Consider the following 72,089-nt stretch of genomic DNA (forward strand, 5'->3'; position numbering starts at 1 on the left):
CAATGTCCCGTTTTGAGTCAAACAATAAATGGTCACGTTAGGTAGGACCAATAAAATGGCTCGGAACGACTCGTGTACTACTCCCAAGTTCTTATTACATTGAACATAAAAGTGAAAATTTAATGAACTACAGTGCGTGGAACAATTCACGTATAAATTTGCAGATACGTATTTCGTACCAAAGTAAATAGATGTGTGCTAACATGTTTTCATTGTAGGTAGTCCTTCCTTCCTGTAACAGATAGAAATTATAATAATTATGTGTACAGACATGAGTATTTACTCAATAATAATAATAATAATAATAATAATAATAAATAATAATAAAGCCTTTATGAAGAAGTACAAGATAAGGTAAAAGAAATAAGGCATATATTGAATACAATAGAAAATAAAGCAGGAAAATTGTTAGAACACTTGATACGGCAAGACGAATTTATGTAAATTATTATTGAGGGAAAATAGAAAGAAAGATGGAGAAGGGAAGATCAAAACATAGCTACATCAAGCAAATTAAAGACAAAATTGAAGTCGTGTAGTACATTTAAAGAGCACGATGGAAGATCGTGGAAAGTGGCAAGAGCACCATCGACAAGAGCGTGGCTTTTAAATTATAGATGAATGCAATGGCCTTTTTTCAAACATTAGTTATTTCTTTTTAATTTACGTTTTAAATATGACAGCACGTCGAAATTTACATTGTGCTTCATAGCTTTTTGGAGTAATACACAGTAAAAAGCCCTCATATCTGTATGATAAATTAAATTTTTCAAAATAAATTCTCTTTTACTTTGTCCATGATACAGAACATGCTTTTTTATTCTATTTTGTTATTTCTAGTACATGTAATTGGTTTGTATTTATTAATAATAATTATCATTAATATAAGTGCCCTCTCTCTCCCCCTTTTTATATAATAATAATAATAATAATCTTTAATCAAAGGAAACTTACAATATTGACAAAGTAACAAAAGTATGTATTTAAACTTACAAGCTATTCCTTGTGAAGTCTGGAGTCTGAACTAAGTCGAAACCTGTACTACAGATCTATCTCCGAGGACTTACTGGTATTTACTAAATCTAATAAATGTTTTTGTGAGGTAAAGTTGTATAAGCTAGGTATAAATATAGTTAATGATATGTGTGTATGTGTGTGTGTGTGTGTGTGTGTGTGTGTGTGTGTGTGTGTGTGTGTGTGTGTGTGAAATGACTGTGAGTGTGTGTAAGGAATTTAGATACTACCGAAAATCAAGACAAAGTAACAAATCAAACAAATATATGAAAATCTATCACCCCATAACAGACAACAAACCTTGAGGGTAAATAGTTAATAACCACTTTAATAACAATTTTTGCATTTTATTTTGTTTTTAGGATATATATGAAGCTTCTTGTTAATATTGTTGTACAAATATGGTCCCAAAAAGGGAAAAATCTCTGAGCAAAACTAAATTTATTTACTTGTTTACATACATTATACATTTTCGTTTTGTCAAGCAATTTAAGAGAACAAAATTGTATATAAATGACGAATTGTAGAACCTCACAGGACTGATATAGTTGCCTTGTAGGATATAATTTAGAAAAAGAGCCACTTCTAACACGAACCACCCCATATGAGAAGAGTACATAAAGATTGACACAGTGCTAAGTAAGTACTTTTCATTAATTTTGAATCAACAGCATTTCGAAGTTTTTTAAAAACAGATATTAATTTACGTATTCGTGAGGGATGCAATATGTGTTTTAAATTCAATTAGATCCCAAATATTTCAATGTGGTCTTTTCTTTTTTCAAAAAATCTACACTGTGCAGTTATATTCATGTATCTTTAATTTATACTTATTTAACAATGCGAATAGAGAACAAATATATTTGGTTTTATTAATATTCACAGATAGTAAATTATTTGACATATATGTTGTTACTACTTTTAGCTTTTTGTGCAATATCATAGACACATCTCCTGTGTAAATAAGTGCAGTATCATCAGCATAAGATATTACTTTACCCTGTATTAGTGGATGAACAGAGGTCGTTAATATTAAATTTTTCAGAAAGATCAGTACTGCTATACGTACCCACATTAACACTTTGAGTTCTTTCAGATAGATAGCTTTCGAATAATTGTAATTGTTTATCTCTTATATTTCAAGTTTATTAATTAATTGAGATTTTGTCCTAAGTCTAGAAAGATTACAAACATTTTTTACCTTCGTCTATGTTATTTGTTATAAAATCTGTTGGTATGAAGGGCATCTGATGTTGATTTACCGCGTCGAAAGCCAAATTGATTTTCGGATAATATATGATTTTTTTCAAGATAATTAATTAATCGAACATTTATAAGCTTTTCGAGAATTTTCGAGATTGCAGGAAGTAAAGATATTGGCCTATAGTTACCAATGTGTTCCCTATCACCATTTTTGTAAATAGGAATTAAAATTGATTTTTTTAAACATCTAGGAAATATTCCTTTTTTGAAACACAAGTTAAAAATAAAAGTTAGGGGAGGTATAAGGAAATGTCTCAATTCCTTCAGCATCTTATTTGAAATTTTATCCCAACCAGGAGAACATTCAGATTTTATCATTATAAGCTCTATTTCCTTCTCATCTGTGTCTAAGAGAACGAAAGAAACGAGAAATATTTTGTGTCTGTTTTGTAATGTGTTTAACTTTCATTTTATCTTTATGTATACTTTCTGATATTATTTTACCAACATTTGTAAAATATTCGTTTGCTAGATTGACTGATTCTTGAGGATTTGAGGCGATGGAGATTAATTCTTTAGGATAATTTTCGGATTTGTTTGTGTTATATTTTTGATTGCTTCCCATATTTTCTTATTGTTTTTACCAGCTTTTTCTATTTGTTCTTTATCATATGCAATTTTAATTCGTTTCAGCAAATTGTTGCATATATCTTTTATATTTAATGTTTCATTTTCTTTATATTTAAATTTTATATGTAAGTTATCTCTGTTTCGAATGCAACGTTGATCCAGGGCTTGATAGCCCTTTTACGTCTATTTGTTACTACAATCTGTGTATTATTTTCTATTGTCTTAATTAGTTCATAAGATAGATAGTTCATTGAAGATTCGGGATCATTTGAGTCATATATGTAAGTTTATATTAAGTCTCGTTATTTATTTTTTTATGTGATGTATCATATAATTTGATTTTGTTTTATGGTCTGTTACACTAGATTTTGGAACTAGAGTAAGTGCCGACGCCTTCGATTTTATTAGTCTCTCCCTCGTTGATAATTCATGTGCTGGGACAAGCCCGTGAAATGCAGCTAAATTTAAATATTTTCAGAATTTTGGTTACCATTTTCCGAATTTATAGGTATGTTTATATCACCTATGATCACAATGTTTTGGTACGAACCTAACTGTTCTAAAAGATTGTCAAGTGATGCTAAAAATGGTGAGACATCTCTATGAGAAGGTGATCTGTATATACTAACAACGACTGTGTCAGTGTTTACTTTAGTGACTAGACAATTTGAACCAAACAATGTTGGTTCTTGAACGGAAACGTTCAAGTTATTATTTATATACAGCACGCCACATTATATATATATTTGGTGCCACTGAAAACCAGCTGTATATTCACCTAGGACATACATTAAAGCTGAGTGGAGCCATTTCAGTGCATTATTGGATGTAAAAAATGTTTATTTTATGTTTATTTTTCATTATGGTAAATTAAGTTTAATTATATGTACATATTATTTGCTCTTTTTTTTTTCGTTTGTTGTTTATATTGTATTTTTTACATTGCACTGAATAAAATATTTTTCTTTTCTTTCTTTCTTTCTTTTCTTTTACATTTCCCACTATATATACATATATATCTATATATATTTGCTAACAGGCATAGGCCTCCTCCACTTGTCTCCAGTGATCTTTATTATTAATTCTTACCCATTTACCAGCTGCCACCACTTTGACATCATCTATCCATCTTCTGTACGGTCTTCCTCTTCTCCTCTTCATTTCTTTTGTGTACCAATGCATTAATACAAACAATCATACTCATGAACATAAATGATTGTACCGTGTGAGGAATCAAACTCGCGATTATCGGAAGTAAAGCGCAGTATCTTAAAGTTTTCATAGGTAGGGTAGACAGAGGCATTGTCAAGAGTCGACGTCGTTGTGTAACACCTTACTTGCCTTCATTTCACTCTTCTAACACCAAACCTAGTTTTAAATACCAATACTAATTTATATGGGAAAACAACATTTGCCGGGTCAGCTAGATCAAATATTATAAAAATACAGTAATATTTACATTATATACAATAGAAAATAGACGAGGAAAAATGTTGGGACACTTGATACGGTACGATGATTTCATGAAAATTATTATTGAGGGGAAAATAGAAGGAAAGAGGGGAAGGGGAAGACCAAGGCACAGCTACATCAAACAAATTAAAGAGAAGATTGGAGTCGTGTCGTATCAAGAAGTAAAGAGCATGATGGAAGATCGCGGAATGTGGCAAGAGCTCCACCGACAAGAGCGTAGCTCTTAAATGATGAATGAATGGATAAAATAAAGTCGTTTCCGCTGTCTGTTCGGTTATATCTTATAAACTACACAACGGATTTTAATACAGTTTAGTAATAGAGCGATTGAAAAAGAAGGTTTATATGTATAATACATGTACACCCGTGCAAAGCCGAGATGGGTAGCTAGTATAACTAAATTGTTCATTATAGAAATATACATTTCTCTGTTAAATTACTACAAAATGCTCCTACAATCTTTACCTCCTCCTTTATTTTTGTATCATCCATTTCCCAAAACAAACAATTGGCAGTTTGCGTACCACTCGCGAACAGTCGTACCGAGAGCACTTTGAAATCTTGAAATTTTAATTAAGACGCCTATGAATTACGCATAAATCTATTTCGATTCTACAATTTAATCCCTTAAACCAATTACCGGTATTATTACTGTTAAAGTTTAGATAGTATGCCAATAAAATTGTACTCTGCATGCAACGAATCATCATTACATAGTATAAAACAAAGTCGCTGTCGATGTCTGTCCTTCACTATGTATGCTTATATCTTTAAAACTACGCAACGGATTTTGAAGGGGTTATTTTTAATAGATAGAATGATTCTAGAGAAAGGTTGATATATGTAATACATGTACACCCGGGCGAAGCCGGGGCGAGTGTACATGTATTATATATATATAAACCTATATCTGTATCTGCTCTGATTTACGATGACTTATTTATTTTATCACTTTAGTAATTATTTATTTACTAATGCCAACTTTGCTGTTTGTCAGTTTGTATTCACACAAAATTCATAATAGTTTCCTGTTCTTCTTCTTGTGATGAGTTTGCATTCCGAGTGGTATAATAGAAAAAATATGACTATTCAAAAGTGCTTATATTGAGTTTATTTGAATGAAGATTATTTCTATTCCATTCTAGTAACGAGTACAACCACATTATTAATGAGTATTATAATGTTAACTTACCAAATACAATTAGCATTAAATATTAGCATTGTAGTACTTAAAAATATATTTCCCTCACAGTTCCACTGTGTAAAATATTTTCGAAATTAATCACAAAAAGGGCTTTAACGGTCACGGCTGCAATTAAAGTAATTACGAAAGGCCTTAAGCAGTTGTGCGAAACGCGAAAAAGTACTCATTAATTCCGAGCCGAGGAAACTGGCCGCGATAAAAATATGAATGCCAAAAGAGTGAGACGCTAAGAGACTACAAAATTAATTAAACCCAATTATAGTTCAGTGAACGGCCTCATTCCAGCTAGCGTCACGCTAGATGGACAGTTATATCGAAGAAAACAAAAAGCAGGGTGTGGAATAAAATTTACTACAGTAACGGTATAAAATCTCACTAGAGGAGAATAGACCTTTTTTTACTTGGGGAAAATCCCTCATGGAGACCGGCCCGTCTCAGGGGTTGGACGGACGGATACTGGGAGACTCCTACTCTCCAAAAACCCCACGATATTCCTCCTCGCCGCCATAGTGTCAAGTTTGCGGGATCGAGCTGGCAATCAACCGCGGCCTCAGTGGCAGTTTCCCGCAAGCCCTCCTCAACGCATGAGGGGAACTCTTTCCAGTTTCCCCGCCTCCGCACTCCTTTGGGGAAGACGCACCGGAATACGTGATGCGCCCCCCCCCCCCTTCATCTCGGCTCCTGTTGTATTGGGCGGTAGACTTGAAACCCTGAGACTGCCGCCTTCACAATCAATGTATTTAAGTATTTATTTTAGTTGTATAGTCCTACTAGGATATAACACAAGCTCTGCTTAGCTCAAAACTATATGGCATACATCCTCATTGTCCATTGTTATCTAAATATATATAACTCGAAGGTGACTGACTGACACAGTGATCTATCAACGCACAGCCCAAATCACTAGACGGATCGGGCTGAAATTTGGCATGCAGATAGATGTGATGACGTAAGCATCCGCTAAGAAAGGATTTTGATTATTTCTACCCCCAAGGGTATAAAATAGGGGATGAAAGTTTGTATGAAACTTTGTCAATTTTAAACCGATGTGAGACTTTGATGCATAAAGCTACTATGACGTAAGCATCCGCTAAGAAAGGATTTTGATTATTTCTACCCCCAAGGGTATAAAATAGGGGATGAAAGTTTGTATGAAACTTTGTCAATTTTAAACCGATCGGGCTGAGACTTTGTATGCATAAAGCTACTATGACGTAGGCATCCGCTAAGAAAGGATTTTGATAAATTCCACCCCTTAGGGGATAAATTAACGCGAGCGAAGCCGCGGGCAAAAGCTAGTTACTATTATAATTTTTGATACCTACAACTCTTAAATAGTTGAGTTACATGAATGTTACCGCTAAATTTCGGACTGCTATACCCTTCCCATTAACCCGGCGTAATTCAATTTTAAAAAGATCAAAGTCATCTCACAAGTTGATTATATTGTCACGGCCGTTGTAATTCTGAGATGAAAATTTGATTTCGCGACTAAACCAGCTATAAGGAAGGGTAAGATTATAAATATTTTAATAAGATCGATCCTTTGTACGTCACTTGAGAGGAAAAGGTTACCAATTTATACATGTTTAGATTTAAGAATAGCGTACGTCTGTTTGTAATATTGAAATAACCGTTTTTTACTACAGGCATATGAATATAAATACGGTACATACACCAAAACAAATTTTTTTACAATTTTTGTCTGTCTGTCTCTGAAATGTCAGAAATGGTTGAACCGATTTTGACGGAACTTTTATTGGCAGGTAGCTGATGTAATAAGGTGTAACTTAGACTAGTTTTATTTTAGAAAAATAAAGTTAAATTCCACGCAGACGAAGTTGCGGGAACAGCTCGTGTAATTATATAATGACACATAACATAACAATAATAAAAATAATATATATCGTGTAATCCATTGTTTTTATTCTAAACAACATATCAATTGTTATTTTGTATTATTTTCGCTGTTGCTTATTAAATAATTCATTGTTTTTTTTATCAATATTGTTCTATTAGATGTGTCCGAGATTCCGCATGACATTTATAGCCTATGTGTTATTCTGATGTATGAGTTATATTACTGTAAAGTTTCATCAAAATCCGTTCAGTAGTTATTGTGTGAAAGAGTAACCAGCATCCATCCATGCTCAGTTTATTACATCTATTCAATTTAAACAACTATTATACAGCAACACACAAGAGTCATGCTCATTCTTCTTATGATGAATCTGCATTCCGAATGAGTGGTAGAATAAAAAACATGACTTTTAAAAGTGCTTGTACTGAGTTTATTTGAATAAAGATTATTTCTATTAGAAACTTCGTTAGCAAAGAAGGACTTAGCTATATAAGAAATCTCTTCCACTCCACCCAAAATATAGAAAGTGATGAATATCTCACAGAGATCTCTTCCAGTTACCCCATAACAGCGTGACATAGAAAAGGATGAATACCGAACAAAAGTACAAATAATAAATAGAAAAAAAACAAAAGTAAAATACAATAATTTAATATCAAACAAACAAACACTAAAGCAGAAAGAAACACTAGCCACAATTTTATGTGAATTTATTGCAGATAATAAAACATCTCTTTAGCATTATTGATTCAGAGGATACTTCAATACCTATCAAATGGGTAGAATTAATTCCACTGAATAAATAATCACAGCACTTAACTGAAATAGAAATCAATTTCCTTCTATTGGCACAGTCGTGAAATATCGATGGCTCTCGGTAGAGTTTTAAGTGATAGCCGTGACGCCAACAGAATACTACTTTATGATGAAGCAGCACAATATCTACTCAAATGGTAGTAATGGTAGAATTGTAAACTACCATTATCGAACGATCGAATGTGATAATCGTTTTATTTTACACGTAACCTCCTTGTTCGTATAATTCTACCGTTCCAACTATTTCCTTACCCATTTCTACTATTAATATATTACTACATATAGATTTACATTATTTTGTTTCATTTAGGCTTGACTTTTTTACTTGTTGTAGTTTTGTTGCCAAACAGTCAACATTAGGCTTCCAAGCTATATCCGAACCCTTTTAAATACCTGATGATGCTTAGTTCAGTATTTTATTACTCAACAAGTTTTTGTTCTCTTAAAACTCGATTCCCTTCTATGGGCACAGTCGTGAAATATCGATGGCTCTCGGTAGAGTTTCAAATGATAGCCGTGACGAAAATGACCAACAGAATACTACTTTATGATTTAAATGTATGATCAAAATCTACTCAAATGGTAGCAATGGTAGAATTGTAAACTACCATTATCGGTCAAAAAGGTCGCGAACAAAATAAAACAATTGTCATATTCATTACTTAATGGATTTCCGTTATTTTGTTTAATTCGGCTTGGTTTATCAAAGTTTATTTAATAATAATAATAATAATTTCAGAACAATTCACACAGCGCCATCTAGACCGAAGTTAAGTTAGCTAAAGCTTGTGTTATGAGTACTAGATAGCTGATACATATACATAGATTTTTTTTGTAAATACAATACATATTATATATGGAAAACACCCAGACCGATACAAACAATCATACTCATGAATACAAATGTTTGTGCCGTGCGAGGAATCGAATCCGCGACCATCGGTCGTAAAGCGGTGTGCTAGACCGCTAGAACACCGAGGTCGTCAAGTTGCCGAACAGTGAACAATTCAAACTCTTTTCAATGACTGATGAGGCCTCGTTCAGTATTTTATTACTCAAGTTTTTATTCTCTCAAAACTCAATTTAATACAGACTAACTACAGCTATATTTTTTTGTCCCCATATCCTTGTACATATCACTCTCAGTTCAATTTAGGAAGTCTGCAAAGTTTGGACACCGAATGTTTCATAAAACCTGTAGCTATGTCAGAGCGTTGTGAACTCTAGCTAGACCATCGAAACTCGAATACTTTTTTGCATTCGACCAAGACGCCAACTGGCTGAGGAAAGTGTTGAGACTTTCAATATTCTTTATTGCACAGATAATATAAAGATATTATAATTTAGAGACAATGTGAGCAAAAGTGGACTAATCCCTAGAAGATACCTTCCAGTCAACCTAAAACAGTGGGATATGTGGTACTGAGTGGGTAATAATTGGTGCAAACAAAAAAAAATAAAAAATGTCAAAGGATAGATACTAAATAAAATTCAAATAATATTAAGATGTGGTCTCCAATCTCAATATCTTTTGGAATTCGCTCCATTTCGGATGTTGCTGTAATCGGTACAAGTACTCAGTTTGCCATCTTGTCCAAAAATCACGTACCATATTTTATGTCAATTGGCATCTCGTTAAATTGAATAACTTTAAATAATGTCTGTCTGGTAATGTCGTAGTTGGAAGGCCTCCAGCAAGGTGGAACGACGATCTGGTTAAGATCTCTGGAAGGCATTGGATGCGAGCAGCGGACCGATCGTCGTGGAGATCTTTGGGAGAGGCCTTTGTTCAGCAGTGGACGTCTTCCGGGCCGAGATGATGAAGGTCATAGTCGGCTTTGTAAAAATAATCTATATATATAATCTTTATACAATCTTGCCTACATCATTCAATATTTTTCATTATATAGAGGTATATGATATTGTTAATCCTACGATTTATATATTGATAAATATTGAATTTATATTGTATAATAATTATCAGTAAGACTATTAAGAGTTTATAATACCAATATAGCTGTATATAGGATGTTCCTTAGTGTGCATAAATCCACATAAAAAGTAAAGATATTTTGGCGCCAAAAAGTGAAAATTAATTTTAACAAACATAATATTATAGAGACCAGAAGGGAAGTTTAGAGCAAATATATATATTGACATATTTATTATTTAAATATATTATAACAGTTTTGAAGTGATGTAATGGTTGGAAGTACATATATATTTGAAGCTACAAAATAGAGATATTATATGTTTAGCGATTACAGTTTTCATTGTTACTACAGATTCTCTAATAAACAGATATAGATAAAAATGTAGGTATAAACAAAAATATGCTTAGAGGAAAAAAATAAACGTAAAGTTAATTGTTTATTCCTGTTCAATTCCGTGGTCATGATAACTTCATTTCTGAATAATTATCATATTTTTAAATCAAATATTCCATCTTCATTTACCTTTAAAAAATTCTTTTGATGTTATTCAGTATAATAACAGGTAAGTTGGTACTTTCTTTTCTTCCTTACGTACACTCATAAATAATATCTCTTATAGAAAGTATATATACTATATCCTGAGGAGATAGCAACCATCGCTCCTAAGAATATCCTTCAATTGTTGTCCCTGACGGGTCTAGGACGCGATCTTTGAGTAAGGGCGAGCACAATAGATCTATACAGGTCGCAGTGTCATAGGTCTGAGCACCTGATAATAGCCCAAATGCCCTCAATAAGGGGGAAGGGGATGTCAGATCGACCTCCACGCGGTTCCCCCTGGAAACCATCGTGGTACATTCCGGTGAATTTGTCACGTTGGGCTAACTGACCTGACCTCATGTTCATCCATTAAAAAAAACGCACTCAATAAAAAAAAATACACTAATTTTACATACAATTATATTCTTTACTAGCTTACTAGCGCAACTTTGTCTATATATTCATTAAAAAGTTAAGAAAATCTAAATTCAGCAAGCAAATAAGTTTTAATTACTTTTTTTATACCATGACGGTGGAAATCAGGCTTACGGCCCGACTGATGGTAAAAGGTTACCGTAGCCTATAGACGCCTGAAACACCAGGGATGTCACGTGTGCGATACCGAACCTTAAGCAACCTTAATACACCCTTATTGAAAAACCCCATGCTGTAGTCTCTAGAGAAAACCTCGGCAGATAACGCTGTTTCAGTAAAAAAAACATAATGAGACATCCGCGAAAATCAATTTTTATTAAATTTCGCTTAATCATAACCATCTTTACAGAATATAAATCTGCTTTTATATTCTATAGACCCTTTCGCGTGCTTATATCTATTTAGATACATTTCAATTTTCTTTATCCAAGTCACGTCGAGTCTCTGATGAGGGAACGATGAATCGGGCGCACGGTCACCGTCCCGTGAAATACCAGGCTTGTTCATTGTTGTATTCTATCTATTGGGCCCATCAATATATTGGAAATTTGCTACACAATATTTATTTACTTTATATGTGAAACGGTGAATCAAATAAAAAGTAAAGCAAAGAATTTGCACATAATAATAATAACCCCGGAATTTACACAGCGCCATCCTTCCCCAAGTTACGCTTATGTTATGAGTATATAATAAATAATAACAAATATTATAATAAAATAATAATAATAATCATCTGAAATTAAATATACGAATCTACATTCCACTACAAAAGGCTGTAGTTTGAAAAAATTGTTATGACTAGTGCTTAAATAAAGTTCCTAATTTGTTTTTCATTGTTGCCTCTTCCCTCTGAGAATGTTGTATGTTTATACATATTTATACTTATTTATATATTAATAATGTATATAAATGTTTGTTATTATACTAAGAGAGAACAATAAAGAATTTTCATTCATTCGTTCATTAAATTAAGTTTATATGAATAATACTACTCATAAAATATAATTGATTTTCTATTCTCTAACAGACTCTTCTTCTCTGTTAACTTCAAAAAGTCTTACAAATTCTATTCTCCTTTAGAGTATAGAAGCAGGAAAAAATCTATTTCGTTTTTTGTGTATGTTTTAATTGGTAGGTACTGCGTAGAATTTTGTAATCTATTAAATTAAATCCACCTCGAAATCGTGATAATTTTGATCTCAAAGTATATTATTTACCAATTATCCGGCTCGAAGGATCATGACGAAACTTGTCGATGGTAATAACAGAAATAGTGTAAGCATTAATTAATTTATTTTTATTTATAAATCTTTATTGTACCAATATTAAAAGTAGATACATATAATGAAAATAATATATAACAATACATTAAAGAAAGAAGAAGGTACAGAAGGCGGTCTTATCGCTAACGCAATCTCTTCCAGACAACCTTATGAAAGAGAGTATAAATAAAAATAAAATTAGTCCATTGATTACCAAAACGTTGTACTAATATTCATTTATTGTACATATAACATGTACCTTATGCATTTGCAAAAAGTAAATAAATTAAAAATAACTACAATATTGTAACCAACACGTGAATGGATATTGGAAATTAATAAAGGTTTCACTGGCATTATGTTTGTGCCACATTACCTTTTAAAAATAACTTCTCATATAGTAAATCTATTTAAAGAAGGACTATTTCTATCCCGTTCTGTTTGTGCACAGTACATACTCGTACATGATTAGATCTCAGGAAAATAGATGACTAGATTAAATCTACGAAACTTCGCTCCTCGGGGCATTGTTATTTATATCCAAAAATCCAAACGAAGTCAATATTGTACGTAACTTATTGTCATCAGAACATCACGTTATCATCATCATCTGCTTCATCCTTATCCCATTTATTTGGGGTCGGTGTAATATGTTTTCTCTTCCATTCATCTCTGTTCGCAGTCATCCCGTTATTTACTCTCTTTCTCATTATATCATCTTTCACACAGTCCATCCATCTCTTTTTTGGTCTTCCTCTACCTTTATAACCATCCACATTCATATGTAACACCGTCCTTAGGATATGATCTTCATTCCTACGCATTATATTGCAAGAATATCACGTTATCCTTGCATCTTATTCAAAAGTAATGCTTGCAGAACTAATTTGGGTCGTGTATCACCTGGCGTCCGTTTATCGCGCCTGTACAACGATCTTGCAGAGGAGAAACCTGAAGTTAATATTCTCTTTGATCTTTGATAATCACTCCGAGTTCATAACTAAGCTCAAAAGTTAACGTTCCTTGTCACACCACAACGGTGTTATATGTATGTTTTATTGTATTATTAATATTATTAACATGTGTAATAATAGTAATAGTAGCGATATAATCTTCCAAAGCATGATGTGGTTACGTATAATTATGAGAGCAGTTGGTATAAGATCATTAGAATTGTATAGAATCATGACAGATTTTTATTGCTGTATCTTGTGTTGGTAATCCTTAAAAATAAATAAATCAGCTCCAAATAATGCTCCATTGATCTGAAAGTGAGTTACGGGAAACTTGGAATTTGAATGATCGTTCAAACGAATATGAAGAAAGACTTTTACAATTTGATTTGTACTAACACAGAATATGAAGTACTCGGCTTCCTCCCGCGGACCTCTATCTCCGTGTAATAAAGTTGAATGTCGTGTCAATTTTTTTTTTATTTTACACGCTTTCTTAGCAAATATGTTAAGTCGTTTCATCTCAACGGTGACGAAGGTTCCACGGACGGCGGAGGCAATAATCGACGTTATAAAGTATCTAAGGTCAGAATCTTATTCAGTAACGATATTCACGTTTCAGTTCTGAAAGTTTATTTTCATATTTCCTGTGCAGTAGTTACTGTTTACGTTATAAATTGAAATTGGTAAATTTGTAGTGGAACTTGTTCAATTGTATCCTAAATTATACATGTTGTTTTTACTAAACTATGTGATCAATTTATGATTTCATAAAGAAGTACGACGTACCTACATACATATATCTCTGATGCTTTTAAAAATAGATGTTAGATATTAATCTACAAAAATAATTGCCAGTTACTCACAATATTGCATATATTATAAGAAATAAACAGTTGTTTAGGTCACGCATGTTTTTTACTTAATTTTAAACATTGATAAAAAGATTACATTTTTATGTAATATTAAATATATATTAAATAAACCCATTGTCAGGCATAAAATATAGTTGCATTTTTGAGAAGAAAATAGATTTATATTCAATTCACACGATTCTTATGAAAAGTAAATTATCTACAAAAATTTAACATTTCACAATATTTGAAAATATATCGTTTTTTTACTAGAATATTTTGTAATACATCATTTTGCTTTCATGCAACTCACTCCAACAGGATTTGAACTGCACGTCCTTTGTTTGTCCTACCAGCATTCTGTTCTTCTTGACATCCATCACAGTCATTCCACTGTATATTACATATTTCACAATATTTCAAAATGTGTTGGTTTATTTAAGAAAATCTTTTAAACTAACAGACTTCGCTTCGCTTTGTGTGTTCTACCGATTTTACAACGGACTGTGTTCTGAGGAATTGTTCGACATGATGCCGCCGGCCACCTTTTACCATCGCACCGCTCGCCATCGACAGGGAATTCATCCCCACATGCTGGAATCTAAGTGGTCTCAAACAGTGCGGTTTCAGAGGAGCCTAAGCCTAAATCTAGGTATTCCTCCCGCGTATACCTAGATTGTGGAATGAACCTCCTGCCGAGGTTTTCCCACTAGACTACAGCATTGGCTTTTTAAAAAAGGGTATATTAAGGTTTCTTAATGGTCGGCAACGCGCACGTGATACCTCTGATGTTTCAGGCGTTCATAGGCTACGGTAACCATTTACCATCAGATGGGCCGTATGTTTGATTACCACCATCGTAGTATAAAAAAAAACTACCAAATGTCCAAACGGATTTGAATTGATATCATTTGAGTGTCAGCCATGTTGCCAACCATATGTAGAAATAATATAAGATGAATTATTGTAATTGTTCTAAGTGTGTATGTATGTATGTATATATGTATATGAGTGTGTGTGTGTGTGTGTGTATATATATATATATATATATATATGTGTAAAGTGTACAATTGTCAAATGTGTATATGTTATAATAATGGTTGACAATAAATGTTTTTCTTCTTCTTTTTCTTCCAACACATATCACATATTTCACAATATTTCAAAATGTGTTGGCTCATTTAAGAAAATATTTTAAACTACCAAATTTCCAACAGGATTTGAATTGACATCCTTTGTTGCTATATTCTTCTATTGCACAAAAGATCCGGATTCTATTATATTTAAGGTCACATTACCATTCCATAAGACCAGTGCAAATAAAAACGAAATTGGTAGGTGAAAGAAATTCCGATTTGGTACAATAAAACGACCTCTCAGAAGCTGTTACACGAAATATTTGCACCCAAATCGAGAGATACGATACGTGGGTTTGTATCTCCGTAACTGAGGATCGTTCGAACCCAAGCAACTATATAACAGTTCAAAGAGAGTACACTTTGGAAATTTATTTGAAGTTATGCCAATTTATTACTGTTTTACTTGTAAGTGTAATAACGCTGTAAAGTTTCATCGAAATCCGTTCAGTAGTTTTTGCGTGAAAGAGTAACAAACATACCCACAAACTTTCGCGTTTATAATAATAATAGCTGTGCCCGCGGTTTCCCCCGTATGAAATTTCAATAAAAAATATAGCCTAAACGTTATTATGATGCATAAGCTATATTGCTGTAAAGTTTCATCAAAATCTGTTTAGTAGTTTTTGCGTGAAAGAGTAACAAATATCCATACTTACAAACTTTACTAGCTACTCGCCCCGTCTTCACCTGGGTGTACATGTATTATATATATAAACCTTGACCAAAAAAAAGCGCTTCAAAATCCGTTGCGTAGATTTAAAGATTTAAGCATACATAGGGACAGACAGCGACAGCGACTTTGTTTTATACTATGTAACTAACACAGGTAACATAATATGACTATATGTAATATATATTTACATAACCTAATTGTACAACTAAGAACCTAAAATTAAAAAGCTTATGACTATATTATTGTCATATGGAATATATTATGGGGAAAAGCAACCGATATTAAAAATATGTTTATATTACAAAAACGTGCCACTCGAGCGATTTACTGTATGAGGAGTTGTGACTCATTAAGAGAGAAGTTCATAGGTAAATATTCTCACTGTTGCTTGCTGTGTCTAAGTATTGTTTAGAAAATGTCAATGGGTCTTTTATGAGAATGGGTATAAAAATTTACAATAAGATACTAAAGAATATACTGAAATTATCCTTATATAAATTTAAGACATCTGTTAAATCATATTTATTGAGCAAAATCTATTCAGACTAAATGATTACATGAATGACAAACGTGCATGGCAATAGGTGTTCATGCACGAGATTTTTATGTAATCCCAGCTGTCCCGGCAAACGTTGTTTTCCCTTAAAATAAAAAAAAAAAATTTAGGGGTGGACCACCTCTAACATTTAGGGGGATGAAAAATAGATGTTGGCCGATTCTCAGACCTACTCAATATGCTCACAAAATTTCATGAGAATCGGTCAAGCTGTTTCGGAGGAGTATGGGAACGAAAACTGTCACACGAGAATTTTATATATAAGATTAGACATAGACACTTATATAAGTAAAGAATACAAACAAACTATAATTAAGTTAGTTATATACATTAAAAGATTATTTTAATAATGTATATAGTAAAACAAAGTACATAATATATTATTAAATTTAAATGTTAAATATATTTGTTAAATGATAATATAAAAAAGAATGATGTCCTAATAATACAAAAGGTGCAAAATAAATACAATTGGAGTGTCTGTTTGTAATATTGAAATAATCGTTTTTTACTACATGCATATGAATATAAATAAATACAGTACATACACTAAAATAACATTTTTTATAATTTCGGTTCAGGCTAATTACTGAAATGGCTGGACCGATTTTGACAGAAAATTTATTGGCAGGTAGCTGATGTAATAAAGTGTAACTTATGCTGCTTTTATTTTAGAAAAATAAAGTTAAATTCCACGCGGACGAAGTCGCGGGAACAGCTAGTAAATGTAATATAAAACTAATAAAACATTTCGTTAAATTTATCATCTAAAATAAACGATACATAATAATAATTATAATCTCAGGACAATTCACACAGCGCCATCTAGTCCCAAGTTAAGTTAGCTAAAGCTTGTGTTACAGGTACTAGATAACTGATACAAGTATATAGATATTTTTTTTTGTAAATACATACATATTATACATAGAAAACACCCATACCGATACAAACAATCATATTCATGAATACCAATATTTGTGCCGTGCGAGGAATCGAACCCGCGACCATCGGATGTAAACCGGTGTGCTAGACCGCTATACCACCGAGGTCGTCGTGGTATATCCTAATAAGCAGCTAAAATGTTCCACATAAATGAAATTATTTCTGATTTGATTTGATCACAACGAGATAAAATATATTATTACTTTCTTTACATTTTTACCCCTTACGGTTATTATTTACACATAAGTTTCTTGCTCATTCTTCTTGTGATGAATCTGCATTCCGAATGAGTGGTAGAATCAAAATATGACTATTCAAAAGTGCTTGTAATGAGTTTATTTGAATAAAGATTATTTCTATTTCTATTTCTATTTCTATTAAGATATTATACTATGTACTTACAAACTATATGACCCTGAATATAGTGTGTACAAATGTAAATTGTGTTTGAGCTGCCTACAACATCATTAACCCCTCCTGAACTAGTAATTACCATATTATCATTACAGAGAACGTTACTGGTTCATATATTGTAATTAAGTTTCGAAAAGCGACCCAATGTTACTTTGATGAACTAAAACTAACAAATCTGTTATCATAATTTATTGAACGGTGAATTTACTCTGCTATCAACAATACCCTCATCAAACTATGTGTTAATGATCGGTATACCTTGGTATACCTTGCTTTTAACCTGGAAACATACCCTAATTTGAACAACAACGGATTGTTTTCTGGGGGAATATAACTATGTTTAATTTGCTACTTAGTATAAAATAAAGTCGCTGTCGCTGTCTCTTCATATGTATGCTTAAATCTTTAAAACTACGCAACGGATTTTGAAGCGGTTTTTTTTATAGATAGAGTGATTCAAGAGGAAGGTTTATATATATAATACATGTACACCCGTGCGAAGCCGGGGCGAGTAGCTAGTAATGAAATAAAAACGGTTTTAATGTATTAACACTGGATTTAATAGCGCCGACACGGAATGTTCGAGAAAATGTAAAGAAATGTATATAAAGTTAAACAACATCGATGTTCCAAGCAAGACATTTCAAATATGCATAATTTTATAATTTTATTTTTAATTATTAAACTTTATTTTACTAAAATAAAAGTAGCCTAAGTTACTCCTTATTACATCAGCTACTTGCCAATAAAAGTCCTGTCAGAATCGGTTCAGCCATTTCAGAGATTAGCCGAAATAAATAGACAGACAGACAGACAAAAATTGTAAAAACGTTATTTTGGTGTATGTACCGTATTAATATTCATATGCATGTAGTAACAACGGTTACTTCAATATTACAAACAGACACTCTAATTTTATTTAAATTTTCTAAAATAAAAGTAGCCTAAGTTATTCCTTATTACATCAGCTACCTAACAAAAAAAGTCCCGTCAAAATCGTACCAGCTATTTCAGAGATTTGCCGAAACAAACATATAGACAGACAATAATTGTAAAAAATGTTATTTTGGTGTACGTACCGTATTTATATTCATATGCATATAAAAACTGTTATTTCAGTACAACAAACAGACACTCCAATTATATTTATATGAATTATATGGCTGTATGCGATCGCAAACATCAGAATTTACATTACCGTCGGTTTATTTAAAATTGAAATAAACCTCCGAATTGGGCACGAATCCTTTTGTTGGTCCGGTTGGATTATACAAATGGTATACAGCAGTTGCCCACGTTGATGGCTTCCCAACCAATAATGGAGACGTGACCTTTCGATATTGGGCCCTTGGGAGGCATTTTACGGAGTTTTGCCCCTTTATATTGGTACATTTTCGTGTGGGAGAGGTTTTTGCTTAGAAAATGAATATGAAAAGAGGCAGTGTAGGGGAATACATGCGCGTAATGACTTTACGCTTCCGTCGCCAGGTGAACATATAGAGGACAACATTCTTGCATCCTTAGCTATTAGCATTTCTTAAATTTACATGCACATTTTGTTTAGTTAATGATACGTGAACGCAAGTGGATGTTGTTCAATTCAAAATACCTTTATTCATGTACGTCTATTACAGACTTATGATATGTCAAATCTACCGTCAGTTCGGAATGATTTCGAGTTGAGAAGAACTGACAAGAAACTCAGCTCGTATTCTTTTCAAATGAATGTTGTACATGTTTACAATAATACAGATTCATTTTAAATTCCAATTTGAGAGAATAGAGTGACCACCAGCACATGTTATTGCAAAAGCAAATAGTCTATTCAGTGTTCGCAACCCAAACAGACCTGTCCCCACAAGCAGCACCCGTTCACGAGTATGACAGATGAGTTGTTAATGATTTGTACTATTATTTTTCCAAATGTTTAACAAGAAATCATTAGTTCTTCAAGTTTTAAAGTCTACGCATATAAGTCAAAGTTACATAAAAAATATTTAATCAATGGATGGTTACCTACGTTATAAAATAAATTCCTGGGCCATATAATGTTAAGATATTGTCAATATTTATTTTGTTAGTAGTAGTTAATGAAATGATGCACCCGCCTGAGCTAACGGTTTACGCTGGCGGGGCACCAGTGGAGGATGATAAGATGAGCATGAGATCAGGTCAGTTAGCCCATCGTGACAAATTCACCAAGAATTTATCACGATGTTTCCAGGAAGAACCGTGAGGAGGTCAACCTGACATGGTAGATTACTAACAATCCTCTTTCTCCCAGTATACTATTATTAAGCTGGCCACATTTATAGCCGGTTCAATGCGGATTTTTTTTTCCTTGTAAGTATAGTTATGTGCTTAGTTTCTATAGTTGGTTTAGTCACATCCTGGAGACAAAAATAAGTTGTGATATATTGTATTAAAGTAACACAGAAGCAAGAAATATCTTGGTTACTTCCTTACTTACATTTGTATGTTTTAGTCCATATAATGTAACAGAAATGATCTTAATTCTAACAAACTTAAGCATCTTTGAATAGTAAATTCATTTATGGTACCTTCAGAAATTAATCTTATTTTAGCAAACAAATAGCTAGGATTCATAAAATAAAAATAAAAATATTAAAGTACAACATAACATAACAAAATAAATCAATCGGAAATTATATTAAACTGAACAATGAAAAACGTTTTCGAATATTTAATATAAGAGAAAAAAAACATAAGAAACACAAAATAAAAGAAAAAAAACATTCACTTGCTCTCAACTTCTGATAAAATATTACGGGCAACACACACAGGAGTAACGTCCCGAAGTTTAAACAAATGAAGAAAGATGTAACGGTACCTTATCTTGGAGACAAAAGAAGGCAGTTGGGAGTTAATAAAATTCAACGTGAATTTATGGACGATTCGAAGAGGCAGTTACAGTAATTTGTCGTTTAAACGCCCTCCGTTATAGCTCGTTAGTGGCTACCATTGTCTTGGATACGTTAATGTGACCACTAGGCGCATTGTCGAAATGGCCGCCAAATGGAGAACTCGTGCTAATTTAGCATTCATGTAGAACTTGCAAGTAATAAGGGAAATTGTAATAGATTTTTAACATTAGTACTAAATATAGTAAATATCTCAGGACAATTCATAGAACGCTATCTAGTTCCAAGCTAAGCAGAGTTTGTGTTATGGGTACTAGACAACTGATATAAATAGAGACATTACTTTTTGGAAATATAACGTATATAATATAGAAAGAACAAACAATCATGAATAGAAATGTTTTTACCGTGGCAGGAATTGAATCCGCGACCATCTAAAGTAGGTAAATCTATAAACTAGTTCATTAAAAGATAAAAAGGTTGGTATGATTTCAAGAATTTCAATGAAACAGAGTTAAATTTCGAAAGAGACTTAACTCCTAAAACATAAAAAAAAGATTTTGTTGTTTAAGAGCACTTCATTCCAAGCTGGCATATCCATCGATGCTGGCTGGAGAAAAACATCATACAGTCCTCTTCCCACTGGCAGAATGACCAAAGAACTGTGGCCGTGCATAAGCGCTGCAAGGTCCTGGACGCTCAGACGAGTCATCAGAATTACAGAGGTACTGGTGAATGGCGCCCATCTCTAGCCAAAGGTCTATTTATTTACAACAATTTCCGACTCCATCGATTTCCGCTGTTCGTGCATTAGGAGAGGTTTCCTTCCTTTATTTATTTACAACCATTTTCAACTCCATTTGTTTCCACTGTCCAGGCATTAGGAGCTATTATTTCCCGAGCGCACAGATTATGAAAAATATTTTAACTGTTAACGAAAAGCAAGTGGAGAAGTACGCAAAAAAAGGCCTTTGCTTTATAGACGACTTAACTCATCATAATCCACACTATATAGTTCATTAAGAGATAAAAAGGTTGGCATGGTTTCAAGAGCTTTAATAAAAACAGATTAAAATTTCCAAGGAGAGTCCAACTTCTTGACCACAAACAAAAAAGATTTTGTTGTTTAAAAGGACTTCATTCCAAGTTTACGTTTTGAGAACGTGGCGAAAATGCGCGGCCGAGCCTCGGAGTGCTCTTAAATAAAAATTTTAATGAATCCCAAGAATGTAGGTCAGTTAAACGTAATATAAAGTTTTCATGGGTAACTTCCCGACGCCGACAACGGCGGGATCTTATTCTGTTTGCAGTTGTTTGACTTTCATTAGCTCTTTCCAGTCCATAGAGCTGTCTAGGAGGATATGAATTAAAAAGTAGATCGCTTTTTACTATGATTCGCTTCAGCACTAGTAGCTGTGATACGATCTGTGATAGCTATTAACCATGGACAAATAACACAACGTCATCTAGTTCCAAAACTAACTATACGGTGTTTTTAATGGTGCCTGAGCTATTACGATATACTCTGGTGAGGCTCCAAGAATTAACCACGATTATTATTAACCGGGTCTTAATACGAATAATTGACTTATTCGACTATTGAGGATACCGTGGACAGCCCACCATACAAACGTCTCTATACTAAAAGAGCTCAAATTGGAAGAGTCACGGCGTCTGTCTTCTGCTTGTCTGCAACGCATTGCGCGATACTTCGGACACGTTGCGCGGAGGAGTGTAGACAATATGGAGAGACTAATGGTAACAGGCAAGATAGAGGGTAAAAGACCTCGAGGCCGAAGTCCCACTCGATGGTCAGACCAGGTATCCCGTCAGCTAAACATTACTGTCAGCGCCGCACTACACCAGGCGTCTGAGCGCAACCGATGGCGACAGCTGGTCGACAAGATACTGTAGAGTCGCGATCCTCAGCAGTATGGGAACGATTAAGAAGAACACGAATCAAGTTATGGCAAATAAGGGTATGTACCTATCTGGACGTTTCGACTAGTTTGCACTAGCCGTGGTCACGAGCTGACCTTAATATAAATAACTTTATGTGCCGTAAAATTATTCGTATTAAGACCCGGTTAATAATTTAAATAATGTATTATATGTTAAACACGAAAGTTTAAATATAACTAATTAACCACGATGTCGTCCAGGGGAAACCTTATGGTAGTCGACCTGTAATATATTTCAATACAGGGTGTTGCAAAAAAGCATGTCAATTATATTATACCGTTTTCATTATTGGACTATATTTCAATACAGGGTGTTGCAAAAAAGCATATCAAATATATTGTACCTTTTTCATTACTCGACTATATTTCAATACAGGCTGTTACAAAAAAGCATGTCAAATATATTGTACCTTTTTTCATTACTCGACTATATTTCAATACAGGCTGTTGCAAAAAAAGCATGTCAATTATATTGTACTTTTTTCATTACTCGACTATATTTCAATACAGGCTGTTGGAAAAAAATAATCAGTTATACAACTTTACCGTTCCGCCTTGCCGATCGCTAGAAACTTCGCCCGAGTGAGGCAACGTTTTCTATCGGATTTCTCTTCAAGGAAAGTTTCTCTTAAATAAATCTAGATTGCAACTCACTCCGCCTGTCAAAATGAAAATTGGTGTGAAAATTTCTGTCGTGTAATTTATATATAAATTGTATGTTGGAGATTTTGTAATTGAATTAATAATAATATTTCTCTCTATTGTCTTTGTTTACTAGCTGCACCCGCGACTTCGTCCGCGTGAAATTTAACTTTATTTTTCTAAAATATAAGTAGCCTAAGTTACTCCTTATTACAACAGCTACCAGCCCAAAAAAGTCCCGTCAAAATCGGTCCTGCCATTTCAGAGATTTGCTGGAACAAACAAACAGACAAAAATAGTAAAAAATGTTATGTTGGTGTATATACCGTATTTATATTCATATGCATGTAGTAAAAAACGGTTATTTCAATATTACAAACAGACACTCCATTTTTATTTATACGTTCAATTTCATTTACAAATTTTCTCTGTCTGTCTGTTTGTTCCGGTTAATCTCTGTAATGGCTGAACTGATTTTGACAGAACTTTCCTTGGTAGCTGGCTGATGTAATAAGGTGTAAGTTAGGCTACTTTCATTTTAGAAAAATAAAGTTATATCCACGCGGACGCAGTCGCGGGTATACAGCTAGCAATTAATAAATATATAAACAATCGATTATTTAATACCTAAAGATTAATTAACTTTAAGATTTGTACGCTTGATATAACAGATTCTGCGAGCGCCATGTTTTTCAATAACATCATGTATGTAATTTTTTGTTTGGATAACACAGCGCTATCTAGTCCCAAGCTAAGCAGAGCTTGTGTTATGGGTACTAGACAACTTATATAAATACATGGATACATTTTTTTTGGAAATAAATACATATTATACATAGAAAACACGAAGGAATCGAACCCGCGACCATCGGATGTAAAGCGATGTAGTAGACTGCTAGACCACCGAGGTCGTTATACAGATATATACTAAGATATATTTTTTATATATACATATCAATCACATCAAATATCTTTATTCATGTAGGTCTACAGACTCATATGATATGTAAAATCTTCCGTCAGTATATCATACATACATACCAATACAAACAAACATACAATTGAATGCAAATGTTTGTATCGTGTGAGGAATCGATACATCGATCATAGGAGGTAAAACGGTGTGTTAAATTATTTCATGACATAAAACAACCGAAAAATACTATCTGTTACCCCTCCGATCGATCCCCCGTCCAATTCAAACGGGGATCGACATTACGACGGCATGAGCCGAGGTTCGAACCCCAAGCGGTGCCCTCAGACTAAAGTCGTATCCGTCAGGCGGGCGTTGGCCTTCAGCCGCTCCATAAGTTTCTTGCTTTAGAGTGCCATCTACACTCGCCCCCTATCGTCCGGTGAAGCTGTAAGGCCAGCTGCGGCCAACAACATTAGAGTAGTCCGAAAATAACTGTCTGTTAGTCGAATCTGAGACACAAAACAAGTACTACATTGGAAATTACTACAGTGGAATATTACTAGATGTAGATGTAGTTTGTTTAACTTACATTTTTATAATATACTGGTATAGCTTCTTTTGCATCTATAATTACCACAACCGTTGGTTGCACGGACTCCAGCGCCATACATATGGTCCCACTAGCTTTTGCCTGCGGCTTCGCTCTCGTTAATTTATCCCTTTAGGGGTGGAATTTATCAAAATCCTTTCTTAGGGGATGCCTACGTCATAGTAGCTTTAGTGTGTGTTAGTAGGGCCATCTGCACTCGCCCTCTATCGTCAGGTGAAGCTGTAAAAGCCAACTGCGACCAACAGCATTAGAATAGTCCGACAATAACTGTCTGTTAGTCGAATTTGAGACACAAAACAAGTACTACATTATGCAGCAGTGGAAAATCAAAGTGGAATATAACTAGAAACATTTACTGGGCATGAAAATTTTACGAGTATTTCGAATTTCGCTCGGCTCAGCGAAATCTGAAAGCATTGGAAAATGTTCCAAATAAGAGAACGCTATAATCCAACCAGTCAAAGGTTCGTGGAGTCACAATGCATTATGCAGCGCGCCTTTCAACGCCCGCTTGCCTCCGACACGGCTCTGTGAGTGTACAAGTGACAGACATACATACATACATCTATATATATAGCTTTACATAGTATAAAATGTAAAGATATATATAAATTTGCAATGTCTGTTTGCTTGAATTTAAACTACGCAATTTAGGAGTACACAGTGATTCAAGAGGGAGGTTTATATGTAGAACTAGCTTTGGTCGCGGTTTTGCTCCCGTTAATTTATCCCTTTAGGGGTGGAATTTATCAAAATCCTTTCTTAGGGGATGACTACGTCATAGTAGCTTTATGCATGCAATGTCTCAGCCCGATAGGTTTAAAATTGACAAAGTTTCATACAAATTTTCATCCCCTATTTTATCCCCTTGGGGGTAGAATTAAACAAAATCCTTTCTTAGCGAATGCCTACGTCATAACATCTACCTGCATGCCAAATTTCAGCCCGATCCGTCCAGTGGTTTCGGCTGTGCGTTTATAGATCACTACGTCAGTCACCTTTGAGTTATATATATAGATGTAGAATGTATATACATTCTACATCTATATATATAACTATATATATCGACGCTGGTATGATTCTGGAATTGTCCCGGAACAAAATCTGCTGACGTGACTATATCTAGAATAGAATAGAGTAGAAAATCATTTATTCAAATAAACTTACATTGAAACACTTTTAAATAGTCATCACATTTTTTTTTAATCTACCGCTCATTCGGAAAGCTGTCTCATCACAAGAAGAACGAGCAAGAAACTTGCGTGTTGCCCTTTTAAATAATTTTATTGTTACTTTACATTTTAAGTTGAAGTGTGTGAATACAAACTACCAATTAGCACTAATTCAATTAAATACTCAAATAGAAAAAATATTGAATATAGAACCAACTGGTTAAACAATTAATAAGAGGAAATCAGTCGTAGTGATTAGAGCAGACCAGTCCCTACAAGCAGCACCCGTTCACGAGTCTGACGGATGAGCCAGCCATCACTAGCCATCACTCATCATCATCATCATCATCACACATCTAAAAACTACGTTCCTGTATCTGCTTCGACATGTATATGTACTGTTCCCGAAATAACTGGAACATCTTTGATCTTGATAATTATATAAACTAATTTCTAAACCTTTATATGTATACTAACTAGTTAGTCTCCGTGACGTCGTCCGCGTAGAATTAAAATAAATATTTTTGTATAAATAAAAGTTACCTAAGTTACTCGTTGTATCATTGTTTATGTAGCCAGTGAAAGTCTTGTCAAAATAGGTTTTTTTTTTTGTTTATAACACAGGGGACAAACGAACATGCGGCTCACCTGATGGTAAGTGATTACCGCCGCCCATGAGCACCCGCAACACCAGGGGAATTGCAAGTACGTTGTCGGCCTTTTAAAAAGCAATAAGCTCTTTTCTTGAAGGTTTCAATATCGTATTGATTCGGAAATATCATTGTTGGAAGGTGATTCCACAATGTGGTTGTGCGAGGCAAAAAGTTTCTAGAAAACCGCACTGTGGAAGACCGCCATTCATCCAGATGATCAGGATGATATTTCAGTTTCTAGCGGGTGGTACGGTGGTGAAACTCAGGTCCAGTTATTTCCGAGATTAGCAAGAATAAAGATATAGACAGAGAGATATATTTTTTTTTATTTTTGATATATGTACCAAAGTGTTATATACTTACATATGTATTTAGTGAAAAAAAAATCAAAAAAACGCCCTTGTTTATAATAATCTCAAGATATAAGAATTAAAGAAAAGAATTACCTTTTTCTTTATTTATAGGATATTGTTCGTGATGGAAATCCATATTTATTAGACTCATTAATAATGCGAGAGCTATAAAAATAAAATGTCGGGAGCAGTTCTTACAAAACAATAAGATAATTAATGGTACAAACAAAATGTCTAATGGATATTAGTTTAAATAAACAAGAGTTCTGTATATAATATATTAGAGTTGAAATTTAATTGACTTTTTAAATATATTTATTTATCTGACGGCCTCGGTGGTCTAGCGGTTTAGCACACCGCTTTACTTCCGATAGTCGCGGGTTAGGTTCCTTGCACTGCAATTATTTGTATTCATGAGTATGATTGTTTATATCGGCCTAGGTATTTTCTATGTATATTATGTATGTACTTACAAAAATAAAAACTTTTTAGTTTTTATATCAGTTGTCTAGTATTCATAATACGAGCTCTGCTTACAGTGGGACTAGATAAATAAATAAATAAATAATTCTGGACAATTAACACAGCGCCATCTAGTTCCACTGTAAGCAAACCTTGTATTATGGGTACTAGACAACTGTTATAAATACTTACATATTTTTTATAAATACATACATAATATACATAGAAAACACCCAGACCGATACAAATAATCATAATCATGAATACAAATGTTTGCACCGTGAGAGAAATCGAACCCGCGACCATCGGAAGTAAGGCAGTGTGCTAACCGCTAGACCACCGCGGGCGGTAGATAGCGCTGCGGTAATTGTTTTATATATTAATTTGAATAAAAAATATCTCTATATATTTTAACATCATATAAAACCTCAAACAGATGACTTTATACAAAGTTACCCTCCGGCGAGTTTGGAACACGATTTAATTGAATTAATGCCCAACAAATATTTGAGTAACGCATCCCTAAAATATTCAACGGAATTATTTTGCAAATTAAAAGAGTGGTGCGAACAAAAATACCGTTTCATTTCTACCGAGGGAGGGTCGGTCATACAATTAAAATCAATTACATCTAATGGCCCTCTACCGAGTGTCCTTTTTGACAGATGAACAAGAGGCTAATGGGCAAGTTAAAGGCTTGGCCATGTCGAATCGATTCACGGCCGCTCTTTTACATCCCCTGTTATATATTACATACTAGCTTTCCCCGCGACATCGTACGCGTAGAACTTAACTTTATTTTTCTAAAAAAAAAGTAGGCTAAGTTACTCCTTATTACATCAGCTACCTGCCAAAAAAAAGACCCGTCAAACTTAAAATCTGTGTATCCGTATACATTACAAATCTTTGAGTTTCTCAGCTTGTTCCATACATACATATTTGATACTAGCTATTCCCCGCGATCTCGTCCGCGTGGAATTTATCTTTCAATTTCTAAAATACAATTTTTTTTTCTAAACTAAAAATAGCCTATGGTAGTCCTTATTACATCAGCTACTTTCCAAAAAATGGTCGGTCCAGCCACTTCAGAGATTAGCCGGAATTAACAGACAGATAAAAATTGTAGAAAATGTTATTTTATTTATTAATTTTATTACTAATGTTATTTCTTTCAGCGTGATATTAGTTTTAAATATTTTTATATATTTACTCTGTTTTATGATGCTGAATAAGTTATTATTATTATAATTTACTCATTTTCTATTATTATTTACTACATATATTTACACATTTATTGTCGCATTTTCTCAGCTTTTGCTGGGATTTTACTACACTTACGGGTCGAAACAAGTAAGTGCAGATTTTTATTATTATTATTAATTGATTTACAAAAATCATGAATGTTATATTAAAAAAAATATCTAGAATTGAGCGAAGTAAGAGATAACAGTTTGTACAGACTGTTTTAATATTAACAAGCGACCAATTCAGGCTTCGCATGGATACATTCCAATCTTTGAATTTCTCAACTTGTTCTATACTATAACATACATATATTAAATATATAAACATTCCTCTTGAATCGCTCTATCTATTGCTGAAAACTACATTAAAATCCGTTGTGTAATTTAAGAGATATAAAGCACAGTACAGTACAGTACAGACACGGCGGCGACTTTGTTTTATATTATGTAAAGATTTATGAGTAACATAATCGGCTCTAAATGTCGTTTGAAGTGATAAGTGTAAAGATATGTAGAGTGAAAATACATATATCTTATATATAAAATTCTCGTGTCACAGTTTTCGTTCCCATACTCCTCCGAAACGGCTTGACCGATTCTCATGAAATTTTGTTAGCATATTGAGTAGGTCTGAGAATCGGCCAACATCTATTTTTCATCCTCCTAAATGTTAGGGGTAGTCCACCCCTAATTTTTTTTTTAGTTTAAGGCAAAACAACGTTTGCCGGGACAGCTAGTATATATATATATATACTATTTGTCACACGCAACTTCATCTGTATAGTACTTAACGTTTATCATTATATTGCGCCCAATTTACGTAATATTTTTTTTTAATTATACTATTCACTATGTGTTATTCTAATCTATAAGCTATATTACTGTAAAGTTTCATCAAAATCCGTTTAGCAGTTTTAGCGTGAAAGAGTAACAAACATCCATCCATACTTACAACACAAACTTCCGTGTTTATAATATTAGTAAGATATAGCTATATATAACTAGCTTTTGCCTGCGGCTTCGCTCGCGTTAATCTATCACCTTAGGGGAGGAATTTATCAAAATCCTTTCTTAGCGGAAGCCTACGTCATAACATCTACCTGCATCTCAAATTTCAGCCCGATCCGTCTAGCGGTTTGGGCTGTGCGTTGATAGATCACTATGTCAGTCAGCCACCTTTGAGTTATATATATTTAGATATATATTTCTATTTAAAAATATACAAGATCTAGTACAAATACAAAGTGCAAGTAAGGGTTATGATTATTGAGAATATTATGCAATATTCAGCCCAGTTGGCTGCACGCCAGGGTGTGTGCTGAGATATGTGTTTGTTATTGGCCCCTGCTCGCGACTAGACCTATTTGAGGTTACATTCGTCTTGAATATAGCCTCCATTCCAGATTGATATCAACAACGTCGCATGGCATTCGTGTCGTAACTCGTATTGTAAAATATTACTGTATTTTAAATCTCGAACCTTTTTCGGACTACTCTAATGCTGTTTTTTTTTTTGTGGATGATAATGGAATGATGCACCCGCCTGCGCTAACGGTTTACGCTGGTGGGGCACCAGTGGAGCATGAGAAGATGAACATGAGGTCAGATCAGTTAGCCCATCGTGACAAATTCACCAGGAATTTATCACGATGGTTTCCAGGGGGAACCGCGTGGAGGTCAACCTGACATGGTACATTGATAGCAATAGGGTCATGCCACATTACTAACAATCACCTTCCCCCCACTCTAATGCTGTTTTTTTTTTTTTTGTGGATGATAATGAAATGGTGCACCCGCCTGCGCTAACGGTTTACGCTGGCGGGGCACCAGTGGAGGATGATAAGATGAGTATGAGGTCAGGTCAGTTAGCCCATCGTGACAAATTCACCAGGAATTTATCACGATGGTTTCCAGGGGGAACCGCGTGGAGGTCAACCTGACATGGTACATTGATAGCAATAGGGTCATGCCACATTACTAACAATCACCTTCTCCCCACTCTAATGCTGTTGGCCGCAGCTGGCCTTTACAGCTTCATCAGATGATATTCTTTAACTAAAAACAAGAGATTGCTGTTTCTATTATTAACAGGAATAACACATAGAAATACATATAAAAATAAACATATAGAAATACATATAACACGAATAACTTTATGGCAAACTAGCTATATCCGCGAGTTCGTCCGCGTGGAATTTAACTTTACTTTCCTAAAATAAAAGATTTTTTTCTAATATAAAAGTAGCCTAAGTTACTCCTTATTACATCAGCTACCTATAAAAAAAGTATATCTATATGTAAACCCTACGGTTGCCAACTTTTTTTGACAAAAAAAAAACGTGTAAACTGGTTAGGAAAAAAAAGTATTGTTCAAATCTTACGCATCACGGTAAATAAAGTATTCTTGCATACTTTATGTACAAACTATAAATACCAAATAATAAAGTAGGATACGTTATTATAAAGTATGGTTGGAAACCATATTTACATATGAAAACTGATACACAAAGTTCAGTCGTGGTTAAAAGTTACTTTAAAATTTAAATTTAACTTTTAACGATATGGTTTTGATATGAATTTATCAACATATAAAATGTTCTATTACACTAGATGAGCCCGCAAACGTTGTTTTGCCATATAAATTAAAATCACTGTTACAAAATAGGAGTTAATGGTAGAAGGGTGAAAATTTTGGGTTGTATGTATTTTTATTGACACATCATAAAAAATAACTCTTCAAAATATTAAATAAAATTAGGGGTAGGTAACCCCTATTACTGAGTCGTATGAAAGGTCTACTAAATTCTCAGGCCTACTGAATCTTATATATAAAATTCTCGTGTCACAGTTTTCGTTCCCATACTCCTCCGAAACGGCTTGACCGATTCTCATGAAATTTTGTGAGCGTATTGAGTAGGTCTGAGAAACGGCCAACATCTATTTTTCATCCCCCTAAACGTTAGGGGTAGTCCACCCCTAAATTTTTATTTTTATTTTAAGGCAAAACAATGAGGTAGAAAAGAAAATGTCTGTTCAAAAGTACTTGTATTGAGTTTATTTCAATAAAGATTATTTATATTTCTTACTTGCTGTCCCCGCGACTTTGTCCGCGTGGAATTGAACTTTATTTTTCTAAAATAAAAGTAACCTAAATTACTCCTTACTACATCAGCTACCTTCTAATAAAAGTCCCGTCAAAATCGGTCCAGCCATTTCAGAGATTAACCGGAACAAAGAGACAGACAAAAATTGTAAAAATTATTGGTTTATCTACCATATTTATATTCATATGCATGTAGTAAAAACAGTTATTTCAATATCACAAACAGACACTCCAGTTTTATTTATATGTATAGATATATAGATTATTATTCTTCCACCTCACGTACATGGCAATAATTATAACAACAGTATTGAAGTTTCATTACGGCGCCCTTTGAATAGCTTCCTCCGGTATAAATCAAACGGAAGCGCTCTCTACACATTATGTTCACTTGGCCCCTTAAGGCCAACGCAATTTTTTCCGTCTCACGAGAGTGATAAATGGTCGACGTGAAAAGGCGGAATTCTTTTCTGAACGGCGTAATATTCTTAACAGCACTCGATAAATTCATAGGTGATGTTTATTATTAATAGAAATTATTTCTACTGATTAGAAAGTCGTAAACGCCGAAGTTTGTGATTGTTTGGATGGATCATTTCTACTGATTAGAAAGTCGTCGTAAAAACAGAAGTTTATGATTGTTTAGATGGATCATTTCTACTGATTAGAAAGTCGTCGTAAACGCGGAAGTATGTGATCGTTTGGATGGATCATTTCTACTGATTAGAAAGTCGTCGTAAAAACAGAAGTTTATGATTGTTTAGATGGATCATTTCTACTGATTAGAAAGTCGTCGTAAACGCGGAAGTATGTGATCGTTTGGATGGATCATTTCTACTGATTAGAAAGTCGTCGTAAAAACAGAAGTTTATGATTGTTTAGATGGATCATTTCTACTGATTAGAAAGTCGTCGTAAACGCGGAAGTTTATGATTGTTTGGATGGATCATTTCTACTGATTAGAAAGTAGTCGTAAACGCGGAAGGTTATGATTATTTGGATGGATCATTTCTACTGATTAGAAAGTCGTAAACGCGGAAGTTTATGATTGTTTGGATGGATCATTTCTACTGATTAGAAAGTCGTCGTAAACGTGGAAGTTTATGATTGTTTGGATGGATCATTTCTACTGATTAGAAAGTAGTCGTAAACGCGGAAGGTTATGATTATTTGGATGGATCATTTCTACTGATTAGAAAGTCGTAAACGCGGAAGTTTATGATTGTTTGGATGGATCATTTCTACTGATTAGAAAGTCGTCGTAAACGTGGAAGTTTATGATTGTTTGGATGGATCATTTCTACTGATTAGAAAGTCGTAAACGCGGAAGTTTATGATTGTTTGGATGGATCATTTCTACTGATTAGGAAGTCGTAAACGCGGAAGTTTGTGATCGTTTGGATGGATCATTTCTACTGATTAGAAAGTCGTAAACGCGGAAGTTTATGATTTCTTGGATGGATCATTTCTACTGATTAGAAAGTCGTCGTAAACGCGGAAGTTTGTGATTATTTGGATGGATGTTTGTTATTCTTTCCCGAAAACACTACAGAACTTTACAGTTTACTCATCCCGGCTTTGAAAGAATGCATTACAAATCTTGGAATTTCTTAACTTGTTATATACTCTAAAACGCATGCATTACACGTATAAATCTTCCTCTGAGACACTCTATCGCCGAAAACTTTATTAAAATCCGTTGTGTAATTTAAAAGAAATAGGCGATGACTTTGATTTATACTGTACTGGCTACTCGCCCCGGCTTCGCACGGGTATACATGTATTGTATATCTTTAGAGATTCCCTTCCTCTTGAATCACTCTACCTATTAAAAAAATCGCTTTAAAATCCGTTTAGTAATTTTAAAGATATACGCATACATAGGGACAGACAGAAAATATACTGAAAGATATCGAATGGCTATAATTTTATTAAATGCATGATTGCAACATGCTCGAAATAATGTCGTATGACACCGAAATATGGGTACATTCGGTTCGGTCTTGACGGAAAAAAACTTAAGCGCCCTTGAAAAGGAGCCGATCTTATTATGTTCCAGGCATTGTTTCAATCTGGGGCTTTGTTGACGTCGTGGGCGGTGAAATATTCTTTATTTTCATTGGTGAAATATTTGCAAGGAAAATTGTTTTGTCAGCCGTCACAATTTGTAACAGTTTAACTAGTAAATAGTTTCGTTAATATGGTATTAATTATTTTTATATATTTCTCTTACTTTAGGGGGTTATTACCGTATCATACTAGACTGTAGATCTAATATCTTATCTAGATTAGACTTTTTTTTTTATATATCGTAATTTGAGCGCGTTTGACCGCAATCTCACCTGATGTTAAGTGATGATGTGGTCTAAGCTGTTACACGCAAGCTCAAATAATACCTATTCACTCTTGACTTAAAAGACCCAATGTTGTAAAAGGCAGGAAAAATAGACGCTGGTAGAGAGTTCCACTCCTTAGCTGCTCGCATAAGGAAAGATGATGCAAAACGGTTAGTTCGAGCAGCTGGGATGTCAATAGTGTGGAGCCGCTCTCTACGTCTTGTTGTACGTTGATGGAACGGTGCTGGAGGAATGAGGTTGTGCAGTTCTTGAGCACATTCGCCAAAATGGAGCCTATAGAGCACCGATAGACAAGCTACTTTACGTCGGTGATTAAGACTTTGAAGCCTCTTAGCTACAAGTGATTCGTCCCCGATAAGTCTCCTTGCTCGTCTGTCGATTGCGTCTAGAGCGTCAAGTTGGTACTGAGCGGATCCATCCCATAAGTGGTGGGAAAATACTCCATGCAAGATCGGACCTGTGCTTGGTATAGCACAGGTCCGATCTTATCGTAAGTTTCTATAAAGTAATCCTCGTCATCATCATAGACCATCACCATGATGATGATAATGATGGTCTAGCGGATTAGCATACTGCTTTACTGCCAATGGTAGGTTCGATTTCTCGCACGGTGCAAACATTTGTATTCATGAATATCATTGTTTGTATTAGTCTGAGTGTTTAATTATTATGTATGTATCAGTTGTCTAGTACCCATAACACAAGCTCTGCTAAGTTTGGGACTAGATGGCGCTGTGTGAATTGTCCTGAGATATTATTATTATTCTTGAAGGTAGATGAATATGGAATGCTGCATCCACCTGCAGGTTGGTTTGCAACGGTTCACGCTGACGAAGAACCTGTAGAGTATGATAAGATGAACATGAAGTGGGGCAGTTTATCCATCATGACAAATTCACTAGGAATTTATCATGGTGGTTTCCAGGGGATGCCGCGTGGAGGTCAACCTAACGTCAATCAACCTAACCTGCTATTTCTTTTTTTCTTTTTTTCAAGTGGCTCCACTGAAAATCAGCGCTGTAGTAACATGCTGCGGCACCAGCTGAGTGGAAACCTTTTCAGCATAGACGATTATTAGTATTTAAGTTTTCTTTTTTACTCTGTACTCTTTTTTATGCTGAATAAATGATTATTATTATTGTTATTCTTTATTTTTTCTCAGCTATTGCTGGTTTTCTCCACACTTACGGGCCGAAACCAAGTAAGTGCAGAGATATTATTATTATTATTATTATAACGTGATATATTGACAGCAATGTTCATTAATCCACATACTAACAATTACAGATTTCTTAACAGATGATCATTTCATGAATGTATAATATGATAATTTTATTTGATTATATTATTATGGAACTGTGTATGATTTGATTGTTCGATTTATTATATTGTTTCACATATTATTTAATTCATTCATAAATTTATTGACATTGTATAAATTAACGACGTCTATTTATGAACTTAACTAATTACTCTAATGTACCTAACTGTATATAGTTATAATGTAATTGCAGTGCCCCTACGGGGTGTCACAATCATATCAATCATAAGACATCTTATGTACTTTTTATTAATAATAACTATAATGTACTATATGAGAAGCAATAAATAAATAAATAAAAGTATCGAGACCATTCCTCAGTGCGAAACCATTACGAAATAAAACAGAATGTCAAGATAAAACTTAAATTATATTTCTGCTTATCGAGCTGTATCTAGGTCAGTCTTAGATTTAGTCTTCTTCTCTTTTTGGTACTCTTTTTTAAGTTCTGGATCCTTCTCTATGAGAGCTTTAGCTTCTGGTGAATCGATCGCTGGTGCTTCACCGTGGTACGTATCCTCGGTATATAGGAAGTTCTTCTTTCTCATGGTGCCATGTAACTAGACAAAAGAGAGATATAAAATCATTCACTATGTGATAGATATATACAGAATATATATATAAAGAAAATAAAAAAAACAATATACGGGCCGTCCATTAATCACGTGATGTTTTTTAAGCATTTTTTTAATCCCCCCTCCTTGATAATACGTGGTGAGGTTTCAAACTACCCCATAAATAAATTAATTTAAACAATAACTGTGTATTTATTATCGTTACATTAGGAAGTGTAAATAGATTAAATCAAATCTTATAAATAAACTAGCTGTCCCGGCAAACGTTGTTTTGCCATATAAATTAATAACGCTATAAAAAAATAGGGGTTGATGATAGAAGGGTGAAAATTTAGGATTGTATGTATTTTTGTATGTTGTATCATAAAAAAATAGAAACTAAAAATTTTGTCTGAAAAATAGAAAAAAAAATTTAGAGGTGGACTACCCCTAATATTTAGGGGGATGAAAAATAGATGTTGGCCGATTCTCAGACCTACTCAATACGCTCACAAAATTTCATGAGAATCGATCAAGCCGTTTCTGAGGAGTATGGGAACGAAAACTGTGACACGAGAATTTTATATATAAGATTAAATCAAATCAAAAACCATTTATTCTTGTAGGACTTTTTAGCTTATGAATGTAAAATTTTTTGTATTAATATTGATTCCCTAAACATCAATGAAATGTAATAATTGAGATAGGTTATTTTTTTTCGGACTACTCTAATCATTTAGAGACTGACATTAGAGTACTTTGATTCTCCACTGCTGCATAAAGTAGTACTTATTTGTGTCTCAGATTCGACTAAAAGACAGTTATTTTCGGACTCTAATGCTGTTCCGAAGCTGGTCTTACAGCTTCACTGGACGATAGGGGGCGAGTGCAGATGACACTCCAAACCAAGGAAGGACTTATGGAGCGGCTGTAAGCCAACTCCCGCCTGACGGATACGACTTTAGTCTTAGGCCACCGCTAGGAGTTCGAACCTCGGCTCAGGCCGTCGTAATATCGACCCCGTTTGAATTGAACGGGGATCGATCAGAGGGGAGAGAGAGTAGGTAAGTAACTCAATCAGTTACACGAACAAACTCGCAGCAGAGAAGCTAGTCAATCTATATAGACAATATTGATTACTCTGTTAATGTAGTAAATTTAATATCTTATATATTTTGTTTGAACATACATGATATGTTATTGGAAAAAAAAATTGCAATCTCGATGTTTTGTTACAAATTTCCACAGTACACAAAGTAACAACGCTTATACTATATTAACTAGCTAAGCACCCTACTTTGTTCACAAGTCCATTAAGCACACTTAGTAATAAACGCCTCTAAATAAAATAAATTATTTTTTTATTTAAGATCGAATTTTCTAAATTTTTTTTTTTATACTACTATGGTGGCATCTGATGGTAAATGGTTACCGTAGCCTATGGACGCCTGAAGCACCAGGGGTGTCACGTGCGCGTTGCCGACCCTTAAGTTAAATTTGTATACAGTAATGCATGTAATTTGTATAAATATTTTTTTTATTTATGGTTATTTTTTCTAAATTTATGTACAGTCAAGCATGTAATTTGTATAAATATTTTTTTTATTTATTTTCTAGATTTGTATACAGTTAAGAATGCTATTTGTAAACACAGTCTATAATCTATTCGCACAACGCCATCCAGTCCCCAGCTGCTAGCTGAGCTTGTATTATGGGTGCTAGACAACTGATGTAAATACATATATATTTTTTGTAAATTTATATATACGAGCTGTGGTTTCACCCACATGAAATTTATAGCCTATGTGTTATACTATTGTATAAGCTATATTACTGTAAAATTTCATCAAAATCCGTTCAGTAGTTTTTTACGTGAAAGAGTAACAAACATCCATCCATATTCACGAACTTTCGAGTTTATTAGATTAGTAAGATAATATAATAGAAAATAGCGACTTGAACTTACTCTATCCCAAACGCTCATGTTGAAACCGAAGTTGCAGTGGAAGAACTCATGGTGTTTGTCGTGGAACTCCGCGTCGGGCTGCCAGGGTTGCCACCAGAATGATTTGAAGTTAATACCAGAGTGATCGATGATTCCGTGGTAATAATTGTATAGCGCTATAGCATAGAATGGTACTGCAACAAACGTAGAAATAAATTAATAATAATAACCCTAAACAATACAGCGTAATTTTTTTTTAACTTAGTAATATTTATCATGGACTTAATTCATGTCGCTGAGATGAGAATCATCACCATCATCGCAGCCCGAAAGACGTTCACTGCTGGACATAGGCCTACCCCAAAGATCTCCATGACGATCAGTCCTGCGCTGCTCGCATCCAATGCTTTCCAGTGATCTTGACCAGAACGTCGGTCTACCTTGCTGGAGGCCTTCCTACGCTGCGTCTTCCGGTCCGTGGTCGCCACTCGAGGACTTTACTACCCCAATGGCCATCTGTCCTACGAGCTATATGCCCTGCCCACTTCAGTTTTGCGAAGTTACCCTCTTGGGCAAAGTGTCAAATCACTATATCAGAGGCATATTCAGAATAATATCTTTACTGGATAAGCTAGTTGAAGCACGACTTAGATGGTATGGCCATGTCATGAGGAAACCGGAAGACCACTTGACGAGAAAGTTCTCGACCTCAACTCAGGACCGAAAAAGCGTGTACAACCCCGATTAACAAGGATGTCAGTAGTTAGTAAGGACCTTAAGGACAACGGCAACATAGAGCCGACAACAATCCAGAATAGACATCACTGGAGAGGTCAGATTAGGAGAGCCGACCTCAAATGAAAATGATAAGGCCGGAAGAAGAAGAAATTCCCTCATGGAAACCCGTCCATCACGGGGAGGCAAGCAGGTACTGTGAGGCTCCTACTCACTAAAAACTCCAAGGTATCTTGATGATGCACCTATTGCAGGAGTCACGAAATCGAATCAGTACACGGCGCCTTATCTATATGTATTCTCAAAATAACAGAGCTTGTGTAATATCTGCATTAAAATGGTAAACTTTGAGCGCCCTGAAAGCGCCCTGCATCACATCAGCCTTTTTTTATACTACTAGCTGCCAAACAAGCATATGGAATAAGTGCCCTGCATCTGATCTTTACATCAGTCTTTTTTCGTACTACGTAGATGGCAATCAAGCATACGACCCAACTGATAGTAAACGGTTACCGTAGCCTAAGGATATTTGAGTTACTAGGAGTGTTACATGGGCATTGACGATCCTTAAAGTATGCTAATTCTTGAATTCATGCAGTACCTCAGGTAGACAGGTCATTTCTTCCGCATTTGAGGGTGCGCAGAAAGAAGTTTCCTCCCGGACTCGTTATATGATTTTTTCCTCCAGATAACAATTACAAAATGCATTCGTTGCATTCATCATTACGTCGAGAATTGATCTAGACTCTGACTACCCCATCTGGGACAATCGTGATGGTATATTATATTGATTATATTTAGAAATTATACTTACACCAATGTGTGGGAACCGTAAACAAAGGTAGACACATAGTAAGCTGAATATGCATGATCTCCACTGGATGTATGGCCGTGACGGAGAAGGCAGTAGGCTGCTTGTATTTGTGGTGGAGCTTGTGGAAGTGCTTGTAGAGCCATGGAGTATGGTACAGCCGATGAAGTATATATGTTGTGTAGTCCTATAAAAGAAAATAATAATAATAATGACATACTGCACTTACTTGGTTCTGGCCCGTAAGTATGGAAAAAAACAATATAAGCTGAGAGAGAAACGATAGTGAGGATAATAATAATAATCATAATATAATAGTGATAATGATGATGATGATAGTGATGATGATGATGATAGCGATGATGGTGATGATGACGACGACATATTAATAAATTTCACATCACGCGATCTAGGCTCAATTCTAGTCTCTGCTAAGCCTGATGTTATGGAGGCTAGAGTGCCTGAAGTGAAGCCTACTGAAAAAGGAGATGCTATTGATCTGTCTAAAGCAGAAGATGGAGGCAGTAACCAAGGATCTGGATCCGGTGAGTTTAAAATTTAAATTTGTAATGACTATCCCATTGCGGTCAACGGTAGTGAACTAAGTAGAGCTTGTGTATGGGATGTAAATAAATGCTCATAGTAAATAGACTTTCTTCCATACTTTGTAATTTTATTACCATGTCTCCCTATCGACCGAGATACAAATTACTAGGTCAACTGCTTAGTGGCTGAAATAAGTGAGTCAGAGGTATCCACACTAACAACTTCCATAAAGTGTACATACCAAAATAATTTATATATGTGTATAATTAAATTCAAATACTATCTTTAATTCTAGATCCAAATATATTTATAAAGGAACACTGATGAATAATGTAGTACTCTAGCCAATGCGAGTGTAGTATAGTAATAATAATAAACTAATAATACAATGGCAGGTAGAATAAGTGAAAACTCTCCCAATTATTCCAAAATCCTTAGACACTAGCCTCAAAATATTATATCTCCACCCACTTACTTTGATACTTTTCCAAAACGCTGTAATACTGAACACATGAAATGGGCCGCAAATTTTTGTCATCATAATCATTTCTTTTATACAAGTTGTCATTATTTGGTGATTTTCACCCGTTTATTACCTCATCAAAGGAAGATATTAATACATATATATAAATATAATAAAATATTTGAAAGTTTTACGGATATATAATACAAGATATAATTTTTGGTATTTAAATTTTTATTGCACGCAGTAAGTAACAGTATAAAAGAGCACTATGCAAAAATATGCTTATCAAAAGGCCTCATCGTTGAAAGCAATATCTAACAGACAACCTAAACATAGTAATATATATCTATCCAAGTAGGTAAGTGATTAACCTAAATGCAATTCTGAATTCTCAGGTAAAACAAACAACTGACTTGTATAAACACCAGCACGCTTTCAGGCTCCTTGCAAGATTGTCATTTCACGTATTCACAATCCGAATTCACTGAGTCACTTAGTATTGAGTTTACTATTCTAACAGTTTAAAAGGTTTACGATTTGAATTAAGATTTGTATTATTTGGTAGATTTGATTACACTTTTGCCGAGTTATAGTGTGTACCTCTGCCTCATCTTTGTCAGCCGCCAAGCTTTGTTTTGTATCCTATATTAACTGAGATATAAATGTTTCTGGAGATATTAAAACTTCAGCACTAAAAAAATGCGGACCGGAAGTCGCAGCGTGGGAAGGCCTCCAGCAAGGTTGACCGACGATCTGGTCAAGATCGCTGGAAGGCATTGGATGCGAGCAGCGCAGGACGGATCATCGTGGAAATCCTTGGGGGAGGCCTTTGTTCAGCAGTGGCTGATGATGATGATGATGATGATGATATAAAAAGATAAGTAGAAGTGAGGCTTAAAGCCAGGGATCAAGGGATTCTTGTCCCTGGAGAAGATAGCGGGGTAAAGAGTTTCGAACCAGAAGCCACAATCTACATCCTCCTATAGGAAGGTTCAGAAGACCCGAGTCTGTCATGAACGACAAGTTTCAGATAACTGATAGAGATATTCAGTGGATTACGTATACAGTTGTAAATATAATTTATTTCGTTCCGATTGCAGTTGCACGTTACACACAAACTATTACTTAGCAACAATACTCATTTTAAATGTGATGGATTATACTTTTTCTACTTCAATCAATGTGCCTAATACGGTCCCTTAATCCATTACATTTAAGACATTCTACATCTCTACATTTAAATAACATACATAATATAAAACAATATACAGAAGAGTAAACAATAGAACTACTAGCAAAAAACATATCCAAAATTAAATCTGTTAAAATACTAACAATTTCTGTTGGACTTCAGTGGATTACGTATACAGTTGTAAATATAATTTACTTCGTTCCGATTGCAGTTGCACGTTACATACAAACTGTTACTTAGCAACAATACTCATTTTAAATGTGATGGATTATACTTTTTCTACTTCAATCAATGTGCCTAATAATAACACCGTACCAAGAGTCATAGAATCCGTGGTCGTGTGTTAATGTTTATATCTTTAATTGATGAACTCAGTAGTCTAGCGGTTTAGCACACCACTTTATTTCCGATGGTAGTAGATTCGGTTCCTCACATGATATAAACATTTGAATTCATGAGTATGATTGCTTGCATCGGTCTTGTTGGTTTTCTATGTACCTATATTAAGTATATACTTTAAAAAAATATTAATATGTATTTATATCAGTTGTCTAGTAACCATAACACAAGCACTGCTTAGCTTGAGACTAGATGGCGCTGTGTGAATTGTCTGTACTATTACTATATCCATTTTCATCACTTTCCATAAGGTGATCCATCAGCTAAATTGACTTCCAGTCATATAACAAAAATATTCAAGTAATTTAATATTACTTACCGCATAAATGAAGATAACGGGGAATTGCAAGAAGAACCACAGCCATCCGTACTCATCGAACTGGTAATAGACCGTGGATGGATTGCCATTGTATATGTAAGTAGCGAGAGCAGCAGAGAAGCTTCCAGTGATCAGGAGCGAGGAGGTCCCAACGAAGATCTCGTGCCGTTCCAGTTCAGGAGAGAGCCATTTCGTAGGTTGAAGTTTCCACTCGTGTGCCAAATGCCTTCTATTCATGTAGAAATACCACTGGAAAGAACATTGATGGAAATGTTTAATTTGCTCCTATGAAGAGAATAGGCAATTGATTATAAATTCTAACAATTATGGTAAAACTAGCTGTGCCCGCAGCTGCGTGCACTTGTTATTTTTAGCTTGTGTGTTATTCTGATCTCTAAGTTATATTACTGTAAAGTTTCATCATAATCTGTTCAGTATTTTTTGCGTGAAAAAGTAACAAACTAACAAACTTTCGCATTTATAATATTATTAATAAGATTTAAAATAATATAAATAATCTTTATATTTTTGTGATGTACCACTCATTCGGAAACAGACTTATCTCAAGAAAAATGAAAAAGAAACGTATGTGTTGCTCTTTTAAGTATATGTCGTTCTATGTAAGTAACTGCACATTAACAAGGATTAAACATGAGACAATCCACATAGAAACCGCTACACACTCAGTCTTCGTGCAATCACATAATATTGTCAGCACTATGAATTTTAAGTTAGATTTTTTCAACAAAAACATTTTTATGATTTATAATATTGTCAATTTTATAATAAGCTAAAATGATTTATAAGAGATTAAAATTTTTTCTGGCAGACTTAGAGCAGAATCTGGCTTTCTTCACTATTGTGAGCGTTGTTGCCAATGGTTCCCTGACTTAGTCGTGAGGTCAAAGATTTGAGTGTCTATTTATATTTCTGATTAAACTCCGGTAATGGAATTAAAGATAAAAACCCAAATTAAAACAAAAACCTTGCTACGGATAATTCAAACTAAGCGAAATATCCAATGTCAATAAATTCCCCAAGATACATGTCTGACCTAGTTTGGGGGCTAGTGATATCACAAATAAAATTCCAATATAGAAAATATTCAATGTAAAATTATAAATAAAGTAACACATGTATTAAGTATAAATAAAACAAATTAAAAAGAAAACAGTAAATTCTCTGCAGTTAACATTCCCTCTGGTAACCGAGGTTCGAACCCCTAGTGGTGCCCTTAGACTAAAGTCGTATCCGTCAGGCAAAGGTTTGCCTTCAGCCGCTCCATAACTCCTTCCGCGGGTTTGGAGTGCCATCTGCACTCACCCCTAACGTCCGGTGAAGCTGTAAAGGCCAGCTACGGCCAACAGTATTAGAGTAGTCCGAAAAAAAAATGGTAACCCCGTTTTTAATGAAAAACGTGAAAGTATTTCATATGTTAAAAATATAGATAATAAATTAACAGCTATAGAACAATGGACATCAATTACGACAGAATGATTTAGATAGACATAGATATTATTGTGATAAGATATGTTCATCTAATCCGACAAGCACTTGACAGTATTTAATATTTATGAGAATTAAATTTTAAAGCTATAAGTCTGTTATTTGTGAAACATCAAAAAATAATAATCAATCAATGAAATCTATGTACTTATATGTTGAGTACAGGGGTAACCCACACAAATCGATAAGAAATAATCGATACGCATAAGCTGCGATTACAGCGAATACAACACTATTAAAAATATTTCTGTACATAATATTTTCGTCAATAAAGTGTCAGAGTAATTTGAAAAGGTATTTTACGATAGTTCGGAAAATAAACCAGTAGAAAACCAGATAAAAGAATATATATCGCTAAATTGGATGGATTGACGTTGGTAGCTGGGAGAATCTAGACTTTATCTTGATGGTATATTTTATTAATTTTAAAAATCCATAAAATTGTTCCCATAGTTCCATTATGGAAACTAGCATTAGCGAATGTTTAGTAAAATTTTCCATGACTTTACAGAAATGTCAGAAAAATAGCACAGTTTACAAGTACATACACTTATCAGGAAATATTTGATGTCCAATTAAAATAATGCTCTAAAATGTAAGACTTAGTAATTTCGGTGGTCTTACTTTTAACATGCTACTTTGCTTCGAAGTGAAGAAGAGTATTGGGAATCGACATGTGTACATATATATTAGACTCATTATTGAAGTAAGATTAAAAATAGAAATAGAAATTAACTTTATTCAAATACTCATTACAACTCAATAACTCATTACAAGCACTTTTCAATAGTCATATTTTGATTCTACCACTCATTCGGAATGCAGATTCATCAAAAGAAGAATGAGTAAGAAACTTGTGTGTTGCTCTTTTCAATAGATGTTTCTTTATATAAATAATTACAGTATAATAAATAAGAGGCATGCGATAATCAACATAGAAATCGCTACGCACTCATTATTAGTGTAATCAGATAATATTGTCAGTGCTATGGATATAAAGTATTTCTATAAAAACATTATTATCGTTAACGAATTCTTCAATTAGTATAGTAAGCTTTTTTGCAAAGGAACCGTTTTATTTGACATTTAAATCTTTTTTCTGGCAGATATATAACAGACTCTGGTATTTTATTGTAAAACCTTACGCAATTGCCATAAAACGAATTACGAGTACTAACTTTAGCCAAACGACATTTAGATAACTTGTATTATGTTTCGCAGCTTCATTCTTTGCGATTTCCGTTTAACATAATGTAGTAGCGCCATCTACTCTAGACCTTAGCACGATAATTTAAATACCTTCTTTTTTTTTTTTTTTTTTTTATTGCAAGCCAATCACTCCCCTCCTTGTAAGTGGGGCGAGGCTACGTTTTAAATGTAATCGTTCGAGTTAGTCATTCGCGTTTTCGTGCTCAAAGCCTTCGCACGCATACCGCAACCCTAGTGTTTCTTAATTCAAAGTTCGTTATTTTTTAAAATACAATATTTTAAATATGGGAAACAAGAGAAAACGAGAAAAAGAAGAGGCAAGAATTATGAAAAAGATGAGGAAATTGGAACAGAAATTACATCGACGAAGACGTATACTTTCATCAGATGATAATGGTAAGTAAATTTTAGTCAATTTCCTATCGCTATTGGCGATCCACTATTGCCGTTGGCAGTTAATATGAACTGTCGTTGACGGTACTTGAAGGTGTTGATTTATAATTATAATGTTATTATTTGTTGTGCAGATTCTGACAACGCCGACGATACAGTGAATACTGATATAAGACGAGTTTCGTCAGAACAATTAACTACAGTTCCAAGTATAGAATTCAATCGGAATGTCGCCATCTCAACAAGAGATAGCATTAGACATGCCCGATCTGATGTCTCCTTTACCACAGTCGCCAAATGTGGACCCAGTTGTCACTGGTTTAAATCCTTCGCCTGTCCCAGACAAAGAAGAAATAAATGTTTACGTAAATACACCAGAAGAGATGCAACTAGAAGATGATATTTTGCAAATATTAGGTGAGGCACCTCAGCCAGACATAAAGTTTGGTAAAAATATTCACTCAAATATCGCTTCCCGTTGGGAAGATATATTAATAAAGGGTTTACCAAAAGAAGCTAAAGATATTATTCTTAAAAGATACTTTATTCCAGCTAACTGTAGTAATTTAATGGCTCCAATATTAAATCCAGAAGCTAAGGTTGCAATGCCGGATATATTAGTCAAGAGAGATGCTACGCTATTACAAAAACAAAGTCAGATTGGGATTGTATTGTCTGCATTGGCTGAGCTCACCGAGATGATTCTGCAGAATGAAAACTCCAAGCAAAAATTGCTACAACCTCTTAGTGATGCGTGTCGTTTATTGTGCGATAGTCATAACGTGGAAACAAAAACTAGACGAAACATTATTATGAGTTCTATTAATTGTAGTCTACGCGATACGTTCGATACTACTAAACGAGATAAATTCTTGTTTGGTGAAGATTTAGCAGAGAAGCTCAAAGCAGCAAAATCTGTACAGAAAACAGGAGAATCATTATCCCAAATTAATCCTGTAGCATCAACTAGCAGGGTGTCAATTTACAAAAATATGTCAAAAACCCGGAATTTAAACTACAGGGGCCAAATACAAAGGAAACCACCATTCAGAAACAACGAAACATCAAGAGGTCGTGCCTCGACACGTCAGCCTCGCAGCAATGTATCGTTACGCCCGCCAGCACCACCGCCGCCGCGACGAGCATTCTCACCGACCAGGAAGAATCATCGGAGATAGATTCACAGGTAAGTCAATACGCTGGTCGATTACAATATTTTTACAATCAATGGATTCGGATAACTAATGATCGTGTTTTATTATCATGGATAAAAGGTTATAAAATACCATTAGTCGCACAACCAGTTCAAACTGTAATACCATGTACCACCCCTAAATCTTCACAAGAGCACAACGAATTTATTAAAGCAATTCAGGAACTAATCGATATCAATGCGATATCAAAATGCTTCCATGAAGATGGAGAATTCATATCCAATATATTTCTTGTGACTAAACCAAATGGCAAAAAACGCTTTATTCTAAACCTAAAACAATTTAATAAATTTATAAGCACCGATCATTTTAAAATGGAAGATTACAGAACGACAATAAAATTAATAACTAAAAATTGTCATATGGGTTCTATTGATCTAAAGGACGCCTATTTTTTTGTTAACATCGATAAAATACATAGAAAACTATTACGATTTAATTATAATGGTACACTTTACGAGTTTAATTGTTTACCATTTGGTTTATGCACAGCTCCGTATGTTTTCACAAAGTTATTAAAACCGGTTATGGAATTTATGCGATCCAAAAATTGTATATCTGTAATATACTTAGATGACATTCTCTGTATTGGAATAGATTATATCGATTGCAAGTATAATATAGAAAACACATGCTTATTACTCAAAAAGTTAGGGTTCATTATAAATCGTGATAAGAGCTGTTTGAATCCTAGTACGAACTGTAGATTTCTCGGTTTCTGTTTTGATTCTGATAAGATGATTATGCAATTACCTACAGATAAAAAAGAAAAAGTAAAAAATTATATCCATAATTTTTTACATAAAAACAAATGTAAATTAAGAGATTTTGCTAGAATGGTTGGTCTTTTAGTATCTGCTTGTCCGGCATTACAGTATTCATGGTTACATACAAAATTATTTGAACAATTCAAATATCAAGCTTTATTAAAAAATTACAATTATAATCGAATTGTAACTTTACCACATTTTATTAAAGGAGATTTCCTATGGTGGCTGAAAAATGTGGATAATGGATATTCCCCTATAAAAAGAAATCAGTACCGTAAAGAAATTTATACCGACGCCTCATCCACAGGGTGGGGTGCATACTGTGATGGTGAAGAGTCGTATGGTTATTGGAAAGAAGATGAAATAGATTTGCATATCAATGAACTAGAACTTAAAGCTGCGTTCTTTGGATTAAAAGTCTTTGCCAGTAATTATCATGAATGTGAATTGTTACTAAGAATAGATAACGTAACAGCAATTTCTTGTATAAATCGAATGGGGAGTGTCCAATATCCACACCTAAATGAGGTTTCTCGAGATATTTGGAAATGGTGTGAAAGACGTCGTATTATAGTGTTTGCATCATACATAAACACGAAAGAAAATCTTAACGCTGATAGACTGTTAGGAAGAAAGAGAGGGAAAAGTGATTACGCGTATAATGAAATTAAACAACAGTTAGGTGTGGCAAATATTGATTTATTTGCCAGTCGCTGCAATTCTAAATGTGATACATATGTTAGTGGAAAAATGAACCGGGAGCATGGGCCATTGATGCTTTCACAATTTCATGGGAAGAATTAATTTTTATGCTTTCCACCATTTTCAATGATATTGAAAATGATTCAAAAAATAATACTAGACAGGGCGGAGGGTATAGTTGTCGTACCATACTGGCCAACCCAACCATGGTTCCCCTTGTTCAAAAGAATATGTCAGTCAGACCTTATATATTTTTCACCACGTATTAACTTGCTTAAATCTCCTTACAGATCCGTGCACAGCTTACACCGCTCTCTAACGTTGGTTGCCGCGAAATTATCCGGCAGACTCTATTAAAGAAGTCACTAACACCGAGATCAGTAGATATAATGCTTGCATCATTATCAAATAATACATATAGGCAATATGACGGCGGTATAAGAGCTTGGCTCAATTATTGCAGTTGTCATAATTATGATTATACTTCTATATCTATACCTCCAATAATAGAGTTTTTAACGGATGCATTCGATAAAGGTGCCAAATATGGAACGATTAATACATACAAATCCGCCTTGTCTCTGTTATTAAGCAATAATCTGGATGATGATAGACTTAAGCGCTTCATGAAGGGAGTTTTTAAACTAAGGCCATCGAACCCAAAATATAACATAACTTGGGACCCTGGAATTGTCTTACAATTTCTAGCACAGAAATGGCCTAACGATGACCTTGATTTGAAAACTCTTTCCAAGAAGACAGTAACGTTACTCGCCCTTGTGACTGCACATCGTGTACAAACTCTGTCATTAATCCACATAAATAATATTTATACAATGTCTAATGAAATTCTGATAAAGATTACAGACGCAATTAAGACAACAAAATTAAATACATCTCTACCCGTATTACGACTTCCGTTTTATAATACCCGTCCAGAAATTTGTCCCGCTCGTTGTTTACAATCATACCTAAATAAAACTAGACTGCTACGCAGTAATAATGACAACAGGCTTTTTTGTGAGTTTCAAAAAACCTCATTCTAATATCGGCCCTTATATTAGCCATTGGATAAAAGATATATTAGAAGAAAGCGGCATTAACACATCAATATTTAGTTCACATAGTACACGACATGCAGCCACATCGAAGGCTAACAAACTGGGTGTTAGTATAGAAGTAATTAAAAGGACCGCAGGATGGTCTGATTCATCTTCAGCGTTTGCTCGCTTCTACAATAAAGAAATTACAAATAATAATATATTTGCAGAATCATTACTAGATGATACAACATTATAACTATTGTATACAAAATTACCTACAATGGAGAACTGATTTTGATTTGTATATTAATAAAAATATTCTAAAAATTGTCTGCCGACGTATTATTACCTATTCCGAGATATATTATGCAAAAACAAATACTGATAAGTATTATTTGTCATTGTTAATTTTTATTTTAAAATCACGACTTTAAACATCCTACATTATGTTAAACGGAAATCGCAAAGAATGAAGCTGCGAAACATAATTGAAGATCAAACGAACTTACCAAGTGAAGTTCGATCGTAATTATGTGAGCAGCTTCATTCGAAGCGATTTATTATCACCCACCCAATTAATATTGGCATCAATCCCATCCCAATAATACTTGTGATTATAAAATAACAAATAACAGATTCATAACTTTAAACAAAATGACTAACTCGAACGATTACATTTAAAACGTAGCCTCGCCCCACTTACAAGGAGGGGAGTGTTTGGGTTTCTATAAAAAAAAAAAAAAAAAAGAAGGTATTTAAATTATCGTGCTAAGGTCTAGAGTAGATGGCGCTACTACATTATGTTAAACGGAAATCGCTTCGAATGAAGCTGCTCACATAATTACGATCGAACTTCACTTGGTAAGTTCGTTTGATCTTCAATTATTATAGATTTGTAACAAAGAAAGAAAACATAACTATTTATAAACATAATGGAATCAAAAAAACATTGACTTTAACAGAAACAAATTTTACAGATAAAGCACCTGGTCCATTACGCTTTGTGGTATATACTACGCTCAACATGTCGCTTGCTTTCGATAAGAGAGATTTCTGAGAAAGGATAGAAGCTAATAACACTGTTTTTTAACGAATGGGACGTAAATGATGCTATTATCAGGCACCAGTGGAGAATGAGGAAATTATACTGTTTTTTTTAATGAAAGAGTGGTACTATTATCGCCCTGACGAGGCACCAGTGGAGGATGATAATATGAGCTCATGTGCAGGTCAGATTATTAGCCGATTGCAACAAATTCAATAGGAATTAACTATATCATCATCTGCTTCTTCTTTATCCCATTTATTTGGGGTCGACGTAATATGCTTTCCTCTTCCTCTCGTTATTTACAGGAACAAGTATTAACTACAATGGTTTCCAAAGAAAATCACGAGACATTTTAGCAATCGGATCAAGTTCCCGTTACTAACAATTTCCTCCCCCAATAATATTAGCTTTCCTATGCCTATTCCGTAAGGGATTAGCTGTGAAAGCATATAGATAATTATGTTTTTATACACGAAATGTACAGTGGTATAAATGATTTGTGAAATTTATGTTGTCATAATTTCTGTTAATGCACAGTCACGTATTAGATAAAAATGTCATAATCAATCAATTAATTATTGTTATAAACTAAACGTTAGCCCAGTTATGTAGGTAGGTTACCTGTGGTCATAGCAAAGTAGGTAATAACCATAAACACGAGATATAACAGTGTACCGAGGCACGCAGGTGTGCGATGACAAACATGCATGGCAATAGTTGTTCATGCACGGGATTTTTATTTAATGTTAAACATAGAGTCCAACATAAGTAGGTATACAAAGTAAATTAACTGATTTTAAAAGAGAGAGAAAATTCAGTTCAGTATCTTGCCAGTTCTTCTCAATTGAGTGTGTAGGAAAAATGTATTAGATAGATAAATGCTTTATTCAACAATTACAAGTATATACATACAATACATGAGATATAGAAATAAATTTTACAAATTAAATCTGCAGAAATATAAATGTTAATATAAAAATAATACGTTCATAAGCCGCTAAAATGTCCTACATGAATAAATCATTTTTGATTTGATTTGATTTGATTTATAGGTCAACAGTTGGTTTGCTGCGGAAGTGAATTTTTTCGAACTATTCCAAGCTGGCTAGAGCTAGTCTTTACTGGATAGAAATTGAGCGAGTGCAAAGGGAACATCAAGCTCGCAGAAGAATTTATAGAGAGGCAGAAGGTCTACTCTTTTTTTGTTTAAATCCCTTATATCTGACAGATATGACGTTAATCTGAAGACACTGCTAGAGGTTCGAACCTCAGCTCAAGCAATTAATTGTGATCTTCATTAGAATGGCACAGAGAATAGAAGAGAGGACGCTGAAGAAGTTTCTTTAAGTTTTGAAGGGAAGTATTTCTCAATAAACTTCACAACATATATTGAACTTTTTTTTCTAAATTAATTGATATATTGTTTATTTAAACACCAACAGGAGCAATTTAATTTGATGTAGTATCTTGATAATTGAAATATTGGCCTTTTAAACTCCAAAAAAAGTATTTGAGTTTTATTTAGTACTTTTTGATTTTTTTTATTTAAACTCAAATTTCTAAGTATTGGGTATGAGACGTTTGAGACAGCAATGTTAGGTATCTCTTTCTAACACATCTATCAATTTGCTATCGATAGACATGTTTTCCACTTGTCTAGGACATCAGGCGTTAATTAAAGATTATTATCTGATAATGTACACGTATCTTACCTATTTCTGCCATCAAATAGCTTGCTTTGTAAGCTGTAGTTCGTGTAAGATATGTTTTTTTTTCGGACTACTCTAATGCTGTTGGCTGTTGCTGGCCATTAGAGCTTCAGCGGACGTAAGGGAGCGAGTGCAGATGGCACTCCAAACCTGCGGAGGGACTTATAGAGCGGCTGAAGGCCAATAAAGTGAGTGAATACAAACTACCAACTAGCACTAACACCAACTAGTTGAGTAAATCAGTCGTAGTGATTAGAGCAGACCAGTCCTTACAAGCAGCACTCGTTCACGAGTACGACGTATGAGCCAGTTATCACTGCGCTCGACCATATTTTACGGACCCAATGACCCGGCCCATCACGCCGCCACATGTCTGGACATTTTAGTTAGCATGGCTACTGGCCCATAGCTACTTGACCAAGTCATGTGTGAATACAAATATTATTTACCACTATCATTATTCACCTTTAAAACACTATACAAGAATTATGTACGTACTATTTAACCTATAAATCTTACGGCAAAATAGTTGTATATATATGTTTAATGTTAATATATATTCATGTTATTTTATTCTATTTTGTTCTTTCTAGTATATTGTAATTGGTTTGTATTTATTAATTGTAATTTTGTTTTAATTATTATTGTTCCGTATTCCGAACCTCCTTAGTCTAAGCATGTTGTATCATCGGCTTGCTTACTGAAGCAAAGGGCCCTTGGTGATACTGGCCACATATAAAAACATGTGGCCACTTAAATTTCGAAAAAAGAATAAATAAAACAATTGAAAATAAGAATTGGAATTAAAAGGACGCTCCGTAATTTTATCTATATAAAACAAGATAATTAATGATTTATTTCATAGAATATAATTGTTTTTGATGAAAATATACACTGTAGAGTGCGTGGCCACTCAACAGTACTACACATCGGGACGTTCCTGAGCAAAGGTGAGTAAGTTTGGTGTTACATTGCTTACTTTGGGGTGTTCGGAGTGTGGAAGACGTTCTTCCAGGTCGAAATCGTATTTTTACTTCCTTTTCCATTAATTATTTTCTTTTCAATAAATACAATCCTCTCTCTCTTTTATATATTAATTTATATGGATTCGTAATCCAACAATTATCATTAATATTTTAAATAGTGCCCTCTCTCTCTCCCCCTTTTATATATATATATTTTTCTCCTTTTGGTGCCACTGAAAACCAGCTGTATGTTCACATAGGACATACATTAAAGCTGAGTGGAGCCATTTCAGTGCATACATGGATGTAAAAAAATGTTATTTATGTTTATTTTTTTATGTTTATTTCTAATTATCTACATAGTAAATTAAGTTTAATTATATGTACATTTTATTTGATATTTTTTTTTATATTGTATGATTGTATTGCACTGTATAAAATATTTTTCTTTCTTTCTTTCTTGTCTATTGTAGTGTAAAAAAAAAAGTACTTACGTGTAAAAACCCGCCTATTAAGAAATACATGCTCAGGGAAACAACGTGCGCCCAAATGAAAATGACACTAAAGTTGGTCATTTTCAAATTCTCCGGCGTCATCAGATTGTAAATTTCTTCTGTTGTGAGATTCTGCCCACTCTGCGTGTGACCAGTGATCTGCTTCAACGCCGTCACTAATATTACTATCCATTCTCCTAGAAATTGAAGATATTTTTTTTTTAATTAAGATAATATGAATAGAATAGAAAATCATTTATTCAAATAAAATTACATTGAAGCACTTTTGAATAATCATATTTTTTTTTTAATCTACCACTCATTCGGAATGCTGTCTCATCACAAGAAGAACAAGCAAGAAACTTGTGTGTTGCTCTTTTGAATAATTTATTCTTACTTACAATTTAAGTTTAAGTGTGTGAATACAAACTACCGATTAGCACTAATTCAATGAAATACCGTATATAGCTCCGTAACCGTAACCGAAACTATCGGATATCCGATATAAAAAAAAAATAACCGTAACCGAATCCGAAATGAAAGTTTCAGATAATATCGGATAGGGGCGGAGCCTAATTGAGACGCGTTATGTAACCATTTTATTAACTTTATGTATTTTACTTTCGAAATTCCTTAAAAAATTCATATCCGTAACCGAAATTATCCGAAACTAACGGATAATCCGAAATAATTTCATATCCACATCCGTATCCGTATCCGGTATAATAATCAATTCCTATATCCGAAATTTCATATCCATAACATCCCTGCTACCAACATAATACAAATCCACTAAATGATGAAATAACACCTAATTATATATATCCATAAATAACAATATTTTTTGAATGGATGAATAGAATAGGCACCAGTGGAGGATGATAAGATCAGTACGAGATCAGTTAGCCCATCCTGACAACTTCAGCGGGAGTTTACTACAATGAATAGAGAAATAGAATAGAATGAAGAATAATTTATTGAAATAAACTTAATTTAAACACTTGTGAATAGTTAGTTAACATTCTTTTAATCTACCGCTCCTTCAGAAAGCTGCCACGTCACAAGAAGAACGTAGAAGAAACTTGCGTATTGCTCTTTTAAATAATTATTTGCAGTTAATATATGGTTTTGCAGGTGAAATAAATATGGAAATCGGTGAAGTAATTTCTGAGTTTAACTGTTACAAACAAACACATAGATAATGAAATTTTCTCTTTATGTTAGTGTAGATGTATGTATGTCTAAGAAGATTTACTATCTACGACTTGGAACCATTTAAAAAGAGTGAGTTTCCATTTCGAAATTATGTTTCTAACTGAATTATTGGAGATTGTTAGTAATGTAGACTAATAGCCCCACTGCTAACAATGTTTGACCTCCACGCGATTCCCCATGGAAACTATCGTGATAAACTCCTGGTGTTTTCTCTCGATGAGCTAACTGACCTGATCTCATGCTCATCCTATCCCCACTGGTGCCACCAAGGATTAGAAATGCTGCATGCGCAAACGGTATGCCGTGGTCATCATCCATTAAAAAAATTACTCTCCGATAATAAACACCAACGACAGTACAAATACGACCTCGGTGGTCTAGCAGTCAAGCACACCGCTTTACGACCGATGGTCGCGGGTTCGATTCCTCGCACGGCACAAACATTTGTATTCATGAGTATGATTGTTTGTATCGGTCTGGGTGTTTTTATGTATAATATGTATATATTTACAAAAAAATATCTATGTATATGTATCTATTGTTTAGTACCCATAACACAAGCTCTAGCTAGCTTAACTTGGGTCTAGATGGCTCTGTGTGAATTGTCCTGAGATGATTATGATTATTATTAAATAAAAATCCATGAGATGGCAGAAAGTTCGTTGAATTTCGTGTTTACTATAATGCCCGTATTTGACAATGTGTAATATACTATCATATTAAAGTAATGTAGACACTCTGTATATGCTATTTAGGCAGTAAATGAGCTTTTTCTGTTTATTTTCTTGACAATTATAAAAAAAAAACATGATTTTGAATTAAAAAACATTACATTGAAGAGTGTTTATTTGAATGAAGATTAGTTCTGATTTCATTCATCCTTTTTATCTATCTTCTATAACAATTAAGATTTTTTTAAGAAAATCATATAATATTCTATACTAGCTACTCGCCCCGGCTTCGCACGGGTGTACATGTATTATACATATAAACCTTCCTCCTGAATCATTCTATCTATTAAAAAAACCGGTTCAAAATCCGTTGCGTAGTTTTAAAGATTTAAGCATACATATGAACGGACAGACAGCGACAGCGACTTTGTTTTATACTATGTAATGATTAGTACAAGAATGTTATTCGTGTACTTAAGATGCCGTAATCGTAATTGACAGACTTATCACAGTTGTTTGACCTAGCAACGATATTGGTGATAATATACTATCATTGTATCATTATATCATTAAATTATCTTAATGATTATTTCATAATTTGGTACTTATCACGCACCTGCAGAATTATTTTATCGGCTGACGTTATAATTTGAAATCTTATCAGTGAATGAACTTATATTCCACTAACCGACCTTGTGATAACAAATCAAATCCTGTATAAAAAGAATTAACCTGAGTGACCTGTCAAAAGATTAATCCAGGAGATCAATATTTTTATCGTCTTTTTCCGGCATTGTCGGTTGAGACGATGTATATTACAGGTGACAGTAAACGGACAGTTCAGTGTCGCAATTCTTCGGGCTATGTCGGTTCACTCTGGTTCTTCTGCGGATCTCCTCATTTCTGATTCGATCACGCAAAGTAACTCCGAGCATAGCCCTCTCCATTGCCCTGTGAATGACTCTGAGCTTGTTCATGAGGCCCATATTTAGCGACCACGTTTCTGTACCGTAAGTCATCACTGGCAACACACATTGGTTGTAAACCTTCGTCTTGAGATGTATGTATGTAATTGATTAATAAAAAGTTTGTCTATCTATCTATCTATCTATATAATCTCACCTCTCAATGTAGCGCCGAATGTAAAAACAGCCAATGTAGCAATAAATGTACTTATAAACTCGGGTAATCTCTCGAAGAACTTCTCTATTGGTTCTGCGTAACTTTCAATCCACCGCACCCCGTCAGATAATGGATCCCAGTATCTTGGCTTCTCCGGCACATTCTCATTGGAAGTGCCTTCTCCATTCTGAACATTCTTCCCACCTTTTCCAGCTTGACGCTTCTTTACTTTTATTGTCATCCTAGAAAAACACCGTAAGCAGAGTTTATGTTATGGGTACTAGAGAATTGATTTACCTAAATACATAGATTTTTAAAACAACCAAACCGGTACAAACTATCATACTCTTAAATAAGAGGAATCGAACCCGACACTATCTAAAGGAAAGCGGTGTGCTTAACCACTAGACCACCGAGGTCAAAATAAATAAATAATTTCTTTATTTACTCAATAGTTTCATAACTTTCCTATGATTTAAGTAACCAAGCATTCAAATCCTTACAATCCTAAATTAAAATTAAAATTCAGGATATCTTTATTCATGTAGGCCTGTTACAGACTCTTATGATATGTCAAATCTATCGTCAGTTCGGAATGATTTCGAGATGAGAAGAACTGACAAGCAACTCGGCTCGTATTATTTTCAAATTAAAGAAAAGAAAAAAGAATTGTTTATTTGGTACATAACAATAATTTCAAATTAATATATAAACGCAATAGTGTCATAACCGCCATATAAGTTTAAGTGTATAAGTAACACAACATGCAAATCCATCCAGCCCTAAATATAAACACATAAACATTATTAAAGGATTATAAATTTGCACATTTATTATAAATATCTATATTAGTGGGATTATAAAGTTGTCTATCCTTTTAAAACTTGTATAAATTGGGGATAACTGTTAATAGAGGGTGGGTATGAAAATTTAAATGGTGGATTAAGATATTAAATAATGTATTTATTGTATATAGACGAATATTTATAATAAACTAACTGAACAGCGCGACTTTGTCTGCATCACACTTACAATTATACATCGCCCAATTTACATAATATCTTTTCAAATTATAGCCTATATGTTATTCTGATATATAAACTATGTTACTGTAAAGTTACATATGTGTTTATTCTTCTTGTGATGAGACAGAATAAGCGGTAGATTAAAAAAAAATTGTTGACTATTCAAAAGTGCTTAAGTTAAGTGTTTTTGAATAAATGATTTTCTATTCTATTCTATTCAATACAATCCGTTCAGTGAAAGAAAGAGTAACAAACATCCATCCATACTCACAAACTTTCGCATTTATAATATTAGTAAGACGTCAAAAATACTTTGTAACGAATGGTTAGGTTCATTTCCACCTAATCTTGTTTGTTTGTTTATGATATAACTTTAAGAACACAGGTCTTTTAAAAGTAAAAGTAAGAAGAGAGGGAGGATCGTAGCTTAGTGGTTTCATACCCGATTTAGACCCGAAATGTCAAGAGTCAAAAGATTTACAGAGGATGACAACTTTAAGAACAAATATATCTTTTAAAATTAAAAAGAGAGCTTCGTAGCCTAGTGGTTTCATACCATATTTAGACCTAAAGAGAGTCAAAAGGTTTGCAGAGTAAAATATATTTTTTTTTTGGTAGTTGGTAATTAATAGTAAAATTTAATGAGTAATGACAAAATGGCAAGATGAGAACACCTAGAATGTTTGGTGATCTAATGTGAATTAATTTTTATAACTATTAGACTTACTGATGTTTTATGTAAGGTAAAGGTAAAAAAAATATCCTACATTAATAAATAATTTTTGATTTGATTTGATTTGATTAAAATAATGCAATATGCATGTATAAGTATGCATAGCGTAAAATGCATAAGTACAATATAAACCGTATATCTTATGAAAGCATATTCGGTTTCTTCTTTTCTTTCTTTCATTGTTGATTTGTATATATATTGTATGTATATGTATTGGTATGTATGTATGTATATATATTATATGTTAATCATAATGCACCGCCCACATGAATCTCTGTTTGCCCTATGGTTGACTGGGAGAAAATGCCTCTAGGTGTTAACACGTCCACAATGTGCACCTGTATTTGTGTATCTGTGTATTAAAGTTTTAATAAATAAATAAATAAATAAAAAAATGTCTATCTGTTTGTTCTGTTAAGATAATAAATAAATAGTAACTTAGGCTACCTTTATTTTAGAGAAAAATCACAAAAAAATTAATTAGTTTTTGTATCTGTCGTCAGTGCTCATAACATAAGCTCTGCTTAACTTGGGACTAGATGGCGCTGTGTGAATTATCCTAGGTTATTTAATATATAATATCTTATATATAAAATTCTCGTGTCACAATTTTGTTTACCATACTCCTCTGAAACGGCTTGGTCGATTTTTATGAAATCTTATATGCATATTCAGTAGGTCTGAGAATCGGCTACTATCTATTTTCCATACCCCTAAGTGATAAGGGTTGTCCACCCCTAACACTTTTTTTGGACAATTTTTTTTATTTATATTTTTTTATTATGTGTCATTAAAAAATACATACAACCCTAAATTTTCACCCTTCTATCACGAACTCCTATTTTTCATAGCGTTATTAATTTATATGGCAAAACAACCGTTCCCGGGACAGGTAGTATTATATATATATATATTTGTAAATATAGCTAGTTTCAATTACTTAATGTACAATATTAGTTTTTAAATATATTTTGACAAATTATTATAAAGCGTTTTTAATTTTAACATATTATTAATACAGAATATTTAGATAGAATATTCGTGAATATGCTAATTGCCGTGAGGGAGCCAGCAAATTTTAGTTATTTGATCTCCTATGTATTTAATACAAGTTTACAAACATCCGAGTTGCTGTTCAACTATATTATTACTTGATGTTATTATTCTAACATAGTAATAATATATATTCACTGTATTATTATATATTTTGGTAACACAGAGATAATGTAGGCAGAAGTACTGTCAACTTTCGATGTCTTAAAGATCGCAATCCACATTTCGTTGGGAATATATTATACATATTAGAATTTAATGTAACAGGAAAATTATTGGTTTGTTAACGGCGTTTCTATTATAAGAGAGTTAGTATAAAAATTAGCGCAAAAAAAATTACATCGGAGAGATTTAACAAACTATCTTTGTAGATTAAGTCAGAGTGATAAACCACAGTATCCTAACGTATTAAACAGTTGCAAACAGGTTATTTTAATTATTTAAGAATAATATATATGTATATCTCACAGTTATCGACGACCTCGGTGGTCCAGCCGTCTAGTGCACCGCTTTACGACCGATGGTCGCGGGTTCGATTCCTCACACGGCACATACATTTGTATTCATGAGTATGATTGTTTGTATCGGTCTGGGTGTTTACTATGTATAATATGTGTGTATTTACAAAAAAAAAACAAAATATATCTAGGTATATGTATCAGTTATCTAGTACCCATAACACAAGCTTTAGCTAGCTTAACTTGGGTCTAGATGGCGCTGTGTGAATTGTCCTGAGATTATTATTATTTGTCATTATTATTTAAAGTTGTCCTTTAAAACTTCATAAAATATAAATTATAAGACATACACACATACATTCTTCGATCTTGATGTCTTCTATAAGATTATAGATATAGTACATCACTTTGCTCTAATATTAATAATTTCAGCAATATAGGGATTTGGAATTATTCTATCGCCGATGTGCTTCTGACATAATGTAGAAATCTAATGGTAAAAGAATTTTTCAAATCGATCCAATAGTTTCGTAGCCTTTTCAATGCAAACAAACAAACAATACACAAATTGTGTAATAGAAAATAAAAATTATTTCAAATCATATAAAATTCTCATCTCACAATGTTAGTTACCATACTCCTCTGCAATGGATTGACCGAATTTTATGAAATTTTATATGCATAGTCAGAAGGTCTGAGAACCTGAGACTACTATCTATTTTCCATACCCCTAAGTGATAAGGGTTGTCCACCCCTAACTTTTTTTTTGGGTAAATATATTATTTTTTTTTTATTTTTATTTTTTTATTATGTGTCATTAAAAAATACATACAACCCTAAATTTACACCCTTCTATAACCAACCACTATTTTTTTAGCGTTATTAATTTACATGCCAAAACAACGTTTGCCGGGATATAAATATATAAACTAGAAAAGTATAATTTAGTTATAAATAATATAAATACTTAATACTTAAAAGATACAGTTCGAAACATATCTGAAAGGTCCCGGGAACTCATAAATAACAGCATATATTTATGTTCTCAGGACAATTCACACAGCGCCATCTATTACCAAGATAAGTAGAGCTTATGGATAGACTAGACAACCAATATAAATACATAGATACATTTTTATGTATATACATATAAATATACATAGAATACACCCAGACCGATACAAACAATCATACTCATGAATACAAATATTTGCACCGTGCGAGGAATCGAACCCCTGTCCATCGGTGTGCTAAATCGCTAGACCACCGAGGCCGTTACATTATAGTATTCTTTGTGAGCAGTAAAATAAAGCCGGAACAAACAATCATACTCATGAATACAAATATTTGCACCGTGCAAGGAATCGAACCCCTGACCATCGATGTGCTAAACCGCTAGACCACCGAGGCCGGTACATTATAGTATTCTTTGTGAGCATTAAAATAAAGATTATATATATTCATTATTAATATAGAGATAGTAACTTGAGAGAATAAAACTCACGTGTGTATTTCACTATATGAAGAAAACAATTGATTACATTTTGGCGAGTGACTTGTGCAAATTTGTTTTGATAAGCCGTGTATCAGTATTATAATAACTTTGTTATCTGTAGCTCCTGTCCATGACTTATAGGAGTGTTAGTTTGTATGGATATTGTTTTATATGACAATGGTATATGTACTGTAGGTATTTAACCTATCGAGCTCCTACCGTGGCAAAAGTGAGAGAAAGTCGCTTTTTTTATTGGGTTATTTGAGCTATTGTCAGGGTTTTTTTTAATGGAATGGTGCCCCCGCCTGCGCTAACGGTATACGCTGGCGGGACACCAGTGGAGGATGATAGCATGAGCACGAAGTCAGGTCAGTTAGCCCGTCGTGGTAAAGTCATCACGATGGTTTCCAGGGGGAACCGCGTGGAGATCAACCTGACATGGTACATTGCTAGTAATGGGGTCATGAGTCCACATTACTAACAATCCCCTTTCCCCTTGTTGTCAGGTGTTTTTTTTTAAAGGATGATAATGGAATGGTGCTCCCGCCTGCGCTAACGGTCTACGCTGGCGGGGCACCAGTGGAGGATGATAGGATGAACATGAAGTCAGATCAGTTAGCCCAACGTGACAAATTCACCGGGAATGTATGACGATGGTTTCCAGGGGGAACCGCGTGGAGGTCGATCTGATATGGTACATCCCCTTCCCCCCTTTTAAGGGCATTTGGGCTCTTGTCAGGTGCTAAGACCTATAACACTGCGACCTGTATAGATCTATTGTGCTCGCCCTTACTCAAAGATCGCGTTCAGGGGGAACCGCGTGGAGGTCGATCTGACATGGTACATTGCTAGCAATGGGATCATTAGTCCATTACTAACAATCCCCTTTCCCCCCTATTGTCAGGTGTTTGTAGCACCTATAGCACTGCGACCTACATAGATCTATTGTGCTCGCCCTTTTTCAGAGTTCGCTACCTAGACCTGTCAGGGATAAGAATTGAAGGATATTCTTAGGAGCGATGGCTTTTATCTCCTCGGGAAAGAGTGTAAACTTTCCAAAGGAGATATTTCGTTTATGCATTCGAGGGCTACAACTACATAGGATGTGTAATGGCGTTTCCTCTTCAGTTTGGCAGAATCTGCAGATTTTTGTCGAAAGTTGCTTACGCTAGTATGGCCATATTCAAAGACGCGAAGACGACGTGGTTAAAAAAGTCCTTAAGATCCCAAACTCGACCAGAGGTAAGGGCCACGCGCCACGTGGTGGTAGAGTATTAAGAAGTAGTTGGACCAGGACAACCTAAATATACAGAATACAGACAACCCAGAATAGAGTTCTCTGGCGCAGATGTACAGGAAGACCCGACATCAGATAAACTGGGAATATGGATTAGACAAAGAAGAAAGGTATGGTTCACCCGTCTGCGGTAACCGTTTACGCTGTCGGGGCACCAGTGGAGGATGATAAGATGAATATGAGGTCAGACCAGTTAGCACATCGTGAGAAATTTACCACGAATTTATCGCGATAGTTGTACATACGTTTTACCTTGCTAGCAATAGGATCATCAGTCCATATTACTAACAATTCACTTCCACCGCTAGTATGGACAGTTTACTTTTCAAACCATGTTCTTTCATGTCATTCTACTAGGTATAGAAAATAATTCAGCTCATCCATCATACTCTGGACCCGTTCACGAGTATGACGGATGGGATTAATTCTTTGCTGCTTGTGGAGACTGGTCTGTTCGAGTTACGGCTACTGAATTATGTTCTTTTGACAAAAATTCAATAGCGTATGCTGGTTGTCACTACAAGCTCTCTAATTGAATTTAAAAATTAATCTCCCCATAAAGTAGGATAGAGCTACGTGGAAGAAGTCCTCTTCTTCCTCTTAACTCTATTTGTACTCCTGTACAAGTTCATTTGGAAAGGATTGGAGCTGAGTTTCTTATCAGTTCTCTCTCTTAGCTCGAAAGTACTCTGAACTGAAGGTAGATGTGACATATCATAAGAGTCTGCAATAGACCTACATGAATAAAGATATTTTGATTTCATTTGATAATTGCAATAGCTAACAAGCAGGCGGCTCGACTGATGTTAACTGACAACTGTTACTGACAACAGATTACTGACACAGCCAAGAAGAATGGTCAAGAAACTTGGCCAACCTTGGTAAGGTCTTTGGCACTTAACATGAACTTGTTCTGATAATAATTAAATTGAAAGTTAAGAAAAATTATCATATACATAGATTAGATATAAATATAAATAAGTACAGTTGATCGAAAACAGATAACACCTGAAATTAATTATAGAAATGACGATCATCAGAGTTGATAATAATAACCCTGGACTATTAACACAGCGCCTTCTAGTCCCAAGTTAAGAAGAACTTATGTTATGGGCACTAGACAACTAATATACATACATATATTTTGTAAATTATTATTCGAAATCACAGAAGACCGAAGAGCTGGCAGCTACCTTGGACAAAGAATTAGTCTAGCTATTCAAAGAAGGAACGTTGCCAGTATCTTTGGAACGTTGCCTAAAGGGACCCCTTTTAATAATATATTTTAGTCATCATATTATATTTTTTTAAGCTTTTCAATTTTAGGTTCTTTTTTGTATATACATAGGAAACACCCAGATCGATACAAATAAACATACTCATGAATAGAAATGTTTGTACTCTACTAAGAATTGAACCCAAGAAGTAAGGAGGCGTCTTAACCGTTAGACCACGGTGTATTTCCGTAATACGTGTAACGTTTTGTACAACGGTCATTAGGAGTATAAAGCTTGGCACTATTTAATAAACTACACTTTATACAACCCCTCCGATCGATCCCCCGACCAGCTCAAACGGGATCGAAAATACGACGGCCTGAGCTGAGGTTCATAGTTCTTCGAGTTCGAGTTCGTAGGTTCCTAGAGGTGCCCTCAGACTAAAGTCGTATCAGGCGGTAGTTAGCCTTCAGCCGCTCCATAAGTACTGCGGGTTTGGAGTGCCATCTGCACTCGCCCCTTATCGTCCGGTGAAGCTGTAAAGCCCAGCTACGGCCAACAGGATTAGAGTAGTCCGAAAAAAATCTTAGTACAAAGATAGTATGAGTGCTACAAACCGGAACATAGGTTACAAAGAAAACTGTTTAGTGGCTGAAATAGTTAAAACGAAAGTGCTTATTAAGAAAAAAGTCATCTGAGCGTTTATGTTTTATTGGTCAAAAAGTATTAATACATTTTGTATGTCAGTTTATGTGACTCTCCGATGCTGGAAACACTGATAACAAATCAAACTAATTCGCCCTCAAGCAAACAATAGGTCAATGTGATCAATTTCCACCAAGATTAGTAACTTAGACATATTTAGACTTAGACATAAATTGTAACTGTATTAAGGGGTGCGAGATCGGACAACGTCCTGGTATGTTCCAGCTTTGTTAGGGCCCCCATCGCTGTGGATACTTCCGCGGGGAACAGTGGCTGAGCAATGTTTGTTTCTAGTAAGCTCCGGACGGTATGGTAATAGTGCCTTCGGATTATTTTTATGGATGATAATGGAATGGTGCACACGCCTGCGCTAACGCTTTACGCTAGCGAGGCACCAGTGGAGGATGATAAGATGAACATGAAGTCAGGTCAATTAGCCCAACGTTACACATTCACCAAAAATTTATCGCGATGGTTTCCAGGGGGAAACTGAGGGGGGTCAACCTGACATGGTACATTGCTAGCAATAAGATCATCAGTCCACATTACTAACAATGCCTTCGGGTTATCATTACCATGGTGGCAAATAGTCCGACGAGAGTCTGGTACCCATGGCGCTGTGTGAATTGTCCTAAGATTATTATTATATTATTATTGTACAAAATATATACCTATCACATTCTTTGTTGGTCTACGAAAGAAAGAATGTGAACAAAGATTTGCCACGTTTTTGATAGGTAATACATCTGATTATCCTAAATATGTTAAATATAAATATTATTATTGTGAAATAAAACTTGTTTTGTCTTAACAAACACGAAGATTACTTATCTTGATCGCGAGTGCAAACAGATTATTAGTTTATCTGTACCTAATTGTCTACCTGATCCAATCAGCACTGTAATGTTACAGACAGTCTCAATATTTGGAAATTATATTCTGCTCTAGTTTGTTACAAAACAATCTGCAGAAATGTCTTTTAAAATGATACGATATGGTTAATTTATATGATCGAAGTGGGAGAGATCGAGGAGATATACCAGAGAAATCTCTCTCTACTGCAGTTCATACAAGAATGTAAATTGAAGGCAGGACTAGGAAGGTCCTACCAGATTTGGCTGGGTAGGGAGAGAAACACGAGTGAAATGTATATTGACTAGAGTTGCCAGATTTTTTTTCAGCCTATAAGGGGCTAACGCTTAAATAGGCAAAAAATACGGGAATTTTGTTTTTTACTCGGGACAAATTATCAAAAGACGAATTGTCTAGCGTATATTGACCGATTTAATAATAAAGCGCACGATTCGAATACGGAGACAGAGTCAGTCCCGCCGGGACATTTTAAACTAAGCCTAAGATACGGGACGATTCGAATATGGAGACAGAGTCAGTCCCGCCGGGACATTTTAAACTAAGCCTAAGAAAGGGGGGAAGGGGATTGTTAGTAATGTGGACTAATGTTCCCATTGCTAGCAATGTACCATATCAGATCGACCTCCACGCGGTGCCGATACCTATATGATATCCAACAGTGAAAACAGAAGGGGGTAGTTAGTAATGTGAACTGTTGACCCTAGCAATTAGAGTTGCCAGATATTTTTTCAGCCTATAAGAGGCAAATGCTTATATAGGCAATAAATACGGGATTTTTTTTTTCCCGGGACAAATAAAAAACAAAATTATTTAGTGTTGACATCAGCAGCTCCAATAATACAAATGTTGACATGATAATGATAGTTTAATTGCTGATTCTTTACAAGATTATAAAATAAGGTGTAACTGTTGCCGCCGTACTATGCAAGTGGAGTTGCTCAGATATTTTTTCAGCCTATAAGAGGCAAATGCTTATATAGGCAATAAATACGGGATTTTTTTTTTCCCGGGACAAATAAAAAACAAAATTATTTAGTGACATTCTTTATTTATTTATATATTTTTCTGAAGAGCAAGTCAGCTTAAACATATTTTTATTGGTTTTAACATATTTATAAGAATCAATGCAATTATAATCGTAATTAAAACCGGTAATCAACTCGCTTTTTACTAAATTAGGGGTACGAACGTTGCGTGTGTGACTATTTCTGTCTAGCGTAAATCGATCGATTTATAAAAATAAAACGGAGTACGGTTCGAATAAGGGACAGTCAGTCCCGCTGGGACATTTTAAAGTAAGCCTAAAATACGGGACGTCCCGGGAAATACGGGTCGTCTGGCGACGCTACTAGCAATGTACCATAGCAAGTTGACCTGCACGCAGTTCCCTCTGGATCTCATTGCAATAGATTCCTGGTAAATTTGTTAGGATGGGCTAACTGATCTAATCTCATTTCCATCTTATCATTCTCTGGTGATCTGTCAACATTTCTGTAAGTTCATTTCTTATCGAAATCCACCTTTATACGCCATCTAGTAGTAACTATGAAAAATTAAGTTTCAAATGGGAAGGAGTACTTCCGATTCGGTCCCTAGAATAGAGTTGATAATGTTGACGCACACTACTAGATGGCGCTGTATCATAATAATATGTTACATCATAGTTTATACATACTACAACAGATGGCGCTTTCAATATAATTTATTATAGTGAGGATAGGCAACTCAAATTGCTACTTTTCGAAAGGCAAAACACTATGATTATTATAAAAAAAAATATATAACCTTTTATTATTATATAATGCAGTTGAACGTAGTATTATCTGTCCCCTTTCTGGTGAAATTGTCATTGTTTAGGCTATGACTTCGTTTTCGAAACACATCATTAAAAAGTTTTGCAGTTATAACCAGGAATGTTATAGATATGAAATTTCGGATACGGCCTATCCGTATTTCGGATATAGGTATGATTATGACCGGATACGGATACGGATGCGGATATTATATTATTTCGGATTATCCGTTAGTTTCGGATAATTTCGGTTATTAATTTTTTAAGGAATTACAAAAGTAAAATACATATAGCTAACAAAATAGTTACATTTCGTGTCTCTATTAGGCTCCGCCCCTATCCGATATTATCCGAAACTTTTATTTCGGATTTGGTTACACTTATGGGAAGGAATAAAATTCCACTTTTATTTATTGTAATTAATTTGTCAATTGTAAATGTTATTTTTAAGATAATGTTACTCCTTTTATCGTCATATAAGAATAGCATAAAATAGAAAATAAAATAAAAATCATTTATTCAAATAAACATACATAGAAGCACTTTTGAATAGTCATCACATTTTTTCAACTACCGCTCATTCGGAAAGCTGTCACATCAGAAGAAGAATGAGCAAGAAACTTGCGTGTTATTTTCAATAATTTTATTGTTACATTTTCAAATTGAAGTGTGTGAATACAAACTACCAACTAACACTAATTCAATTAACACTCAATTAGAGAAAATATTACATATACAAACAATTGGTTGAGAACTATATAAGAGTTTATAAGTCGTACTGATTAGAACAGACCAGTCCCTACAAGCAACGTTCACGAGTATGACGGATGAGCCAGCCATCACTGCGCTCGAGCATTTTAAGGAGTTTAATAAGATGGTACATTGTTAGAAATTAGGTCATTAGTCCACAGTACTAACAATCCCCTTTTCCCTATACGCCAGGTTAGGTATATACGCCAGGTTAGGGATATACGCCAGGGTAGTGACCCACCAGACAATGGTACCCGTAGATATAACATGTAATAATTCTGCTCATGTCATCACACACATAAAGGGTGACCGGGGGTCCTGTAATTAGCAATCCCGGGCTCGTTGTGACATGGCCGATGGCGTTTTGTTGGTTTCAATAGTGCGGTCATGGTTTGTATCGATAGAAATATTTTTGGGAATTATTATAATTTATGTAGTTTTTATAGTGTTGTATGTTAATAAAGTAATAACATAGGACTATTCACACAGCGCCATCTAGTAGTCAGCGTCCAAGTTAAGCAGAACTTGTGTTATGGGTAATAGATGACTTATACAAATACGCCCCCTCCGATCGATCCCCCGTCCAATTCAAACGAGAATCGAAATTACGACGGCCTGAGTTGAGGTTCGAACCCCTAGTGGTGCCCTCAGACTAAAGTCGTATCCGTCAGGCAGGAGTTGACCTTCAGCCGCTTCATAAGTCCTTCCGCAGGTTTGGAGTGCCATCTGCACTCGCCCACTATCGTCCGGTAAAGCTGTAAACGCCAGCTGAGGTCAACAGCATTAGAGTAGTCCGAAAAAAAAAATACAAATACGTAAATATTTATTTCGTAAATACATATATTATATACTAGTTATCCGCCCCACACACACACACACACACATTCACACGGGTGTATATATATCTATATTATACATATATGTGAATCTTCATGTATAACTCTATGGCTAAAAATTTAATTAAAATGACGTAGTTTAAAAGATATAAACAAAAAGACAGCGGGAGCAACTTCATTTTATACTGTGTAAAAATGTAGGTATATAGAAAACACCTAGACTGATACAAACATATTCATGAATACATCTGTTTGCTATGGAATCGAACCCACGACCTTTGGAAATAAAGCGGTGTGACAAAACGTGTACCCAACAGAAATTAATATTAACGACAGTGCATACTTATTTCAGCCTGGCGTCTAACTAATAACTTTCACTTCCACTTTTTTTCTCTATCGTTTTTCTGTTGAAGAGATATAGGATAGTAAAATTACAGGATATGGAGACACAACACTTTAGTCCTCTAAATGGCAATTTTGAATAGCTTTTTTTCCCATTTCATTTACTTTAAAAATTATTACAATGTTTTCTACATTAGAAAGAAAGAAATAAAAACATTTATTGCCAACCATTATTGATATGAACATACATTTACACATTTGACTTTGGTACATTTTACATATATATATGTATGCACACATACACACACACATACGTAGAACAATTACAAAAAAACATCTATAATATCTCTGTGATGGATTGGATAATTCGATGATGTTGTGATATATGATATATGATAATAGGTTCTGGGATAAAGAAATAAAATATTTTAGAAAAATATAATGTCACTTTTTGCAATAATCTTAGGAACTAACTTTCAAAATTGTATAATATATTACTCTTAAAAATATAAAAAATTAAACTAAAGATGTTTCACAACAATCTCTAATATCATCTATATGCAGGTTTACGGTTTGGAGTTAGTTGCACCGAAGTGCTGTCCGGCAGTTAAGCACCACCGGACCTGACTTCCAGTAGGCAAAGAAGAGAAAAGAAATGAAAACAGAGAGATAGGAAAGACGAAAAGAATGAAAAGACAAGACGAAAACAGATTTAAATAGACAGAGAGAAAGAGTTGCCTACTCCTCTCGCCGGACTATCGGCCGACATAGTAGCAATGTCCTGAAGGAATTACTACTATCCCGCCGAGGGCGCACCAGAACCAAACCATTGCTCGGCCATCGTTCCCGCGGACATATCCACGAGGATGGAGAAGCGTCCCAAAGGATGGCCCATACGAGGAGGTTGTCCGACCACGTCTCCCCAATAATATCCAATACCCATGTCAACCATTAACTAACTAACTTTCACATCATAGATTTTTTCTGAAATGTGTTTATATTTAGATAGAGTAGTAAAATTACTGTAGGTATATGGAGAAATATAATTTTATTGTTAAGTTCTCTAATGTAATGTGATCTGTTTTATTTTTGTTCTTATTATTACGGCAACTCATGTCAACCGGGACTTTCACATGCTAAGATGTGTTTATTGTAGTAAAATTACCTCGAAATTCTATTTACATAAAAAAGTGATTTTAATATCCAATACACATAACGACTTTCACATTAAAGAGTTAGAGAGAGAGAGAGAGAAAGATGTGTTACTGTTAATTGGGTTAATACAGTAAAATGACAGGATATTGAGAAATAATATTTTAATTTTCAGATATTTTAGTTTGTTTGCCATTCAGTTACATAAAAATAATTTCAATACCTGTCGATATTGTTTGTCATCGATGTGTTGGACATCACTAGCTCTGCCTTCACTGCTTGACGCCGCAATTGGTTGGATTGGTTTTCTATTAAACCGCGGGACGACAGCCGCCGGCCACTTTTGAATTGGTCGCCATTTTATATTGTTTGTAAATTAGCATATTTTTCATTGTGACATTATGGGTGTAAAAAAGTCTTATTATAATTTAAAAGGTATTAAATGACGGCCTCTATGATATAGCGGTTAGCAGACCGCCTTACTTCCCTAGGTCGTGGGTTCGATTCCTCGATATAACTTTTGTATTAATAAGTGTAATTTTATGTATCGGTCTGGTGAATACATTATATACATACATACATACACATAGATACATTTTTTTGTAAATACATTAATATTATACATTGAAAAGACAAACGATAGAAACAACTCATGAATACAAATGTTTGTACCGTGAGTCGAATCGAACCCGCGACCATCGGAAGTAAGGGTGCGTGCTAAACCACTAGACCTGGTGGTCTGCGGTCTGCGTAAATATATTATTATTATTACTAACTTCCAAAAAAAATCTCATCTCCCCTCTTAAGGAGAGGAGATGGCAACTTACCCCCGGCAGAAGCACAGTCGGCCGGGGTTCAGGGCCCCAGGGCGAGAAACCGGCGAACAATGCGGGCAGAATCTAAGAGCACCGCTTTCTGCATCTTTCCCGGGAGTGAGCCGCCTCGGAATCCCAACCGTCTGAGATGTTGCTCCAGACTGGTTGGGATAAGACCGTTCACCGACATAACGATTGTAATGATTTCGGTGGACATCACCCCCCACATTTCGGTCACCTCGTGAGCCAGGTCGAGGTACTTTCTCTTTTTCTCAGTTTCGGCTTTCACGAGGTTCTCGTCATGCGGTATGGTGACGTCCACCAAAAACTTATTATTATTATTATTAAAATAATTTCCCAACATATATTATCTCCATAAAAATACCCAATCGCAATTCGTAATATTACAATAAGTATAGTCTCATTACAATAAAGGAAGCATTTGAGGTGGTGTGTACATTAATCACGTCCGCTGGTGGTCCATTGTGCCCGAAATTATGGCCCCAACAACATGAGTTATGGGTAATGTGACCAAACGTCCCGTTTTGAACGGGACAGTCTCTTTTAATAAATACAAGTTTCCGTGTCCCCGAAATGATCTTTGGGACGCAAAATTGTCCCGTTTTCGGTAACCGTGCTAAATTTTGAGTAGATCTAGGTTTTTGGTAATTAAGGTGAGTATAAAAAAACGTGCCAAGAGTGTCATTCTTACTTAAAATCTTCTTAAAAAAGCAAATTTCTTCCTCCGATAAATCTATACATCGATACATACAAATAAAATAGGAGTGTCTGTTCGTAATATTGAAATAACCGTTTTTTTACTACATGCATATGAATATAAATACGGTACATAAACCAAATTAACATGTTTTACAATTTTTGTATGTCTGTCTGTTTGTTCCGACTAATCTCTGAAATTGCTGGACCGATTTTAAC

The 72,089-nt window shown here is 34.4% G+C and overlaps 1 protein-coding gene across 1 annotated transcript; it reads right to left on the reverse strand.

Moving 5' to 3' along the window:
* Window positions 1-35,962: 35,962 nt before the first annotated feature.
* On the reverse strand, window positions 35,963-56,851 carry LOC131843181 (uncharacterized). The gene is made up of 6 exons (XM_059191797.1): window positions 56,611-56,851; window positions 53,603-53,799; window positions 42,550-42,798; window positions 39,631-39,814; window positions 38,103-38,275; window positions 35,963-36,142 (listed from the first exon to the last, which is right to left on the reverse strand). The coding sequence occupies exons 1-6, from the start codon at window positions 56,849-56,851 to the stop codon at window positions 35,963-35,965; spliced, it is 1,224 nt and encodes a 407-aa protein (XP_059047780.1).
* Window positions 56,852-72,089: the final 15,238 nt, after the last annotated feature.

This window comes from Achroia grisella, unplaced genomic scaffold, assembly GCF_030625045.1.
Source record: "Achroia grisella isolate CSIRO2021 unplaced genomic scaffold, CSIRO_AGI_Agris_v1 utg283, whole genome shotgun sequence".
Classification (NCBI taxonomy): domain Eukaryota; kingdom Metazoa; phylum Arthropoda; class Insecta; order Lepidoptera; family Pyralidae; genus Achroia; species Achroia grisella.

Coding starts and splice junctions, on each gene's coding strand:
- LOC131843181 (XM_059191797.1), bottom strand. CDS start 56,851: ATGACAATAAAAGTAAAGAAGCGTCAAGCTGGAAAAGGTGGGAAGAAT. Junction 39,815..42,549: donor CCGTTATCTTCATTTATGCG/GTAAGTAATATT, acceptor TTTCTTTTATAG/GACTACACAACATATATACT. Junction 36,143..38,102: donor ACATGAGCGTTTGGGATAGA/GTAAGTTCAAGT, acceptor TCTTTTGTCTAG/TTACATGGCACCATGAGAAA.